The 72,089-nt window shown below is 38.0% G+C and overlaps 1 long non-coding RNA gene across 4 annotated transcripts; it reads left to right on the top strand.

Moving 5' to 3' along the window:
• The first annotated feature begins 14,583 nt into the window (after positions 1-14,583).
• Positions 14,584-52,219, top strand: LOC124551071. 4 transcript variants are annotated; one of them, XR_006967764.1, is made up of 7 exons: positions 14,584-14,996; positions 25,000-25,122; positions 25,196-25,450; positions 50,004-50,281; positions 51,207-51,402; positions 51,580-51,937; positions 52,083-52,219. It is a non-coding gene; the product is annotated as an uncharacterized LOC124551071 (long non-coding RNA). The 4 variants fall into 4 exon arrangements; XR_006967762.1 differs by having other exon boundaries at positions 24,944-25,122; XR_006967763.1 differs by lacking the exon at positions 25,196-25,450 and having other exon boundaries at positions 14,585-14,996; positions 24,944-25,122.
• The last annotated feature ends 19,870 nt before the right edge of the window (positions 52,220-72,089 follow it).

Below are 72,089 nucleotides of genomic sequence, written 5' to 3'. Positions count from 1 at the left end.
ATTGCAAACAGCATAGTGAACCCATTATTGCAGCCAAGATAGACGTGAAGCCCACACCTACCACAGCAGTACAAGTTTATATGCCAACTAGCTCTGCAGATAACGAAGAGATTGAAGAAATGTATGATGAGATAAAACAAATTATTCAGATAGTGAAGGGAGACGAAAATTTAATAGCCATGGGGGACTGGAATTCGATAGGAGGAAAAGGAAGAGAAGGAAAAGCAGTAGGTGAATGTGGAATGGGGGTAAGGAATGAAAGAGGCAGCTTGGTAGAATTATCACAGAGCATAACTTAATCATAGCAAACACTTAATTTCAGAATCATGAAAGAAGATTGTATACGTGGGAAAGACCTGGAGACACTGCAAGGTTTCAGACAGACTATATAATGATAAGACAGAGATTTAGGAACCAGGTTTTAAATTGTAAATTCCTAGGTGCAGGTATGGACTCTGACTACAATCTGTTGGCTATGAAATGTAGATTAAAACTGAAGAAACTGCAAAAAGGTAGGAATTTAAGAAAATGGGACTTGGATGAACTGAAAGAACCATAGATTGTAGAGTATTTCAGAGCCAGAATTAGGGAGCGATTGACGGGAACAAGGGAAAGAAATACAGTGGAAGAAGAAATGATAGCTTTGAGTAAGGAAATAGTGAAGGCAGCAGAGGATCAAGACGAGGCTATTGGAAATCCTTAGGTAATACAAGAGATACTGAATGTAACTGGTGAAAGGAGAAAATATAAAAATGGAGTAAATGAAACAGGCAAAAAGGAATACAAACTTCTCAATAATGAGATCGACAGGAAGTGCATAATGAATAAGTAGGGGTGGCTAGACGACAAATGTAAGAATGTAAAGGCATATACCACTTGGGGTAAGCTAGATACTGCCCACAGGAAAATTAAAGAGACCTTTGGAGAAAAGAGAACCACTTGTATGAATATCAAGAGCTCAGATGTAAACCCAGTTCTAAGCAAAGAAGGGAAAGCAGAAAGGTGGAAGAGTATATAGAGGGTTTATAGAAGGGCGATGTACTTGAGGGCAATATTATGGAAGTAGAAGAGGACGCAGGTAAAGATGAAATGGGAGATATGATACTTTGTGAAGAATTTGACAGAGAAATGAAAGACCTGAGTCGAAACAAGGTCCCGGGAGTAGACAACTTTCCATTAGAACTACTGATAGCCTTGGGAGAGCCAGCCCGACAAAGCTCTACCATTATGTGAGTAAAATGTATGAGACACGCGAAATACCCTGAGACATCAAGAAGAATATAATAATTTAAATCCCAAAGAAAGCAGGTGTTGTCAGGCGTGAAACTTACCGAATTATCAGTTTAATAAGTTACAGCTGCAAAATACTAACAAGAATTCTGTACAGAAGAATGGAAAACTGGTAGAAGCCTACCTTGAGGAAAATTGGTTCGGATTCTGTAGAAACGTACGACTTATCTTAGAAGAAAGATTAAGGAAAGGTAAACCTACGTTTCTAGCCGTTGTAGACTTAGAGACAGCTTTTGACAATGTTAAGTTTAATACTCTCTTTCAAGTTCTGAAGGTGGCAGGGGTCAAATACAAGGAGCGAAAGGCTATTTACAATTTGTACAGAAACGAGATGGCAGTTATAAGAGTCGAGGGGCATGAAAGGGACGTAGTGGTTGGGAAAGGAGTGAGACAGGGTTGTAGCCTATTTCTGACGTTATTCAGTCTGTATATTGAGGAAGCAGTAAAGGAAACAAAAGAAAAATTTGGCGTAGGAATTAAAATACATGCGGTTTGCTGATGACATCGTAATTCAGTCAGAGACAGCAAAGGACATGGAAGAGCAGTTGAACCGAATGGACAGCGTCTTGAAAGGCGGAGATAAGATGAAGATCAACAAAAGCAAAACAATAATAATGGGATGTAGTCTAATTAAACCAGGTGACACTGAGGGAATTAGGTTATGAAATGAGCCACTTGAAGTAATAAATGAGTTTTGCTATTTGTGGAGCAAAATAACTGATGGTCGAAGTTGAGAGGATATAAAATGTAGACTGGCAATGGCAAGAAAAACGTTTCTGAAGAAGATAAATTTGTTAACATCGAGTATAGATTCAAGTGTCAGGAAATCTTTCTTAAAAGTGTTTGTATGGAGAGTAACCATGTATGAGTTTGAAAGATGGACGATAAATAGTTTAGAGAAGAGGAGAACAGAAGCTTTCGAAATATGGTGCCACAGAAAATTGTTGAAGATTAGATGAGTAGATCGTGTAACTAATGAGGAGGTACTGAAAAGAATTGGGGAGAAGAGGAATTTGTCGCACAACTTGACCAGAAGAAGGGATCAGCTGGTAGGATATGTTCTGAGGCATCAAGCGGTCACCAATTTAGAATTGGAGGACAGCATAGAGGGTAAAAGTCGTAGAGGGAGACCAAGTGATGAATACACTAAACAGATTCAGAAGGATGTAGGGTGCAATAGTGCCTCAGAGATGAAGAAGGTTGAACAGGATAGAGCAGCATGGAGGGCTGCATCAAAACAGTCTCTGGACTGAATATCACAAGAACCACAACAACAACAAATGGAAATAGTTCTTTATTTTAACCTCGTGCAGTTTTGCGATGGCTTCAGATCAGTGAAGTTGCTAAATTTCAGGCAAAATCTTTTATTATCCATAACTCCGTAAGTAAACATTTGCAGACCTATATTTATCTGAACTTTTTCTTTACTTTTACGTGATAAATAACATATTAAAATATTTGCATATCTTCACGAATCACCATGTATATCCCTGTAAAAGACATGTCATGATGTATAGCGCTACAGTAGGGTGAAGTGAAGTAAAAGAAAAGTGGCTGTTAAAGAACTTGGAAGAGAGTATAGATTGGTCTGTATGGCTGTAACTGGTGGAATTAGCAGCACACACACTGCTGGGTTGGAGACCATACTGAACCTTCCGGTATTACATCTTTAACTTACGATGTAAACAGTGGCAGCATCACAAAAACTGTAAAACGTTCGGATACCCGGAACTGCACACTAATATACTAAATGCTTTAAGTACTGGGAATGATTGGAGAGGGTTTTAATTGCTTCCGTGTCAATGTACCTATACTGAATAAGAATAAGTTGGTTTGGTTTACCGATGGTTCGAAAACAGAGGAAGGTGTTGGGGCCCACGCTATACAGGATATAGCCTGAACCAGAGCGCAATCTCTTTAGGGATGCAGGCCACTGTATTCCAAGTGGAGACAGCTGTTATCACAGTTTGCGTGGAGGAGGATGTATGTAGTTGCTACGTGGATTCTGACAGCCAAGCAGATCTTATATTTCTATTAGTCACTATAACGAAATCATAGATCGTTGCAAAATGCCATAAAACCCTCAAGAGGGTATGGGAAAGCAGAGTAAACCTGCTGTTGTCCTCTGATCATTCAGGTATTAGCGGTAATATATGAGATAATAGGCTACCGAGAACAGGGGCAATGGCCCCATTTGTAGGACCAGAACCTGTCTCAAAGTTGGTGGTAAAACAGAGCTATCTAACTGATCGGAATGTAACCCATAGAACTTTGGACTAAGACCGGAAAACAGAAACATGGCAAGCTACTGATGAGTTCTGTAATTCTAGGTTGGAACAGGAGGAAGATTAAATACACAATAAGGTAATGACAGGTCACAGAAAACCAAGAAACATCTGTATATCATGGGCATAGAGAAAGAAGCCCCTAAGTCCCTGCTGTGTAGTATCATGGATAAAACAGCACTATGTTTAATCTTATAATGCGAAGCACTGGAGTCCAAGAGGTACAAAATATTTTGGTCACTGATTTCTGTATAAATTGTGGCTGATGGGTACCTAGAAAAGGGACTCCTGCTATTTTTCAGTTGTAGTTAGCTTTACTAGACTGACAGGGAGAGGTACCACATAGTACAGTTAGTATTGGTGTGGGAAACATGGGGCTAAGATTAAATCAAATCAGTACTGCTCTACTAGTGGAATACCATGGGGAAGCTAAGCAGCAGTTGAATGCGGAATTCAGTAACAATTAACTTCTAATTAGAGACTAAAATCAAAACTGTTATGTAGGATACACCATTATTTGATTAAAATGCTTGAATACTTTTGTATTTTCAATGGTTTGAATACAAAGGAGGTTGTTGGTGGAATCTGCTAGACCAGCTCTATTTTAGTTTGTGTAGATGCACCAAATCTTCAAGAAGTTAATAGTAATAATAATAGTAATGAATCGACATCTGACTTCCAAAATTGAAGAGCACAGTTCACCTTAGCACTCTACTTGCCCTGTGCATTATTTAAAAGCATGTGTTCATTGTCTGTGCTCTATACTTTACAGTGTTTCCAACCATTAATGTTTGTTTTTCAGTCATCTTTTGTGTGTGTGTGTGTGTGTGTGTGTGTGTGTGTGTGTGTGTGTGTGTGTATGGGTGTTGTGATATCTGTATACAATTTGATATTCATTTGTATGTTAAGTTTGTGCATGTCTTATTATGTGGGATGGGCAATGCAACGGGGGTATTTGTGTGGGTGGAATTGCTCTTTTGCATGTCAGTGGTGCGGAAGTGAAGCTACTAAGGTCTCTATTTATGTTCTATATCTCAGCTTCTTATTGGTTTAGTGGCCAATATGATGAATGAGTTGTTACTTATACTGCATTTGTCATTTATTACTTTCTTTCTCACTTCAAGGATTCTTCATATATCAAATCTGTCTTCGAATGTTAGGAGTTTTGAGCTGTAGTTTTTCATTCTTATAATTTTCATATCCTCTTCCAAGTGAGAGGGTTAATGCCCATCATTTATTAAGTGTTCAGCAAAGATATAATGAGGATTATTATACTTCAAACTTCTTACATGTTCTTGTATCCTATTTTGAAATTTAATTCTGTAGAGTTTTTCGCGATTCTATGATCCACATGACGAAATTTATTTACTATTACACCTAATGATGTTCACTTGTGTATTTTGCTTGCTCAGTTGAATTGTGTATGACTCTAATTTATTGGTTTTAGGGGATAGGAGCATACATGATTGATTCAGCTGGTATACTATGACCAACGAAAGTACATGGCGTTCTAAAAATTTCGCCACTCGTGTGTTGCATGTATGCAAACAATGGCAGTAGTTCCGACGACTGCAAGCACAGTATTCTCTGCTGCTTATGAAGTCATGACAACTGCTGCATGCTTTGGTGGCCGGTCGGCCTCTCACGGTATGGCCCATCTGCCATCCTACGGCGCTCCAAATATCCAGACGAATTCGATGAATACCATTCTGGAAATGAGTCGAGTTCAATTTATGCAGTCAAAGTCTAATGCACTTCATCACAAAGTAGACTCTGATTTAACGTCAGTACGTCTGGTCTGTAAGTTCCATCGATTTACAACCATCATCAGGTAAAATTCGATGGCGAATTGATATGCGCTAAAATTAATTTTAAAAAGTTGTTTATAGTTATGCACTAGAAGGCCAAAAAGAAGGGAACTTTGGATAGGCTGGACAGTGGATTGTATTGTAGAGCTGTTTCTAAACTCTGGAACTAATGGCAGCACTTAAAGATCTTTCCTTCGTGCGAGACCACAGTCATATAAAATTTTGTTAAGGAAATTACCGCCACTTGTCTTTTAATTGGTCATTTAATTCACACAATCACGATTTCGGTTTTGTACCCATTCTAAGTGCGTGTTGAACTTAAAATTAAAAAAGGGTAATTGTATATATCTTAGAATGGAGGGGATATAAGCGAGGGGTTATTACGTGTTGTCATCACTGAAAAAACATTTCTTATGTGACATGCCAATGTCAGTTGATCAACAGAAGTCATGAATGCAGGTCACAGGAATACATTAGCTGTTAAATACGCCACTACATATTTTAATGGTTTTTCTTTGTAAACAATGTCAGCCATATTATATATTTTCGATACATATTCGTATTCTGTAGTACAACAAGTAGTCTTAATGCTAGAAATATTTTTGTTCAACAGTGACACGTCACGGATAGGTCGGACATATTTTAACATGCAATTAATTTTTCAGTTAGGTAATAAATGCTTGTTTCTCTGCCCTGTACTGTGCTTGATTAATTTTCAGTTGAACATTCGCTTCAGAATGCCTGCAAAACTGAAATCATGATTGCGTAAATTAAATGAACAATTAACAGTCAAATGACGGAAATTTCTTAAAAAAGTTGTGGTAGCACTTGCTGTGCCACTGCAATATCAACTGTAGAGGAACGAGACCACTCACGTGCTTCTGAATTAGAAAAAAAAGTGCACTTCAGAGTGGCAACAAGTTATCTGTTCAAAATGAGTTTCATGATTGAACAATTACACTTTCAGAATTGTGTCTCCTTTGAAAGTAATTAATACTATCTTTATTGCATCTTTAAATGCAACTCATGTTATATTCTATACTGTAGGCTATGCCAATGTCGAACCTATGTAATAACAATGGGAATGTAAACAACCACAACAGTACATTTGGACTGTATCAGAAAACACAACTATATGTTGTTCTGCACATAACTGTATAAAACCTTAAATTTGTATGATTTTTTAATGGGCAAAATTGGAAAAGCAGGAATCAAATGGAACAAAAAATCATGAAAGAAGATGTTGAAAAAGTGAGACTTCTTGAAATTCCAGTCAAAGAAGTTAATGAGAAATATTCAGTCGAGGAAGTGTATGTTAGCTGCAAACAACGAGAACAAAAGAGAGTGGCTATGAAACCACTTTAATGAAATATCAAGTTTTCATGCATACATTAATGATGAAGAGGAAACAGTATTCTGTATTCATGCTAAAATTTAGAGAGTGTGCTTATGACTTCACATGTAGATGGGATTTTAAATGTAGCGTATATATATGCAGGGCAACTGAGAATAAAGCAGCGGTCCAGTAAGACAAAACTGAAAGCACATAGCGTTTTAGTATAATTTTATGAATTCATAAAGACTTTATTTCACATTACAGTTTTATGCTCAGTATAACTCTCTCAATATTTAGATGACCATAATACAAAGGGTGCGACAAATATAAAAAAATCAACAATATTGGTTCTCATAACATCGACTTTCATAATTCTGTTAAATAATATATCGTGCTATTGTTTGGCATGAAGGCTGTTTCAAATATCCTGCAGAAAATGTTACAATTTAGAAGAAGCTTACATATCCTCTGTGACTGTCATCAGTTATAACTAGATACTGAATTGAAATGCATTAAAAATAATCATTAAGTATGCATTTATGGACTAAAATGGCAAAAATATGTATTGAAACTCTAAAAATATTTTCTGTCATTTGCAAAATATGTACAAAAAGCACACCAATCAGAAATTTCAAACACACCGATAGAAAATAGAAAAGTTTTATAGGCTGAAAGACTGTTCTGACAATTTATAATATCAATGATAATCATTTCACCTTGCTAACAACGTTTTGCCATGTCAGCTACAATACTGTCGAAAACTATGCTGCATGCAATGAGGAGTGACAGTTGGCGTTGCTGGCTGTCTTGCTACAGATAGCCAGTTCTAATCCGATCGCTAACAAATGGTTATTATTTACTTTCTATCGCTTTGAGAACCTTCCATAACTGCTGTAAGGACCACATTTGGGAGTCGATGAAAGAGGTATGACTGACTCCAAAATGTGGTCTCTAGGGAGTTGTGGAAGATCACCATGATCTCGCTTCTCTAAAACTCCAGATAGTGAGAGACAAGATGCAGCAGTTTATGACAGCTGGAAATGTCGGACTATGTATGCAAGATATGGCTGCAACGAATGGCGATCTCATATGTCAGGGGGCAACAGAGGTTGTATAAATGTTCAACACCAATCTTCACCATCAGTTAATCGCGCCAGGAAGAATGGACCAAATCAATTCGAACTTCATCTATCTCAATACCAATCTCTAACATCAGTCAAATGCGAAAGAAAGAATGGACTTGACCAATTCAGACTTCATCAGTCTTCAATGCCAATTTCCAAGATCAATCAAACGTGTCACGGAGAATGGACTCGATCAACTTGGATGGACTTCAACATCAGTCGAATGTGCCAAGAAGAGTGGATTCCACCAGCATTGATGTATGCCACAGCTGTCGAACGACACCCAGCGCCATACAAATGCAGGTACATCTGACTCCTCTGTCAAGAATAAAGCCTCGCAGACGAACTGACGTATGGAGAACAGAGTACCACAGGGCAGCCTTTTGTCACTGTGTACCTCCAGAACACATTGTACATTACTGCAGAGAAATAATTCGAGTGTTCGATAGCTATTACACCACAAGACCTCAACCATCACAAGAAGTCCTAAGCATTCCAGTCAGCTGCTGACGATTATAGTCGACTTGTGGGGTGAAACCGTCTCCATACCCTGGAAGAGGTCAGTCCGCAACATGTTGTAGCTGCTCCCCGTCGCCACACAGGGGACCAAGCCACTCGCGTAGCTGACGAATCGATGGAGGTGAGACCATAACAAACGAAAGTGATCCGTGGACGACAGTTACCAAGATCTCAGGCAGTCTCATCGACATCTTTATCAACGATTACTGTGTTGGATCATTATTCAGTGACTTCTTTTTCCATAATCAGCTAAAGAATACTATGTCCCATAAAATGAGAACGATTGTGCTGTAAGTCGAGAATGAGAAATACTTCCAGTCTACAGAAACATGTTTTGCAAGAATAACTATCAATGAGAGAAACAGCCTTTCACATTTATCGCTTTAACAGAATGTAATCATAATGCTATGGCTGCATTGAACTCCTTGCAGACATCACAAGTAGTCAAAGACTGTGGAAGATCATACCTTCAAATTGGTAAAGGAATTCCAACAAGCACACAGGACAAATACTACACTAGGCAGTTGTTTGCTGTTGAAGTAGTCACAGCGCCATCATCAGTAAGATGGATTCCAGTCCTCAATCTAGATGCTAAATCTGCGAAGCTTTTGTCGATTGGATAAAGCTACTTGGGTTCACAAAACAGATTTACATTCCAGAGCAATCATAAGCATTGTAGGTGGTGAAGGAGAACCTTGGATCCCTAAATGTCACAGGCAGCCACAGCTCATCCCAAAAGGTATGTGTGTTAGAACAGGAAAACCAGTATAGAGAGGGTAGCATTGTGTCATAGAAGATTAATTCTGCTCTCTTACAGCTGCAGACAGCACAGTGGAGGTAGTTACTAACAAAGTGCCAATAAGATCTGTCCTGAATGAGGAATAGCCTCGGTGTGTGTCGGCCATTCTGCAACAATTTTTGGATGCTTTCAAATCTGAAATAGAGAAAAGAGAGGCCGAGCGGACTATGATAAAACAACGTATTAGAACCAGTGGGGATCATCCACCAATTATCTATTGTTCATATAGGTATCACCAACTGCATGACACATAATTTTAAGAAATTAGAGGAGATGCTGCAAGATGACATCACTGAACCTCCAGACAGCTCTGAGTCTGTCGCTGTGGCCCTTGTGAAGAAGAATAATGCACATAACGTTTATGCACGAGTTACTGATGACTGAACAAAATCATGGAAAAATATGCCTGCCTGCTACTGTGCATTGATGACGATGACACTCCAGACACAAAACATTTCTCGACTGTGGATGTGCAGACAGGCTATTGGAAAATCAGTGTTGATGCGAATAAACTACTCCAAAATGTGTGAGCAACATTTGCATCTTCCATAATCGTTGCAGTAATCATAGTGGAAATATTATCCAGTCACCTATATTTTCAAACTTAAGACCACTAGATTCTTGTTTATTGTGTTTACTGAAACACAAACAAAGTTGGAGTTTCCATCATGGACAATACGAGAACACTACATAGAACACATATAGAAGTTATATAATGAGCCACAGATGAAGGATGAGTAAATCTGAAAGACAACAAATGTATTGCAGGATGAACCATCAGGCACTAGGCTTGCTAATTCATACCACCAAGATAGCGAGATGGTTATAAGCAAAAGAATATCAAACAGAGTCAATCAAAGCCTCACTGATAATCACCTTGGATTTAGGAAGGATAGAGGAAGTAGTGAGACAGTAACTATTAGCTTAAGACTACTGTGTGATAAAGGCTTTCAGCAATGTAGACTGGTCTAAAATGATGCAAATTTTAATACGCATTAAATTTTAGATCACCGAGACTGGAAAATGATCCAGCAACTCTACAGGAATGCGACAGCAGTTGTCAAAATGAAACACAGTGATGCAAAACTCAACAAGAGTGAGTTAAGGTTTTCCACAGCGATGCAGCCTTCCCTTCATTCTTCAACACATTCGTTGAGGGTGGAATACACACACTTAAAGATACATATGTTAAATGGAGAAATAATAAAAATGGTTAGATTTCCAGGTAATGCAGCAGTGCTAGATAATTTGAAAATAGCCTACAAAAGTCCATAGAAGGCTAGAACAAGGTATTTTCAGAAACTTACAAAATAAAAGTGAATGAAAAATAACAGATATCCTTGTGTGTAGTAAGGTTCCAATATCAGTAAACGTACATCTGGATGGAGAAAATCTGATACAAGACGCCAGATTTATTTACACAGTATCAGAATAACAGAGTACTGTAGATAATGCCAGCAGATCTGAAACAAACAACATCCTCTGAACTGGAAAGGCTTGTGCAAGACAGTGAAAAATGGAGAACGAAAATTGATACCCCTCAACCTATGGACTGAGAAAAAAAGATGTGTTGGCTGAAGATCATGGATCCAGAAGGAAGGTAGATTTATGGAATGAGCATGCAAGTTGCAGCGTGGTTACAGCTCCCTGACGATAGAGAGCAGAGATGTGGCAAGATGCAGTCATTCACTCTGTAAATGGCGCAAGTCTTTCATTGGCAACAGCTGCCAAGTACATAGTGGAACTACAAAAGGAAGTATTAATGCTGATATACCCAAACACAAGAAGAACTCTAATTTTAAAAAAAATTAAAAAATCAGATGTAGTGAAACGCTCTTTAGGGTATGGAGCACTCCAAATAAAATTCTGTGTGATGTGCATTTTGGACAATACATTACAATGCAATGCAAGCTTGTATAGAGACATGACAGAAATTTGTAAACACCATAACAATTTTTCACAGGAAGGGAGACGGGTTGAATAAAATAAAAGATGGATGCTACACTATGACAAAGAGAGACATTGTAGCAATCACTTACTTTTAAACAAGAAAGTTGTCACTCATCAGAGGCATTCATCATGGCATCACTAATTGTGGTGCCCTCTACATAGTTTATAACACCCCTGTCAATTCGGGCCATTTTTAGTTTTATTTGCATTTGCTAGTGTTTATCCCTGAAGATGTGATGCACAGATTAGGAGGAAACATTAGTGAATGCTTTTATGGGGTTACCTTGACCACTCAGCTAGGACATTTGAAGACAAGTGTTGTGAACTGTTTAAAACCTATTGCAAACTCGCGTACATTGATTGTCATAGAGGTATTGCAAGCTGTGGTTAACATGTAAGTTAGCAAATGAATATCAATATCTAACATATAATCAATGCAATAAAATTAAATCATTTAATAATGATAATAAGCATATAATATGCTCCATTAGTGATTCCACCTGTGCGTTGTATATTTCGAATAAGGCACATCATCTGAAGAAGAACAACCACTATCTTTGAAAATAAAAATAAAAATTTGAAGAAATGTCTGAGAAAATAATAACAGACGTAGAGCATGCGTGTGTCAAATTACAAAAAAGAACTGTTGTGTGGCATTATTGAAAACAAGCGAAAAACTGAAACTCAGATTGTGTGCTATAGAAATATCCATAAACAAGTGCATTCAGCTTCCAGCTACGAAACATCTGGAAAGATGCTAAAATAGTATTGTCTTTCAAGAAGGATGACTGAGAAAATCTTGATAATTATTCCTCAGTAAGCCTTCTAACACACCAACTAACTTAGTAGCTCCATTCCTGACAACCAGTCGAACATGCAGGATTTCACAAAGGTTTCTCAACTGATGACCACATCCAGACCACCTAAAGTGTGCTTGAGAAACCATAAAATGCAACTACAGCTTACAGTTAATATTCATCCTCTGTCGTAAAACGTTTGATTCAGCAGAGGTGTGAGCAGCCATGAAAGTCTTTAGCGTTAGTGGTGTAAGTGAGAAGTGCTTATGGGGTCACGAATGACATTTACAAACTGACAACAGTGGTGGTCACGGTAAATGGAGATAGTATAATAGACAAGATACCAGGGGGCGAAGGAGTTTACCGTATATGTACAGTACCTCAAAAGCCTTTTATTATGGCCACAGAAGATGTCGTCAAAGACTTGGTCTAGGGTAGAATCATCTAAATTGATAGCAGTCACTGAATCATCTTCGATTTACAAATGTCATTGTCGTTGTAAACTGAAGACCTTATATAAACGACAGCCTTGACTAAAGAACTGAAAGCTGTACCTGCAACAGTTTGTTTTGAGCTGATTTTGGTAGAAGCAGCTGAGTATAGTTGACAATGAAGCTACTAAAGTCGTCTCCAAGTATATCAATCTTGGCCATTAAAATCAGCTGGAGAAAATAAACCAAATGGCGAAATTCAATGACCTGAACTGCATTCAGAAAGCTTCAGTGCATCCTCTATGGAAAGAGTGTTGTGATAATGTTCAAAACAAAAGTGTACAATATATGCATTCTATCAGTAACAACTTATAGTTAAGAAATATTCATTTTGACGGAGTCATCTGCTCACAGGTCGTAGATTACAGCGTGTACTAGCAACAATGGTGATGTTAGTGAAGGGCGTCAACAGCAGAAACAAGATCAACAACAAGTCATCGGGAGAGCAACACAGTTACAGACATCTAAGAGCGACGTACAAGACATAAATGGCAGTGGGTTTACGATACAGCTAAAAGTGGAAGAATTTGGAAGAATCCTTCATTTATCAATGGATGAATAACGTCTTAGGAAGAAAGAAAAGAAGAAAACTGAGAGTTTGACTGTCACTCAAAATTATATGGAGTCTTGACAAACTATTTTGCCTTGAATGATTCATTCTGTCACTTCACAAAATATCTATCTTCTTGTGCTGTCCTATACAGATTACACATACTTGCAAGAAGGAAGACAGTTGAGAAAACCATTTAGCTAAAAGCAACAAGTGAACCACAGTAGGACGTACTGCAATACATTGGTAACTGCAAACTAACATGAAAAACGTCCAAAGTATACTAGAGGATGCTTGAAGGAACTATGAGGTAATTAGGATGCCAAGTATCATATCGGTTTAGTAGTGAAAACGGTTGAGATAAACTACAGGGATGGCACTGACATGAGCTAGAGGGCAGTTCTGTTTGAAACATGTGAAATACAAACACTATTTTCCACTGCAGATGTCAACGTACCTTGCATTACTATACTATGATACACTCTGGAATATTAAGAACTTTCAAGGCATAGTTGTAGGTTGATAGATATTGAAGTAGCTACCACGAGCGACAGGACAGTAAATACGTAATTTCACCTCATGAATAATCTACCAGACATCAGTCAGTTCTATAAAAAAATGTATTCATATTAGAATAAATCCGAAAAATATAATATAGAAATAATATTTAGGAACAGGTATCAGATATATTCTGATGCTGTATTCACTTCCAGCCAGTGCAGTTAAAAAATGTTAGGTCACAGAGCGATACCTGTCTGTAAGCGTAACAGATTAGGAATTTTCAGAACAGGAATTTTTAATTATAAGGCATTATAGGGAAAGACATGTAAATGGATAATTTAGGTTTTGTCTTTGCCTAAAACGTTTTTATTTTTTCAGTTTTATTGTTTCTCCTTTCTGGTGCCCAATTCCTTTCTTACATTCTTTGATTTATTTTAACTGGCAATCGTACTACTTCTTTTGTCCATGTGCTTTATTTTGCTTTTAGTTTCCTCTTTCATTTATGTACATTACCTTTTGCTGTTGATGTGTTTTACTGAACCACCTACAATCACCTTTTATTTTTTCAAAGTATTCTTCAGCTCTTTCTGTCAATTAAATACTAATCAGTTTCTGTATGTGCCTGTAAAAAAAAAATTTCCAGATTTCATTCATAACTTTTTCCAGTACATTTGTATCATTGTGTATTATCTCTTATTTCATATACTGGTGCTATTGTTGTATTGTTTAGTATCATACCCAGCATCTTTCTTTCTTCTTCCATGATATTACTTTTTTATCACTTCTGAAAGTAGTGTCTCTGAATAATTACTTTCTTGTATTGTAGATTTTTTATGTCTGTAGAGAGTGTTGTTCTTGTAAGCATTTTTTCTAGATATAATCCTAAATCTCACCTTCGTAATTTTATTCTCACAACTTCCATTTCTCCTCTATTAGGATTGTCGACTTTTTACAATATCTATAATATGATTCTCATGTTTTCTTTAGTCATTTTAAGTGAGTCTCTTTATCATTAGTCACCACCAGTTTTTGTAATTATTATTATTACCGAGATGTAATTATTTTCCTCCCAATACATATGTTTGATATAAAAGACAATAAGTTACAGATAAAAATAAGATGTTATCTACTTTTGGAAAAGTTTGACTAAATGTTACTGTGTCCTGTTTGTATAGAGCCTTTCTATGTGTTTCACTGCAGTGTCTATAGCTTACAGCAGTCATAGAATGTATATACAGACATTTCTTAGCACAAATTAAGTTCAACATAAGTAACTAAAGAGAACTTCAATCTTTCTTGCGAGCACAACTTCATCACTTACATAAAACAGTTTGCATTGTAAACTAAGAAAATCGTATTACATCACCACTTGGATCTTGAGTCAACACCTATGTATTATTTAACTGTTCCATATGCCTCAATGTGTGAAACAACCAACTGGAGATCTCATCAACCATACACTGTGTGTCAAGAGTTGGCTGACTTTATAGTGTGACCCTGGAGTACTACCTCTTTCCTTCAGAGTACAGCTTTTTGGTGCAAATAGGTGAGTATCCCTTGTATAGGATGCATTCTAATACTACTGTAATATGGGAACTGTAGGTGTAGCTGAATACACATTATTGCCTTTGCTGTACCATTTATTTCAGTATAAAGAACAAACTCTATCAGCAATACTGTAATGTGTGAAAATCACAGTTTAAAGTCATTTTCTGTTGATGAATGGTATAAAATAGGGAGGCTGCCTCATAAAGAAGACTGAAAATAATTGATCAAGCAGCAAACAGAAATATTAACAAAGAAAGGGAGCTGCAAAGACGTAACAGCAGTTGGCAAAACTGGGCTATCATTAATGAATATTTGGCAGCTAATTGTAGGCTATACAATAGAAAGTGCTTCCAATGTCGCCATGTGCTAAGAGATTCTAGAGACTAGATTGTATTAAACTGCTGCTTAAGGAGCTTTAAATATGCGTCCTTTACTAAATTAGTTCCATATTACATCCCTGCAAAGTGTGACATGTAGAAACTTGAATTTTATGAAAAATTTTGGCTATTTTTGAGATACTGTAATTACAGTTTTCATCTCTTAATTTGTTTGTGCACATGTCATCCTGTGGCTCCTAGAGTTTGTCTTGTCTGAGATACCAAAGAATGGAATGGAGCATCTGAAATAATTCCCTTTCCACTCTGACAAGTATTTGTTACTTGCAAGTAATCAAGGAACTTTACAAGCAATCTGATGACTCCAGCGACATCTTGATTCTCTTCATGGTGCAAAAGTTGACAACCATTACATATATATATATATATATATATATATATATATATATATATATATATATATATATATATATATAGGTGCAATAAAAAAACTGGATTTTTAAAATATAATTATATTTATTCATTTTGCCACTAGGAGGAGTCCCAACTGGATATTATGCACTTACCCCAGCATTTAGTGGAATCCCCAAAACTCTTTGGGAGCTCTATCTTCAGGACAGCTTTTAGCTCTGTCATCATTACTTTCTAATCGCGTCTTGCTCGTAAAACGAAGGTTCTTTGAGATTTTTTCTTAGTTTGCGGGACACACAAAAGTCACATATGACCATGTCTGGGACGTCATTGTGATATTCCTTTCAGCCAAAAATTGACAAACTAGGAAAAAAGTGTGAACAGATTCATTATTGTGGTGAAAAAGCTACAAATTGTTTCACAATAAATGTAGACATTTCTTTAGGACCGCGTGACGCAATCGGCTTTGCACTTATAAGCAGTACTCCTTACTGAAAATTTGGCCCCTAAAATGGACAACACCATGAGCAAAACAGTGATATCATTCCACATTTGTCGAGCGCTTTTTCGGTTTTGGCAATTCAGGAGGCTTTCACTCAGACAACTGAAGCACAGTTCCGACGTAATACCCATTAACGCCATTCGTCACCTTTTATCACATGTGTCAGTAGATCTCCAATGTTCTAAACTTCAAATAAGAACACCTGAGGAAACTGCATTCGCTGCTGTCGGTGTTCGAAATTCAGCACTTTTGGAACAAATTTTCCTATCGAAGTTTTAGACCCAAAACACTCAAACATTTCATATCTCGAGCCAACTCATATTACAGTACATTACATTAATCGTATTCCATGGCTACCATGGAGCGTCGTCTCTAGAAGTCAATGATGTTAATGTCATTTAATGTAAACGCAGTACTGTAAAATGACTTTGGAATACTGTATTACAGTGGTAATTATGACTATAAACTGGCCGTAAAAGTTAAATTTAAGTGTTTCAGTGAAGATATCCTTTGATGGTGTAGGAGTTTCCTAACATAAAGCTCTTTAATACAGTCTTCAACTCCACTAAATTATCTACATGACATTCAGAATGCTTGAGTTGTTTGCTCAATGCATATGTATGATGTTCCTGACTCTGTATTAATGTTAACACCTTGAACTGATTCTAGAGATTGTTTTTAGTGCTAGTCTTGCCTTTTTAAGTATTTTTCCAGAAATGACAAATATTGGTAATGACAAAAGACGTTAACGAATATATCTATTGTGAGGTACTTGTCAAAACTCAGTTTTTCCTGAAGAAATCTTTTCAGTCTGTTGTAGGAAATAGTCAATAAATGCTGACTTCACCGGAAGGTAATTCCCTAACCTCTTAGTGAGAGGAAGTATGCAGAATAAACTATTTTCTTCATTTTTAATATCAGTGCAACAGTAATATTTGTACTGCAAACAAAGCTGAACCAAGGTCATTCATTAGGCACTGTATGATTTTACTCTTATGTGGAGCCACAGCCATATAAAACTTTTTGAAAGATGTAACCACCAATTCACTATACAACAGATTTTAATTCCACAGTCTAGATTATGTCTTTAGGCCTTAATCAAGTCTTACAAGCATCAAAAATCGTTAGACTTAAATGGAACACAAGTCACTGTCAAAATATGTATATTCGATAACATAAACTAATTTTGTCAAAAGTAAATGTGGGAACATGGTGTAAAAGGCTAATTTACTGACAATTACTGGCAAGCTGCTTAGACACACCGTGACGAAGTTGAAAACCTGTCAATTGGTCATCTGTTTTACTCCACAACCATATAAAGTGAAGCAGTCATGCTAACTGCCAGTAAATTAGCCTTTTACACAAATGTTATCGCATTTACTTTCGACGAAATTGGTTTATATAACCGAAGATACATATTTTGATAATTACTTGTGTTCTACTTAAATGATTTTATATACCTGTAACACTTCATAATGGTTGTAGGCAGAAATGTAAATTGTGGAATGAAACCTATTCTACAGTCAAATGATGGTTATATCCTTGGAAAAGACTAGGCATTTTGTTTCCCAATAAAGTTAGTGGTCCAGCTACAGGTCCAAAATCTTTACACCTTGTACTTGTATTTCGTTGATAAATCTACTTCATAGCATATATAAGCTTGTTGCTTATTTATAGCTCATATGTGAATCATGATATGCCAATGTCATCAATGATGATTTGTAGATCGTTCATAGCCGTTTATTTCATTCTTTCCACGATTTTATTGCCTTTGATATGCTGTGGCATCCAGGGCATATGTAGTAGGCAACGTCTTCGAGAATTTCTTCAAAACGCTTATGTCGCTTATAAACCATTGTCATACTCAAAGCAGGCTCTCCAAAACAATGTTCAATATTTCTAAGTCTTTGCTGCATTTTATTCCGTTCTTCTTAAAAAACTTCGAGTTTCTCTGATCTATTTTATATAAAATAAAAAACCGCCAATATTACCAAACCACACATATCATTTCTGACAGCTGACAGCAGACAAAGTATCTGATACCACTAACAATGAACAGACTTTCTGGACATGTTTACAAGCATAACAAAGAAAGAATACTCTGTAAGATAATCAGAAGAAACCACAGATTTCACACAGACAATTACAATGTCAGAAAGGAACTCAAATCACTGGACAGTAAAACTTTCACAAATATCATATGAGATGCACAATACGGCGTTACTGTAATAAAGAAGCACAGAAGTGCGAGCTGAAACAAATATTGAAGAAGTTTGTTAGATTTTTTCTTAGAAATTTCAAATGTTCAGGTTTGGCTGATATACTTGTATAGTGGTATCTCACTTTTTTCTTGTTTTGCAATGTGTATCACATATTCCCAAGACACTATAAAAATTATTTCACTCTGAGGACTTCAAGTACACAATAAGCGAAATTAGATAATAAATTTGTTTATAATCTCAGGAATAGTAATAGCCTTATAAATATCTTTTCTGATATGCGTTGTAATTTTTAAACATTTATAGTTTCTGGTTGTAATCACTAAAAAACTAAAGTGACACAAATACCATACAACTGCTGATGTATCTATAAATGAGTTTAACTGTGTTACCTTCTAATAAGTTTCTTCTCTGTTGGCTGTGAGCATCTGTACCATATTCTTTCAAAACACATGCAATTAGAGATTATATATACTATTTCACAATTCACCTCTGTCATTCATTACTATACAATTTGAAAATGAAATGTTTGGATGGAAACTGAGAAGTGTCTGAGAAGCTGAAAATTTGTATTGACCGATGAGACATGCTTGGAGTATGTGTCAGAGCACTGTTTGTGAAAGACAGAAATCCCAGTCCTTCAATTTTAAAGTGTCTTACACTATAAGCACAGTAAGTACATTGCACACAATAAATTTTTTTATCAATATGTTTGATTGTCCATTACATGTTAACACTTATTAAAGACGTGAAGTGCTGAGTGATCACTGAGGACAAACCATCTCTTAAGAATTTTACTATCATTTTCAGGGCAGTACACACAATAGAAATTTCATGCCTACAAAACATTTCATGTCTTTGCGGGATTCTGAACTTAGAGGCAATATTCTTTTAAGTTGGTCGATAAGTTCATAAACATTGAGTCATAGTGTGCACACTATGCACATACTATTGAATCTTCATAACTAAAGATTCTATAAAACCTAGGACAATATCATGGCTGAATTCAAAAGCAAGATTTCATCAACTGAAAATTTAAGCAATATTGAATATGTATAAACCTGAGCTATATCTTTGATATAATATTCAAATAGACTAACGAAGCATTTTGTTACTAATAAGAAATTTATTCTTTCATTTCCTGACTTTGTACCTTCCAGTAATAATGTATGAATATAGTCAGCTGATTGTTGTGGGTCCATGTGTATTCTCTAATTACATCATTTGGAAATGCAATGATGGCACAACAGTTACACTATTGATGCATAAAGACACATTTTAGAGATATGACGAATCTAAATACAAGCAAAACAACTCGCAATTGTATCTTACATCATAATTTGTACATAGTTTCATTTGAAGGCAGAAGTTCCTAATAACTTTCAAGTTTATTGTTCATCTTTGTCAATAGAGGAATTCTAAATGTGAGAGGTATTGAAAAAAGAAATTATATTTTATGCATTAACTGTTCTTACATATTCTATGGTCTATAATGATTCTTTGCTTATTAAAAGGATTTGTTTTGAAGGTATTTCTTCTTCATTTAGAGCAAGAGTATGTGAATGTCGGTAACCCCTTCTCAATGCCTAAATAAATTGCTTAGTTTACTAGGCAATGTTATAAAGTACTTAATTCCAGCATAAAACACCCTGATAAAGAACCTAGACATAACATACATTTATTGATGGGTTTTTATTAATCAGGTAAGTAAATATAAATACGTTGCTTTATCACTGTAGGAGAAGCAGTTCATTTAAAGCCAGCTAACCAAATAACCGTTCGAAATTTATTAATACTTAATTGGACAAGTAATAGCCTACGCAATTCAAAGCTAACTGCAGCTGAAATTAACCTTTCTAAACATAAGTTATTAGGTATTTGTTAAATCTTAGTATTCTATTAGAAGGAAAAGTTCAAATATAAATTAAATGCTGATTATATGATTTCAGATTCCACTATTGTTTGGTTTACAATGATTATGTAGAACTTGAAGTACTTTATCTTAAAAGATGGATTTTGTGAATCAAATACTTCATATAGATATAGATTATTTACTTATTGGGCCCTTTGACATTGTAATATGGTTAAGAAAGTTTCATTTAGTTTATACTTCAAAGTAGTATTTCTAAACATATAAATGTTAATTCCAGCAGGATATTAAGGGTTCATCTTTTAACTCTGTTGTGGTTTCAACTTACACCTCACAATCACTTTTTAGATTTTTGTGTTACTGTTATGGTAGTAGGTTACCTGTTGCCATAACACACGAAAATCTTAACTTCTCATTCCCAAAAATACTGTCTTACAATTTGAAGTTGTGTAGACAACACACTACTATATATTTTTAAATGTTTTACATGGTCATTACTAATTTAGGTCCTAACTATATAAAACATCTATAGAGTAATAAATTATGATTTCAATACAATTCCATTTTCGCAATGGGTACCAGTTTCAAAACTAATACTAGGATGCCAGAATTTTCACTACAGTTATCAGGTTACTAAAAAAAATCTAAATTTACCATTACAGTCATCTCAACAATGTTTCCTTATTGGAAGTAAGAACACAATTTTTTCACATTTTTGGATTTGCATCTCGTTATAAAATCTGCAGTTTTCTGAATAAAATGATATATATATCACTTATTAAATCACATGGGAAATACAAATTTTATGGTTTTAAATATAATATACATCGGTTGAAAATGTTAAAATTTTTATGTGCATTACTTCAAGATCTAAAAAAATCGATAATTTTTTATGGTGAAAGCTGTGGATTGCTGTGTTATAAATATTAAATCACGTATTTGTATTAGTAGTAGTGTGGAAAACAGTATTGTTTCATATCATAGCATAAACACAAATTGTATGTCGAAGTGCTAACTTTTTTCCGAGGAAAAGTGAGGAATAGATTGGCAAATCTCTCAAAAAATAAAGTATGATGCCAAAATGAAGTGTTTTTAAGAAATGTGAGTCTATGGTAATAGATTTTCGAGTAAAGGGGAAACACTGTGTTCAACAAGTGGCCTGTGAAGTTACAGACAATGAAATACAGGCAAACTCGTAACTATTTAGAGAAATACCCATTAGTGTTTTGAAGATTAAAATAAAATATTGTGATACACAGTTTTCTCAAAACGAAAATGATGTGAATCTTACATTAGGTTGTATCCTGATAGATTTACACATCTAACAAGGGTGTTAGGTGCCTGTGTGTGTTGTAAAATATGTGGAGAGCCAGTTAGTTTACATGAAGACAATGAGGTATCAAATGGACTAGCCAGGAAACTTATAGTTAATTGTGCCAGTTGTCTATATACTTATTCATTTTGGAATTCTGCTAAGTGTAGAGATAATTATTATGAAGTAAATGTTAGGTGATTTTATGGATTGACAGCTATTGGAAAAGGACACACTGCAGCAGAAACAATGTGTTCTGTGATGAATATGCCACTCCCACCTTGTAAAATCGACAAGTATGCAGGATTTCTAGGAGCTGCGGTGGAATCTGTTACATTTGAGCCAATGAAGGGTGCTGCAAACGAAACTGTTGAAATAAATGACGGTATGACTGGCATACGAGTAATTTTGATGGCACTTGGCGGAAGTGCGGCTACAGTTCTAAGAATTTAACCAAACATTGTTATAAATTTAAACCAGCGAATGAAGAAAGCCATATCTGTGACAGAAATTATGAAGGAACAAGTGGTGGTATGGGTGCCTCTGCAGCTATTGTAATTTTTAGTCATTCTGTGAACGAAAGGGGGAATGTGATACACTAAGTTCTTAGGTGATGGAGACACAAAAGCATATAACAGTGTAGTAGCTACTCAGCCTTATGGTGAGAAGATTGTCACAAAACTGGAAAGTGTTGGTCGTGTCCAGAAGAGGGTGGGCACCAGATCGAGGAACTTTAAACGAAGTTTCAGAGACAAGAAACTTTCTGATGGTAAAACCATAAGAGGCAGACTGGCAGACAAAATGATTGACGAACTACAGCAGTATTATGGGGTAGCCATTAGAAATAATACGGAGAATTTGTTGAAAATGAAGCAGGCAGTACGGCCTAACTTCTTAAACAGACTGTCAACTGATGAAAAACCAGTACACCACCTTTGCCCTCCTGGACCTGATTCATGGTGCAATTACCACAATACCCAGTATTCATCAGTTCATACAGCCATAAACATTCCATCCCAACAGCAGTGATGAATGTCATAAAACTTGTTTACACAGACCTGGAAAATCCTGAATTACTGAAGAAGTGTCTACATTGTCCGAATCAGAATCCCAATGAGTCGTTCAATAATCTTATATGGACTTGCTTACCAAAAAATTTTGTTGTTGGAATGAAGTCACTAAAGTGAGGGGTCAGTGATGCTGTTATTGCTTTTAATGATGGCAGCATTGGCAGTGTGAAAGTGCTACACAGCATATGGAAATTAATACTGGAGCAAACTGCATCAGAGAACTTGAACGGATGGACAAGGTTCGAATTGATAGAGTAGAGCATGCAGCACAGTTGGCCACTGAGTCCAGAAAGAAGCAAATAAGAAAAACCTTGGAAAAAGATCAAGTGGATAGTATATAATGTGATGCAGGGTGCTTCTGAGTGACTGTAAATAAAAAATTAAGTATATATTAAGTGAGTTACAGTCTTTTGAAACTTTAGAAGCCGTTCCTGAAAATTTTCATTTCCTATTGCATTTTTCCTTAAATCTCAGGAACCACTTTCAGTAGATTATTTAAATTTTCAGGGAGTATTGATGTACATATTCTGAGTCTGCTGAACTAAAAGGAGAACATAATATTATGTATAATTAAAATTATTTAGGATAACATACAAAAAAGTACAAAAGTTTTAACTGTGTAATTGAAAAATTGTATTCCCAAAAGCAGTGGCTGAACTGCAATTATTGTAGTTCAGTAGACTCAGAACATAAAGATTAATGTCCTGTAAAAGTTTTATGTAAATGGCTACAGTGGTTCCTGAAATGCAGAAATGCCAAGTCGCTAAATTTAACATTGTCAGGATAGGGCATTCCAACTCTCCTTAACATCAGTGTATCGAGTAACTCTTATGTACAGGTTTCTGATCTATGTTAGGCATATAATTATTTCCTATAAAACTACTACAGAAGTCTCAAATAGTCAATTATGAAACTTTTGAAAATATGCTTAGTATATGAATATTCCATTTAAGTCATATGTTCACACTGTATGTGAAAGAAGGTATTTCATCTTATAAATAAATAAATCTTCTTAAGTTATATTTCCATAAAGAGCCATCATTATTCCAAATATATTTTCTTAAAGTTTCTGTGCTCTATTCAATAACGAAAAGAGTTTCTTTCCTACATGTCCCACCAACAAGACTAACAACTATAACCATTGCAATCATATATGTTTTGTGTTTTTTGACTTTTTTCATTTCCCTCTGTTATAAAAACTAAATTCTATGTTTGTCCTTGATAGGAATCATTTTACCTCTTTTATTATTTTCACTAGCTTCTTGGCATTTTTGCCATGTCATGCAGCCTTAAACAGAGAGATGTCTTGAGAATATTTAGTCTCGTTGAAAGGCATAAACATCCCACAGATTGGTTAGAAATTGCGTCGAGCTGCTTGAAGTGGAAAAGAGAAAGTCCATTTAGTAGATGTTGAGGACAGATGTCCATACATGGTACTAAAATATTGAAAGTGCAAGTTAACTGAATACAATCTTTCTGTCAGAAGAACTGTGTAAGGTATTATAATTAATGGTTACAATACCATGAAGGAAACTTCACAATGTAATATGCCATCATGAGTTTAAAAATAAACTAGTGGAACAGAACAACTAGGGATGGAACTTAAATATGGCTTTCAGGACCTTTCTTATCTCACATCAGAAAACATACAGTAAAGATATATCTACTTTCACTTGATGATTAAGGATAACACATGACAGGTCATAAATCGTTTATATCATAATAACTATCTTATTTATATTATGTTAAATGCAATACTATCAAAATTTTAAATGAGAGAGAGTGTAAAGCCAACAACGAAAAAGAGGAAGGAAAAATTAAGTAACTTTATAATATCTCAGACCTGTGCCTGAAAAGGAGATGGTAAGTAGAAATTATACACTGCATTTAAATCCAGAAATCACAAAGTAGCTATGTAATTTTATAAAGAGCTTAAATTAGAGTCCATATTACTGAGGAACCACTTCAGTTGCCAGAACGATTTTATCAGTGAATCTTTATTGTTACTATATCATTTATTTATTGCATACATTCTACTTCACATTGGTTGGGCATACTGTGGCACTGTATTGACTTTGCCCACAGCAATTTAATATATTGTATAACGCCATTATGCTATGCATTGCATAACATCGAGTTTAATATTTAGTATCATATATTATATTGTTGAATGTACCTGATAGAACTATTTAAATGTGACATTGTTTTTACGACTATTTTGTCTAGAGTCTGCTACAGTTGTTGGTTAACCAGCAAATCTGACTGCCATATTAATGATGCAGGATGTGGAATTGGTATAGCCAATGGTTGTGTTTGCTTGAGGACCAGACTGTGGTAAACCCCACTTGAAGAAAACAAGGATTCATTTGGAAGAGAAGTACCACAACATGGCATTAATGACTTCTGTAAGTAAGCTCCACTGACTAAAAATCAGCTATCTCTTGTGTCTAAGTTTACAATGAATTGTCGATGTTGCAGATAACCTGCACATGGTGGTGAAGGAGGTAACGCTTTGTGAGTGATATAGAGCAAAAGACCAAAGGGGCAGAATGGCAAAGGAATGTATTGGTTTCCAAGCACACCAAAGGTGATCATGTGAAAAAGCGACAGACACTACAGATGTACCATCACATGCTGTGTTACACAGTTATCAGAAGATGCAGACGTTTTAATCTACTAGGAGCTCCTACTGAAAGTACAACTCAAAGACTTAAAGGGCCACAGGCAAAATGGGTGAGATATGTCTTGATATACAAAAAGTTTAGGACTCAGGAACACACCAGTAACTCCTAAAAACAAGAAAAAAGAAAAAGAGAAAAAGAAAGATATCCTCATTTGCAACTGAATCTCTGAATCTGAAATGTGATCCTCAAAACGCAACATGTTTCTCTCCCTGGAGAAACGTAGATCCCCGTAGTTATAGAGATTCTCCAGTGCAGTGTAGTACAGACATTATGGCCCATGCAATCTCTTGACCACTTAGCAAACTTCTTAGCGAACTCCTTTTACTGACACTGAGAGAAAGTGTCATCCAAAAAATTTAATATCCATTTGGATGTGTAAAAAATATCTCTGTGTTGTAAAGGGTAGCAACTAAACATTAATGTGGCTATTTGTTTCATTTCCCATTTCGTGATACATAAAAATATTTTGGTCATGGACTAGGACACTAGCATGTCACAAGTGGAGTCAATCAGGCCATACAGATATTTAGAAGCAACAATGCTTTAGATATGATGCATGACAATAATGCAATTGTAGATAAATGAAACGACATTTTTCGACTCATTGTATGCATATTGGAATCTGCAATCCGTCTGCATAAGTTTTGTTTAGATACTTGAGAACTCATAGTGGTATGCACCTCAAGAGTACAGAACCTATGACAGAACAAACTTACAGGGAATGTGAAGGACACAAGAAAAGCAACATAAAATATCTCTAGTGTGTTTACCTCAGTGCAGAATGTAGAAAAATATCGATAAACTTCAAGTGGCAACAAAAATGATACAAAAGCTCTCTATATAGAATATAATCTGTTCATCTTATACATTGCCTACACGAATAAGCTTATAGAATCCTGGAAGACAGAATTAGATAAGTAACTGTATGTTCAGACTTAAATTACAAATAATTCGTCCCACATTCCATTTATGACCGTATGTAACATATGAAGACATTGAGCATATGCCATGATTCACTAATGACAATCATTTTTGTACAACACTCAAACACCCTCCCCCTCCCCCCCCACCACCACCCAGTCTTATTTCGAAATGAAAATTCTGAAGAGAATTGTATGATGTGGCCAGTTTGTATCCTTATCACTGTCTTGACAAATCTGAAACTAACTCAGAGGAAGGGGAATTAACTTAGCTTCCTTTTTTTATTGGAGATCATCGAACTTTGTTACCATCACTCATTGTCCTAAGTTTTGGTTCGTATTTATTGTCCCTTCACACTATAAAAAAGGCTGATATTACTCGCATTATGTGCTGTATCTAATACTGAAACATTAGTAAACTGGTTCAACATACAATGCTAAAACTTAAATTTTTTCTGCCAACAAAGTGTGTCACCCAGACAACCAATCACTACCTTAGTTGTGGTCTATCCTGAAATGCCTATTTCACTTGCTGACAATTCTTATTGGCTAGCTGTCTACATTGTTAATCATAGCTGTGGTACAATAACTGTCGGTTTCATCAAATTTAGGTTCAATTTAGAATATCCTGTCTGTTACTTTTTTGGAGGAGATGAGTACAGAATCGCCACAGGTTAAATCAAAACTGACAATATGATATAATTGGCTATTACTAGCCACAGATTTGCCAGTTACAGAGAGTTCATGGATACCAATAGTGGTCCACATATGAATGTAAATGTAGTATCTTGTCAAATGAATTATGACTCTGTCAATACTTGAGTTATGTCTAGAGTAATGTTTACTGTATAAATTTTGCAAATCCTCCAAGAAGATAATGCTCAAGTTGTATTGCATGCTAGCAAAGACTTGGTACTTGCACATATAATTTAATTATATTCTGAAGATCTGCTCAAGGTAATGGTTTACATTGTTCCACAATGGATACTCGAAGCTCTTGTACAAACAGATGTTATTGTTTCCTTGTGATCTAAATGATGAATACAACACTTCCTGTGTAGTTACCAATTATGTCATTTCTAATATTCATTGGAGTTGGACATGGAATATCATGAGAATATTGACAGAAGAAAAGCCACTAAATTATGAGCTTGACCTCATTAAAGTGAATAGGAGGATAATTAAATGAAATTTATGTCAGTAGGACCTCTCAATAATTACTTTTCAAAAATGGTTTGGCAAATTTTGGCATATAGGGATGAGGAAAAGAAGTATAAGAAAGGAAAGATGGAGAGAAAATTTCTTTTACATACACAACTGTAATCATCAAAATCTTTAAAAGTGAAATTTAATGCAGAGTTTATAAAATTCTGAATAAAATACAAAACATTGCTTTGAGGTACCATACGTGCAACACATAATTCAAAATAAGATGAAAAATATTGGAACCTAGGATAAAGACAGAGTTAATTTTTGTAAAATTTTAGCTGAAAGTTACTGTATTCTCTGTTGGAAATTTTAGCAGTGCACATTATGGAAGAAATTTTACTTCTTAGTGTCTAACAATATGGAGAGTGTCTCATTGGCTATGCTAGCTGCTTTATACTCCATAACTGGTTAATACCGGTATGGATTGTGTTGAACTGTTCCTAAATAGAACAGTTATTGTTTGGGATAGCAATTAGTAGATTTAACACTGATGAGTCATTGATTCTTTGAGACTTTAACTTATCAGTAATCCTTTAAGCACAGTTCTTACATAGTATAAAATTTGTAATTTAAAATTTTAATATTGTACTTAAGTCATTAAATAACACTTCATAATAGTTATTGTTTGGTATTAACCTCTATCTTCGAACAGCAAACGATAACACATTAGTAGGTGATAAGAATTTTTGTGCTTGATTAGTTTGATGGGTGCTTATGCCTTTCGTTTGCCCAGTCATTTCACTTTCATATGCTGAACAGTGATGCAGTAGGATTAGCCACAGGTTGTTAAAAGAAAAAGTTTGCTATATCATGTAGTCACTGTATGGCTTCATTTCAATTAAAGAGCTAACAGTTCTGACAGTAACATCAAAACATTATGGCCATCTCATATTATTATGTGGCTCATATTGGAGTTGTTGTTCATAGTATATTTTGTCAAGCATGTCCCCATTGGGGACATAAATTATTTCATAGGGTCACCTGACCTTTTCCGGTGGTCCACGTTCAGAATCACAAAGAGAAAAGTGAGTAACAGTTGATTGTACAGAAATACTTACACCTACAATCTGACCAAAGTGTCACTAGTATACAGTTGCAATTGACTATTTTACAAAATTTCAGTTAGGAATATTGACTCTGAAGATGGTAAAAAAGCAATTGTTTAGAGGCATATTGCCTAAACTAAATTAAGGAGCTGCATATTAATGATACTGCTCAACAGAAATGTAAATGTAACAGCATAACACAAGTGTAAGATTTGTTGATCATAATTACTAGGTAGATATCTAGCAAGTAGAAGCTACTTGTTTCAGTACCTAGTTGTTCCTACACCAATCGCAGCATTAACATTCACTTACGTGATTTTACTATAGAGCCTTCAAATGTTTTATTATTTTGTAAAACAATAGTGGAACTTGATACTGTTTCAAAGAAACAAAAGTGTAAATGGCATGAAGAGCGACATACACTGAACAGACTGTGGTCTATCTGCTTGTGCTACTGTCTGTATAAGATCAAGAGTCCTTGTGGCTCATTGCTTAAAAGTGTATAAAGCATGTCTCGCTTGCAGTAGATGTTGTGGGGAAAGTATATTGACATTTTGCACAATTTGTCTTCAACCTACTAGGATCATTATTCTATGTTATTGTAATTTATCATATATGTGTTTACTTTTGTGATTTACCTTTTAATAAGTTGTGGTTAATCATTCCAACACACATTTTCGTTTTGTAACAGTTTATCAATATGTGTATGGGCTTATGCAGCTGCACCATGCTAAACAATAACCGATTTTGATTTAATGAAAAAGAAATCTTGGAAGTACGTAAGATTTTTAGGCTAGAGTCGTTTTAAAATATCAGAAGAGAATGAGTGATAATTTATTCAGTAGACATTTGTATGCGATATACATTCTTCCCTTACTCTCACCATTGAAGTGATTCCAGTTTAATTTTCTTTGTATATATTTGGCAGAAATTATTTTTGTTTTTTAGAACTAAAACATCATTATTATACTAAAAATTTAGTAACTACAAGGATATCTTACAGTCTTGTTGTAGTATGACTTCTATATACAATTTAAATAATTATTTTCTTTGTTGTGAAAGTTCACTGGGTTCTGTGTTTCAATTGACTAATGTGGACAATAAATGAGACCAAAAGGCTTCCCAGTAATCACTGTTTTTAAATACTTTTGTCCATTTAATATTGTAACGAATGCTTCTGTATGCTATACAAAATGTACAACTTTCACCATTCACCATTATTTGGAAAATTGTTTTGTTTTTAAACCATCATAATTGTTTTCAGGCATGCATTAGATTTAAAATTACCAGTCCAGAATTATTTTGACTGTATGTATCACAAAATCTTTCCACTCTGTGCGAAAAACTACACTACTGACCATTAAAATTGCTACACCAACAAGAAATGCAGATGATAAACGGGTAGCTCATTGGACAAATATATTATACTATAACTGACATGTGTTTACATTTTCACCCAATTTCAGTGCATAGATACTGAGAAATTAGTACCCAGAACAACAACCGTAATAACGGCCTTGATACACCTGGGCATTGAGTCAGACGTTGGATAGCCTGTACAGGTACAGCTGCCCATGCAGTTCAACACGATACCACAGTTCATCAAGAGTAGTGACTGGCGTATTGTGACCATCCATTTGCTCGGCCACCACTGACCAGACGTTTTCAGTTGGTGAGAGATCTAGAGAATGTGCTGGCCAGGGCAGCAGTCGAACATTTTCTGTATCCAGCAAGGCCCATACAGGATCTGCAACATGCGATCGTGCATTATACTACTCAAACGTAGGGTTTCGCAGGGATCGAACGAAGGGTGGAGCCACGGGTCGTAACACATCTGAAACGTAACGTCCACTGTTCAAAGTTCCGTCAATGCGAACAAGAGGTGACTGAGACGTGTAACCAATGTCACCCCATACCATTACGCCAGGTGATACGCCGGTATGGCGATGACGAATACACGCTTCCAATGTGTGTTCACCGTAATGTCGCCAAACACGCATGCGACCATCACGATGCTGTAAACAGAACCTGGATTCATCCGAAAAAATGACGTTTTGCCATTCGTGTACCCAGGTTCGTCGTTGAGTACACCATCGCAGGCGCTCCTGTCTCTGATGCAGCGTCAAGGGTAACCACAGCCGTGGTCTCCAAGCTGATAGTCCATGCTGCTGCAAACGTCGTCAAACTGTTGGTGCAAATGGTTGTTGTCTTGCAAACATCCCCATCAATTGACTCAGGGATCGAGACGTGGCTGCACGATCCGTTACAGCTATGTGGATAAGATGCCTGTCATCTCGACTGCTAGTGATATGAGGCTGTTGGGATCCAGCACGGCGTTCCGTGTTACCCTCCTGCACCCACCGATTCCATATTCTGCTAACAGTCAATGTATCTTGACCAACGAGATCAGCAATGTCGCGATACGATGAACCGCAATCGTGATAGGCTACAATCCGACCTTTATCAAAGTCGGAAATATGATGGTACGCACAGTGGACGTTACACGAGGCATCACAACAACGTTTCACCAGGCAACACTGGTCATCTGCTGTTTGTGTATGAGAAATCGGTTGGAAACGTTCCTCATGTCAGCACGTTGTAGGTGTCGCCACCAGCACCAACCTTGTGTGAATGCTCTGAAAAGCTAATCATTTGCATATGACCGCATCTTCTTTCTGTCGGTCAAATTTCACGACTGTAGCACGTCATCATTCGTGGTGTAGCAATTTTGATGGCCAGTATTGTAGGTCATACAGAATTCATAAAGTAGTGTAACATCTGCTGTCGTCATTTGGGAAGTGGCATGGAATGAGAGCCTTTAGTAGCCATGTTAGTTCTTTATGTGACAGAAGACGATAGCTTCTGATACATATCACATAGGTTACATCTCTTCCATTTGATCATTCATACTCTTTGTCATTATTTTTTCATTATTACCAGAGAACAAAATATAATGCCAGCAGTCAGAAGGAATCAATTCAGAATAGTAGGAAAGGAAATAATATTAAACTAAGGTCGGTGTCTCTCTGACTACATCTTAAAAACTACATTATTTCTTATTTTGACATCTTGAAATAGTTTAAAAGGATTTTGAAATTCTCTTAGTGATAAGTTCTTGGTTAAAAGAGGACCTTCCTAGATGATCACCATCATCCTCCATAGGAGTTTATTCTTGAATAAGATGGCGAATATCTTCAAAAGCTTGAGCTTAAACATAGGTACATCGACTTGAAAACTAAGAGGATTTTAGGATGATTGCCACCATAAAAAACAATGTCATTTTACAGGCAAATTTGCCATAACATATGAATGAAATATATTTTGCCACATTTTAAAAATGGCATTACATCAGTTTTCTTTATTTCATTCCTAAGGAAATGTTGCTGTGATATATGCAAATGTATTAATAAGTTAAAAATTATGCGAATATATATATAAAAGTTCTGAGATATTGGATACGAAAGTTTAATTTCCTTAGTATTGAAATGTTTTGGTGAACATTATGGACGATAGTTTAAGTAGTTTCCACAATAATAATTAATAATTTGTGTAAAGCTCTTCACCCTCATCTGTGACTGCGTTTTTTCTATATACAAATTTTGTACTAATAAGACCGGTTCCCTGTTATTCGTTTCTTTTTATGTCAATCAGATTTATTTAGGAGAACAGAAATTCTGTAAATTTCTGCATCTACAAGCTCCTTTATTCCAACTTCAAATATTTCTTTACTCATATAGGTTGGTACCTCTTCATTTAGTCCTGGAAATATTGACTTTACACACACACACACATATATATATATATATATATATATATATATATATATATATATATATATATATATATATATATATATTCTGGATTCTGAGTTCATTAATTCTGGGCGCTGGCATTTTATTCTCAGAATACCACGAATTTCTTACAGGGTTTTCCTATATATAATGGTGCTGCATTCTGGATTGACACCTTGCATGTATACATTATAGTTTTGGATCTGAGGATACAATGACTTAAGTGCTTCAACTTTATATCACAGTATTTCACAAAAAATAAAACTCTTTAGTTGAACATCTCCTCATATGGTCATTGATTTCAGATAACCTTAATTAACAAAAAATTCTCTTTCATTCCTGTCAAAAAAGTAATCATTTCTTTACTTTTCCAGCTCTATTGGTAAGTTTATGCCAACTACCGTTTTAAAAATGCTATTAAATGGTTCTCCATCCTTGTGAAATGAGTAAACAAAGTTGTGAAACTACACTGAAGTTCTTTATCTGCAAGACAGATTTCCACCAGGCTTCATATGTTACCATTAATGTTATGGTTTTTTACTGGTTACAAATGGTCTTGCCACACTTCTTAAATCTGTCAAGAATAACAGATAATACTATGAAATTCAGGAAAAGCTAATTAATCGAAGTAATTACACTTACTTTTAAATTTCTTTTTAGCTATAGAAATAATACGTCTATATGGTATGTGTATTATGAATTGTGTGATGACATTGAACATCTGAAATTTTTTGTATGGTGTTCAATTTACGATCCTTTACTGTAACTAAACTACATTTATTTGAAAATTGTTTTGTTCACTCATGCCTCACTGTGGTATCATATAAAGTGGTTCAAGCAGATGTGAGCACTATGGGACTTAACATTCAAGGTCATCAGTCCCCTAGAACTTAGAACTACTTAAACCTAACTATCCTAAGGACATCACATACATTCATGCCCATGGCAGGATTCGAACATGTGCCCGTAGCAGTCGCACTGTTCTGGATTGAAGCGCCTAGAACCACTCTGCCACAGCGGCTGGCTTATCATATAAAGCCCCAGAACAATTGTTTCAGTTTCATTCACAGCAAAACACAGCTGATCGCAATAAAATGAGGTGTTTTGAATATATATATATATGTATATATATATATATATATATATATATATATATATATATATATATATATATGACACGCCAGGTAAAATTTTAGACAAAATTGATGTTTGTGTCATGTTATTCATGGCCAATGAGCTTATATGACACATGTGAATGTATAAATCATGTGAATGTTCGCATTTAAATAGGTCCATTAATACCATTAATCTTGGTTCTATGCACAACAAATATCCTGAATATTAACGCAAAAAGCTCTGTGGTACATGGTGATGTATGGAATAAATTAATATAGATTGCAACAGTTAATTTCATTACCATTTTTGAGTTATCTGTCACTTTATTGGAGGATATTAAATGAATGAGAAGGGAAAATGAAATTCCTGGCAGAGTAGAATTGTGTGAAGGACCAAGACTCGAACTCAGGACCTTTGCCATTTGCGGGCAAGTGCTCTACAATCTGAGCTACCCAAGCACGACTCACACCCCATCCTCACAGCTCTACTTCTGCCAGTACCCCGTCTCCTACCTTCCAAACATCACAGAAGTCTCCTGCGAACCTTGCAGAACTAGCACTCCTCAAAGAAAAGAGTCTCGGTCCGGCACGCAGTTTTAATGCAATATGAGCATTAGGCACTGTATAAGTATCACACAGTGTACTGAACACATGAGTAAACACTCTTGCATCTAGTAGTCTGCAGTTAGGAAATCGTATTCCATATTCTCTACAAGCAGCAGCAGCGTTTTCATTACAAAACACATACATTTATACCATACTGGTATACTCAGTATATACAAATACATGAGGCTGGTTTGCTCACTACAGTACAGTAGACTTGGCCAGTAAATCAGAATGAGAACTTCAACGTCAACTGCAGCACAACTTCACAATATGGCCATACCAACCCAAAACAACCTGTGTACCAACACACAAAACGAAAATGCGTTGAACTCAGCTGTATTTTCGTACCCAATAAAATTTGGGCACATACTATAGGACACTTTTCATTGCAGTTACTCCATACATCCACCTCCTACAATATTTATCATTCCTCCTGAAACAGCCTGCATAAAAAATTAGCTATAGTTGTTTAAGTTATTGGATGTGTCTGTTCTTTATGCTCTGGAACTAATCAGCTTCCATTACTGTCAGTGGTGTCTTAAACTCATCCCACATAAGAATTTTGTGTTATTGAAATGTTTATTTTAGTCTGCTCATATTTATATCAAGAGTTTTATTCATGTAACCTTTATTTGTACAAGTGAACATAAATTTTAATTAGTGAAAATTCTGAAAGTCGCTTTATAGTCATTGGTTTTGTGTTGATTGAAAGCGATTTCTATTTGTTGTGTATGTCTCATTACCTCTGTCATACAATAACACAATATACTTCCTCAAGTGTTCCTTTGATATTATAATTTGATGATAAATATATTATATTTTGACATACACTGGTACTTTCACAAATAATTTGAAGCAGTTATCTAAATACTGCATTTAGAAGAAAGAAATCTAGTTCTACTACTGCAGTTATTGTCCCAGTATATCCTTAACACTTTTGCTTCCCGAATCTCACTTATTGTTTTGTTTCCAATTTCTGATATTCTTTTTAGTGTAATAAGCTCTGCTCCACTGCACCATGTCATTTTAGGAGAAGTGCAGCAGAGAAATGGCTAGTAGTTGTTACACAGCATTTGTTCAGTCTGTGCAGCACAAAGTGGCCTACTATCTTCATAACAGAAAAAGAACATTTCATTGTTTACGTAATTTACTGACATCCCTTATTATTACTTTAATATAAGTGTGCTTTGTATTTTGTTTTCCGGTATTTTAAAGACAATATTGAGGAAAAAGTGCTAAAATTGTCTATGTGTTTGCAATACAATTTGAAAATCCACCTCCCTACAAATAACTGCATTTTAATTATACTACATTCTGAGAGTTAACTCACTAACCATGCATTGTGGACCATGCCATACATTTAGGAAATTTGGCCACCAAGAGTGTTCATCCTACAGGGAACTTGAAGCACTTCACTTCTGCAACTTTTTCCCACAGATCTTCCTGTGCTTGTCTTTAAGTAACACATCTGTAAAACAGTCCTTAAGAAAACAAGTGGTATTCATAATACTATATGGCATTCCCTTTAAAAACAACTTCCAGTGGTTTCACTTTTCCTCTCTACATGATTCAAAAAAATGAACACAAGGCACCATCTAGAGAGATTGAATTCTTGCCACTGTTTATCCATTGTTTGCTTGTCTGCTCATTTGACAATAATTGCTGCTTTATTCCTTGTGAGGCTTTCTTGCATCACACCTTCCAGTCCATATAACACTAACTCCAATATATGTCACAGGAGGCAAACGACATGCCTCATATTAAAATACCCCTCCAAAGCTATAGAATCGTATTTTACCACGATTTTGTAATCTATAACATGGAACAACAGAAATATACCAAGTTCCGTGTTAAATACCAACTAGTGAATGTAAAAAGCAATTTCAAACATTTATCTCTTCAGGCACTCTCACAGTCAGTTGCTAAAGCGTTAATAAATTCAGATACACAGCGGAATAACAAACGTGGGAGAGGCAATAGAGGAAGACCAACAGTAATGGCCTAAGCAGAAAATTTCATATGGGAAATTTATATCTTCGAGATGAATTAACGTCACAAGTGGAGAAATTATGCGACAAGAAAATGACAGACATGTGAATTCAATCTTAAGTGAGATACATTCAGAATCATAATTGGAAAACAGTATGTGAAATACTTAGAGGAATATCATAAGGAATAAGATGTACTGAAATCGCATGAAAGAAAAAAAGGGAGTAAAGCAGCATACTGAAACGAATAGAGATGAGCAAAATAATTAAACATGTCATCCATATTGCATTTTGAAGAGATACTCTGAAAGTTTCTTTTTTTTTTTTACAAACATTTGATATGCGAACCATGGGTGACCTGGCAGAAGTCAATATGGTAATTGAATTCTTGCCATACCCATCCCAGCATGGCATCACTGACTGTGGCAACCGTTTCCTGTATTCTCTCCTGGAGCTCTGCTACATCATGTGGTAGAGGTGGTATATACACCAGATCTTTAATGTGTCCCTATGAAGAAAAGTCACAGATCTGGTGATTGGATTTCATGAAACAGCAGTCCCCTTCTGTAGCACACACCTGAACTCGCCATGTTTGGGACTAGCACTGACCATCACATGTTGCCAAACTATGCTGTGGTGGTATACATGAAAAAAAAAGCTTTCAGGGTTTCTCTTCAAAATTACATATATATGGTATCTGTACAATGTTTGGTTCTTGTGCAATAAATAATTGAGAGTGTTTCTGGACTTTATGTACACTCTGTATTCAGTTCTTTTCATTGCCAATCACTTCAATATGAAAATGCCCAAAAACAGCCCACAAAACTAATTCCTTAGATCAATAATAAGCAGTTTCTTCATAAATGTGTCAGTCCTTACACGCTGATAACTTTCTACAACTGATTGACAACAAATGAATGAACTTTGCAATAACAAGTACAGCAGGGGAGGTTTACAATAGAAAAGTCATGAGCTGCAGATTAAGACCAGAAGTAAAACTGAAACATTATTCTAAAACCAGGGAAAATTAGAAGAATCTGGAGAGACTGTTGTAACACTAATAGCCATGGTATGTGAACAAATAAAATGTACAATAAAAACGTGAAGAAGATGGTGTCATGCATATCAGTAATTACTCATGTCTTTAATAAATATCTATAACCTGAATCAATAATGTGGACAAGTTCAGTCTCAGTGAGGTATAATGATCATGTTATTACAATTATTACTTATCAGTTTGTCTCATGTTGTTGCATGTTCAGTAAGATGGCAGCAAGACCCATAGCTCCTTTTCAGATTCAATACCACAGAACTAAACTTATCATTAAAATTCAGTTTGGTCCAGACAAACTGACACACATACCAAAAAACTAAGAAAACTTACAGGATAATTTGTAGTGTCAAAGCTTTTATCCTTATTCATTGGTAGTAGTTTACTCATCATCTACAATTTTGCATTTATTTGTACACTGATCAACCAGAACGTTATTACCACCTACCTTATAGCTGGTAATCCTCCTTTGTCATAGATAACAGCGGTGGTGCATCTTGGCATGGAAGCAGTGAGGCCTTGAATGTCACTGAAAGAGAGTTCACCTGTACACACAAATACTTTGACTCCCCCTAAATTCTGAGCAGGGTCACGATGAAGTCTGATGCGGCGTTCAGTCATGTCTCAGATGTGTTTGATATGGTTCAAATGTAGCGAGAGACCAGCACATGATCTGGAACTCGCTGATGTGTTCCTCGAAACACTCCACCACACCCCTGGCCTTGGGACATGGTGCTTTATCTTATGAAAATTGCCACTGCTGTTGGGAAACATGATCGTCATGAAGGTCTGGAACCAGTGCATAATATTCCTTGACTGTCATAATGCTTTGCATGAATACCACTGGGTCACAGACGCCCATGTGAATGTTCCCCAAAGCATAATAGAACCACCGCCAGCTTGTATCCATCACACAGTACAGGTATCAAGGAGCTGTTCCCCTGCAGGACGACACATCCCCCCCCCCCAACCCCACCCCATAGCCGTGATATTGAAGGTATTGGAATTAATCAGAGCACGCAACGCTGTGTCACTGCACCAGCGTCCAGTACCGATGGTCAGATGCCTATTTCAGCTGCCGTTGCCGATGTCGTGACGTTAACATTGTCACATGCTTGGCTTGTCCGGTGCAGAAACCCATAATTATGAGTGTTCAGTGCACTGTGTGTTCCAATACAGTCTGATGTTTGTTCCGCCACAGTTGTATGCCTGTCCTGTTTTACGTGGCCATGCTATGACGTCAGACATGAGGGGTGACCGACCAACCTCACGATGTCTGGACATGGTTCGCCATGGTTTCACCACGTGTTCAAGAGACTCACTACAGTGCTCTTCGAATGCCTGAGAAGTCGCGCAGTTTCCAAAAAGCTCGTACTGAGCTTCCTGGCCATCAGACTCTGTTCTCGGTCAAACACAAATAACAGCACAGCTCTCCATTGTAAACATGGACAGCATGTTCACTGACACTTCATACACCACGTGGGCGTCTGATTAGCAGTCATTCCTCGCCTGGACGTGTTTATACCGACGGTAGGTAGGTGGTTACAATATTCGGGCTGATCTCTGCATATATGTGAAGGAAAGATGAATTATCTTCTGCCTCCAGAAATCTATATATTAGCAGAACTTTAAATGTCAAAATAGTAAAGAAATTGATATATTTCCTAATACGACAGTTATCTCTCTTTTAAAAGTAAATTACAATGGCACCTAATGATGAACTTACATACTTCTAACACAATTAATGTTTCGTACTCTGAAATTATAAAGTGTCTGAAGGTGTCATTGAAATGAAAAAAAAATTACAGTAATCTGTTATCACTTTCTCAATATGAACGCTATTATGTGAAAAATTATTTATAAAACATGAAGCTTCACAAATAAACTCTGGTCAACTTATAATTTTGCAATGTTAAACAAAAAGAATGGTCTTCACTAAATGCAGCAACTATCTAGGTAGAATGTAAAAATTACTTAATGAGGCTGTGTGAATATGAAAATATTTCACATGAAACAGAGAACAAGGTGATTCCTAACAAAGTGAGGTGCTATAAAGATAATCCATAGCAATAAGGAGGAATTTATCACTTAGTACCAAAATACGACATGATTATGTCACATTTAATGATTTAATGGACATAATCTTTCATCAACAGGCAGTCAGAGTAACCTTAAATTAGTCATTGTTTTCTGAGAGCTTAGATAAATTTGCAGCTGTTCAGATGCTGTTCTATTTTTTGTTGTTCTTCCTTTTTCCTCTTTTTTTATCTTACTTCTTCAACATTCTATAAATATTGACTGAATACATTTGCAATCACTTGCCTGTTAGTATGTCTTCACTTCTAATAAAATTTGTTCTTTTAATTTCCTTATGCCTATATCTTCATACACATGCCACATGATACCACATGGGGTATGGTGAAGTGTACTTTGGATCAACGTTAGCCATTCCCTATCACATTCCATTTGCACACAGACTGAGGGAAAAATAATTTGTGTCTCCAAATCTATTTCACCTTATTCTTATGATCCCGATGCAAGTATATGACAAAGCCAATGTGATTGTTGTACGGTCTATCTATAATGTAGGACACTGAAATTCAGTCAACAAGTTTTGTGATGAACACGTTACTATTTTCTCATTTTTTTCTGAATTCAGTTCATTCAACATCCCTGTTACACTCACGTGGGAGTTCTAGCAGCATGTTATTATCCCAGCAACACCTCTGTGAGTTTTTCCGTTTTGCACTGTCAGGCCTATTTGATATGAATCTCAAACACTTGAGCAGTATTAAGGAATACATAGCACCAGCAACTTACACACAGAGCCCCTAATAGATTCACTGCATTTTCCTAGAGCATTATCACAAATTCAACTTCTCTATTAAATTTCCCTCTTCCCCATTTAACTTGTTCGTTTTATATCACTCTCTAACCTTAACTATAGACACTTAAGCAATGTGAAAATCTCCAGAAACTTAGTAATAATCTTATGATTGATTAATACTGGGTTCCTTGTCTTGCTTGGAGTATTATGTTACAAATATCCAATATTAAAAATCAATTCAGTACACCAAAAAGTGATCATGTGTAGGATCTGAATTTACTTACAGTGATGGTAGACAGTAGCATCATCAGTCACCAATGTGATACTGCTACTAACTAACTGATGAAGCGTTCCCTTCTATCAAAAATGTACACAGACAGGTTGCTTAGCATATAGACTAAGTTAAAATGATTTTCTAGCACCCATATATGCCTTTACATAATAAATGTTAGGTGTCATATTAGTGGGCTATGCAGGGTGGAGAAATATTGTGTCACGAAATTTTAACCCTGAATAGCTCATGCCAGTGAAAATCAAAATTACTAATTGAAGCGCCCTCTAAACCCGCAGAGCAAAGCAGGTGATTAGGATTGTGGAAAGGGCCAAATAAGGTGTCAGTCAGGTTCACTCAAAATTGTAATTTATTGTAATTTGGTAGCACCTTTAAATCGAAACGTCAATTAGCCGAATCTTTAGAACTATAAGTTTCAAAAAGGCAATTATTTCACAGCTAAATGCCTCCAAACAAGAAATCTTAAGAGTCCACAAAATAAAAAGAATGCAATTAAAACAGCAAATAAAATAATTAAAATATATATGGTATCACAGAGAGGCTGGAAAACCTCAATAGAACAAACATTTGTAAGGTGCAATACAAGCAGCCGAGGGACACAGTTAAATCTTAAAATTTTAAACTATATTACCATAATCTTTTAAGGCAGAAGGCCACAATGTTTTTGCTTAAAGGGTAATTTCAAGGATAACGTCTTAAGTGGCTTAAGCCCCACAATTGATTTTCCAAAATTCAAAAACACATGAACTACAGTAAAAACAAGAATTTTTAAATCATCTGCTATGATAGATTGTAAACAGACAATTAAACACCAGTGAGAAGGACAATAAAGAAAACGGCACTCAGAAGCCTCCAGGGAGGTCGATCTGTCCTCGTTCACTTAGGTGAGTCAAGTGGTGAGTCCAGGTACACTTGATCCATCGGAATCCAACCAGGGAACAGTCACGGATCGGCTGACACAACCACTTGCCTGCTACCAATCAGTACATGAGAACTCAACAAAAGATACGAACGTGATTATCCACAATAAAATAAGTATTCGCTGTCAAAACTACACACCATGTTGGACAGCGACAACAGGTGAGGAAAGGATGCTGCCTGAAATTACGTTAGTAGCCAGGGCAGGTAACTGGAACACTAACAGCCACAACGCAGAAAATTCCTCTGGTACACTTAAATTTGATATACGGTAATACAGTCAACTTCACCCAAAAGGAACAATGCCTGAAATTATGTCAGTGGGCAGGGCAGGTAAGCAGAACACTAATGGCAACAAGGCAGAAAATTCCGCTGGTGCACTCGAATTGTAGTCAACCAATATAGTTAATTGCACCGCATGGGCGGTAATTTAAGCAAAATAGAAGCACTTGGTATTACTCACATGAAAACCTCCCCACCGCATGGGCGGTAATTTAAGCAAAATAGAAGCACTTGGTATTACTCACATGAAAACCTCCCCACAGCGAACCACCGAAACGAACCACACAACATGAATAGTCGTGTCTTGGGTACTTGAAACCACTACTGAACTTTGACGTCCTGGGTTGGTGAACCACGAAGTTCGTAGCTAATGGACAGCTCCACACACGCTCCGACACTGCGCAGGGACTTCCAGTGGATCCAGCCGACTGCAGCGCGGGGAGATAACTTACCTGGTCCGCCGCAACCGACCGACTCACCGCAGACACCCTAGCCGGAAACTATATGCACAAAACCAAAGATGTACACGGTGTAAATATCGATACACATCGCTGCTGCCCCACGTAGAATAAGAAGAACCATGACGTAACCACAGGAAGGGCGGGAAACCAAACATAGATAGACAGGGAAGTTCACGAAAACGCATAGTTGGGAGTGAGTACGGGTCAACCTCCCCTCCCCCCCTCCCTCATACTTAACCCACTAACTATTGCTGCGTAGCTCGACAACGCATAATTTTTAAACTACTGGAACTTCACACCACGCGCTCCGATAGGCCGCCTGATTGCATTTTGCTGGATGCTCTGGATAACGCCTAAGAGATGGCGATGTATCCAAGGCGGCCTGCACGCTCGGTGGCAGGGCGCCAGTTTTCCACTCTGGAGGCCTGGGGGCGTAACCTGCAGGGTCCTAGCACATCTATTGTAGTTTCATGATAAAATTTACTAGGAACAAACCCATCAACAGCTGTTAGTTCACGTATAGAAAGTATTTGCTAATTTGATTGGCCTTGAAAAGGGCCTCTTTTCTACCTAGGACATTGTTTACTTAAAGCAGGTGCTCGAACTGGTGACCCTCTGACGCGACACAAGCTTAGTAGCATGGAAAGTTGTTTTGCCGAACTCTCTCAAAGATTCCTGTCATTGCCCTGATGTGATTGGCGGTATGTTGAATGCGAGCCATGAATGCCTCTTCGTTTCTAGGCGTTTCCCGTCTGTGTGGGTGAACTAGAAAGAATTCCCACAGGAAAAAGTTTGGTGGCGTGAGGTCTGATGATCGCGGGGGCGATGTCCTACGAGCTCCTTTGCCAATTAACGAGCCGTCTAAGAGTTCATTTAAATATCTGCACACATCATGACAGTTTTGTGCAGGCGCCCCCTCACACTGCAACAACATGCATAGCTGTATGTCCAGGGGAACATCTTCCAGCAGGCCAGATAAAGTTTCTTGCAAAAATTGAAGGTAATTTACCCCAGTAAGTCGAGGAGGTAGAAGGACCGGTCAAATTAGATGGTCACCCACAGTGCCTGCCCAAATGTTGAGCCAAAATTGTTCCTGGTGCCCGCGGACGTAGGTGACGTGACGTGACTCCTTGCCCAGTAATGAACGTTTCCAGTGTTGTAAAGGCCATCCAGATGGAAGGTTCACTCGTTGGTACACAACACAATGGCGGGGAAGACGGGATCTCGTGCAACATGTCGCAGAAACTACCGGCAAAAACTTAGCCTGTGTTCATAGACCGCCAGAGGATTTAGGTCTTCGACAAGGCGGAAACTAAATGGATGCTGGCCGTCATCCCTCAAAACTTTCCTGACTAACCGATGAGTGACCCCCATGTCGTGTCCAACCACTCGAGTACTTGTCGCCGGTTCTTCTTCGAAGCGCTCGAGAACAGTCTCTTCAAATGCAACATCCTGTCGTGTTGGAGGTCTTCCAGCATTACCTTCATATCCCACTAACGAGCCTGTTTCGGCAAGTCGCCGGTGAATTGCTGTACACTTTTGCGGTCTTGCTGGGTACCGTTCCTCATACAATCGTCGAGCTTCATGCGCATTACCGTCGGCTAGTCCGCAAACAACAACCATATCTCCTTGTTCTTCAAACGAATACTATGCCGCTGTGCTTACTGTATGACTATCGCAGACGACGTGTGTGTGCTCCAAAGCGAAGCTTACGTGTGAAAGTCTCTGACGTGAGATGGAGACAAACAGCAAGACCTAATCCAACGTGTGCGTATGGTGTCTGTACGTGTGAGCCGACAACGATAGCGATGCCCGTCAACCAACAAACGGCAACAGGGCAGTCCCACAGGCAATCGTAGCGCGTGGCGCCAAGTTTCTATAGTTTAAAAATGGTGCCTTGTCGACCTACACAACATTAGTAATTTTGGTTCCTACTGGCGTCAGATATCCAGGGTTAAAATTTCGTGACACAATTTTTCTCCACCTTGTATAAACAGTGAATAGAGAGTATTGTACAGTACGTTTCTGATCTCAGACTCAAACGTAAATCAGGTATGCATATTCTTCATCGATGAAGCACCATCTAAAATGTGGATAAAGCTTTATAACCACACATAAATACAATGTGATTAAATACTCAAAATACCTATCTAATCGATTAAGTGATACATTTTCATTTGCAGATGAGACTTACAGTGATAAGAATGGTTTTGTAGAAACTTATGTTGTTTCAAAATTTCATTTCCCTTTTGCTGTAGTTATGTCGTGACAAAATTGAATGTACTACTAGATTACAGATTGCTCTGTCCTTTAGACAATTACATTTAAGTGTAAGCACATTGAGAGTTGTGTGTATTTAACGTTAAGTGCTTGAATCACATACTTGTATGTGTTGCTCATGCAAGAATTTCACCCATTGCTTTTTAATTACTTTTTTATGTACCTAATTTTTGAGTAATCTTCCTTGGTTTTCTAACGCTGTTTTGAAACAAATTATTCTTCAGCAGTTTATACATTTAGTTCTTTGAATGAAGTATGATGTATGTTACAGAATTATTTGTGCCTCCAAGATTTTTATACTATCTTGTCTAAGCAATATTTTCTTGTAAATTACTTGAATTCTTATGTGTTCTCTGCTCAGTCAAAAGTGCACTTGGCAGAAATTACTTTCTTATGTTTAACCTTAATAATACCTTACCTTGATGATAATACACATCTGATCATCCTGAAATTATATTTCCTATTATAAATTAAATACACATTGAACTTTTAACTATAGGAGGCTTGGGTGCATTTGTTTTCCTGTTGTAAATGGAATGAATTTGTGAGTAAAGTTTGGCAGTTGGTTAGCTGAGATTACTTGATGTAATTGTTTGGTCATTATTTACTTAGATTTTCTTTTTGTCCATCACTAGTAAAATGTTCATTAGGGATTACATCGCTGGGATAAAGGTCCATTTCTGTTCCTTACTGCTGTTTCTATCATTTGTTGGTAGTAGCTTATTGTGCAGTGGCTCACAATTTATAAGTGGTTATGTCATTTTGTCTTGTCTTGTTGCTTGTCTCCAAAGAATGTTATGTTGGATTAGGGTTACTGTATTTGCAGTACCACAAAATACCTCAGCTTTGGTTTTTATATTATTTTTTTTTGAACTTTTGTGGTACCTTATAAATATTGTTATAGCTTTATTCCTCTGTACTGTTTACTTAACGATTTAGAATCTTGTTCAACTATGTGATGTCAAGTGGTACTTATACTCCATAATTTCCATATAATGTAAAATTCATTTTGTGAAATAATAGTAATTGTGTACTGTACATAAAGTAACACAAATAGATACGATGTGTTAAATATTTTATGTGAGTGGGATACTTTACAAAATTCTTGTATGCTTCTGCTACATTTCCAACTATCTAGTATTCGCTAGATACCAATCAGGTATTCAAAGATCAATTTCTTATTTGTGTCAATAGAAAAGCTGTATTATTTCCAGTAGTATGTTCACAATCTGCTTTCATTAAAATGCATTCTCAGTACATTTTCTATATGTTTCATATATTTATTTCATTCCGGTTTGTACCTCTTTCTGCACAGCTGCTGTATATTTTATTGTGATAATCATTCCAAGTTGACTAAAATCTGAACCAATAAAGTGGCGGTTATACGTGTTATAATCCGTTGGTGTCTAGGAATATGACACAGGTTTCAGCTGTCTTGTTGTCAGTTCCAAATCCCATATCACCGTTACACTACTGAAGGATATATGAATTCTGAGAAAATGTAAGTGGTTTAAAAAATAATTTTTTATTCCAAGACTTGATGTATTACAAACTTTTTCACGACTAGAACAGTATCAGTAATTGAAACTTCCTGGCAGATTAAAACTGTGTGTCGGACCAAGACTCGAACTTGGAACCTTTGCCTTTTGAGTCTCAGTCCAGCACACGGTTTTAATCTGCCACGAAGTTACATATCAGTGCACACTCCAGTGCAGAGTGAAAATCTCATTGAGTACCAGTAATTCTATGACAAATTAGAGAGAGGCACCAGAAACATTTTAAAACACTGTGTTAAGAATATGAATGAAATATACTCATCATATGAGAAAGGTCTTGTGAATATTTATTTACTTACATCTCAAGTTTCGTAGGACCAAATTGAGGAGCCAAGCTCCAAGGTCATGGAACGTGTCAGTACATGAAATTAAAATATGAAAGTAATAATAGATAAAAATAAAATGCTCATTTACCCAAAAAAGTTAAGCCATAAGTTTAAGTAAATGTATTCACCAACACAACAAGAATCATCTTGATTTTTGTAGGAACTCCTCGACAGAATAGAAGGAGGGAACTCTTCAGTTTCGATTTGAAAGCTCGTGGATTACTGCTAAGATTTTTTAATTCTAGCGGTAGCTTATTGAAAATGGATGCAATAGTATACTGCACACCTTTCTGTACAAGAGTTATGGGAGCCTCATCCAAATGCAGGTTTCATTTCTGCCGAGTATTAAGTGAGTGAAGGCTGTTTATTATTGGGGATGAGCTAAAATTGTTAACAAGAAACGACAGTAAGTAATATATATATTGAGAGGCCAATGTCAAAATACCCAGACACTTGAACAGGGGTCGACAAGAGGTTCGTGAGCTTACGCCACATATTGCCTGAACTGCCCATTTCTGAGCCAAAAATATTCTTTTAGAAAGGGAAGAGTTACCCAAAAATATAATACCATATGACGTAATGGAGTGAAAAATAAGCCAAGTAGACTAATTTTCCTTTCGAATGATTACGCACTTCAGATACCATTCCAACAGTAAAAATGGCAGCATTAAGTCTTTGAACAAGATCCTGAATGAGGGCATTCCACGACACCTAAAAATTTTAACTGTTTAGTTTCGCTAATCATTTGCTCATTCTGTGAAATTAAAACGTCAGGTTTTGTTGAATCGTGTGTTAGAAACTGTAAAAACAGTGTCTTACTGTGATTTAGCGTTAGTTTATTTTCTATAAGCCATAAATTTAGGTCTTGAACTGCACTATTTGAAACCAGACCAGTGTTGCACACATCATCATTTACTACCAAGCTACATAAATATTTTATAGTTACCTGTAATACTAGATGGCATATCATTTATATAAATAATGAACAGGAGTGGCTCCAAAACTGATCCCTGGGGCAACCCCCACTTCACTGTCTCCACACAGACTCCAAATCACAGTCATTCTCAACAATGCGAATAATGACCTTTTGCTCTCTGTTGCTAATGTAAAAGGTGAATCAATTGTGAGCTGCTCCCTGTATTCTGTAATGGTCCAACTTCTGGAGCAATGTTTTGTGATCAACACAATCTAATGCCTGAGTTACATCAAGAAATATGCCTATCGTTCGTAACCTTTTGTTTAACCCATCCAGTACCTCACAGAGAAAAGAGAATATAGCATTTTCAGTTGTTTAACAACTTCTAAAGCCGATCTGTACATTTGATAGCAAATCGTATGAGATAAAGTGATGAATTATCCTTACATACACAGTCTTTTCAATAACTTTTCAAAAACCAATGGCTTAGAAATAAGTCTAAAATTGTCTACATTATCATTTTCTCCCTCTTTATAAAGCGACTTTGCTACTAAGTATTTTAATCGTTCAGGAAACTGACCATTCCTAAAAAAAATGGTTCAAATGCCTCTGAGCACTATGGGACTTAACATCTCTGGTGGTCAGTCCCCTAGAACTAGGAACTACTTAAACCTAACTAACCTAAGGACATCACACACATCCATGCCCGAGGCAGGATTCGAACCTGCTACCGTAGCGGTCGCGTGGTTCCAGACTGAAGCGCCTAGAACCGCTTGGCCACCAGTGGCCGGCGACCATTCCTAAAGGAAAGATTACAAATATGGCTAAATACAGGGCTAACATGTGCAGCACGGTACTTTAATATTCTGCTAGGCACTCCATCATATCCATGAGAGTTCTTACTCTTCTATCACTTAATTATTGACCTCTCACGATTTGATCATGTACCTCAGTCGTGGTCTTCCTCTTGGTCTTTTTCCCTCGACATATCCCTCTATGATTGTGTTCAGTAGTCCTTTATGTCTTAATAGATGGCCTGTAAATTGCACTCTTCTTTTAACAGTGAAACTCCAGAAGCTTCTCTTCTCACCTGCTCTTTCCAGAACCACTTCGTTTGTGACCTTGTCGATCCATTTTATTTTGAGCATGCGTCTATAGCACCACATTTCAAAAGAATTTAGCTTCTGCTGTTCCTCTGTCCCGAGAGTCCATGATTCACACCCATGGTGTGAAACATGTATCTTAGCAGAAAAAATTCAGATGCTCCACTTCATTTGCTTATGACAAATGCATAAACAACAGCACAAACAACAACAAAAAATTACCAATGGACTAGCATAATAATAACAGGCATATAAGTTAACAGATTGGCATATACATGTGGAGTATAGATAAAATCCATAAAAATTTAGCAGCGGTACCACCATTAGTTTACTGGAAATAGTAGTTGAACAAAGAAACTGCTACCAAGGCCACCAGCCGGCCGCTGTGGCCGAGTAGTTCTAGGCGCTTTAGTCTGGAACCGCGCACCGCTACAGTCGCAGGTTCGAATCCTGCCTTGTGCATGGATGTGTGTGATGTCCTTAGGTTAGTTAGGTTTAAGTAGTTCTAAGTCTAGGGGACTGATGACCTTGGATGTTAAGTCCCATAGTGCTCAGAGCCATTTGAACCATTTGAACCATTTTGAACCAAGGGCACCAATTCATGCGACTGGCTGCTTCATGCTAAGTTCTCAATGTAATTAAGAAAGATGAATAACTCCTGATCAAAAAGTGACGCCACTGGTGTGCAGAAACATTTTAAATGAAAATATCATAAGTATACATGATAACTCTGTTAAAAATTTTAGTCCAAAAGCGGATAAGACCATTCTCCAACAAGAAAAAGAAGCGACATAAGAAAATCTTCTACGTCACATTGATTGAAACTAAAAAGCTATGATTTCATATTCAGGTGAATCACAAGTAGTTGCACTGTAACAGTCATAGCTAGAGTTCGGATTTTGCATGTTTTGCATATCATTTTTTTACTGTACCTGGTGTTGTGTCTTTACAAATTATGATATTTTGGATGTACTAGGCTACTTTAAATTCAATTTTAAAATGCATATATTTACATATTTTGGCGTTTGAGCATATTATTATCATATTTAGAGGAAATGGCCTTAAAGATGCATATTTTTGACATTTAGAAATCATATTGAGATTCATTTATTCCCTGACAACCCAAGAACCTCCCAGAATTTTAGGCCAATAAATTTCCAAAATGAGATACTACAGGATGAGCCATCAGAATGAAAGCCTTTCAGGTAAACGTGGGTAGCTTATGGAAGGACATAGTGTTGTTTTTCCACTTACTTAGTTTCTCGAATAAGGATGCTAACGACTTTTGATGGTTCATTGTTGCAAGATGGATTGTCGGAGTAGAAACATGCTTCGGTATTTGTTGCCCACAGTTAATGTGTGATCAGGTCGCTGCAGTGTGCCAACATTGCCCTACTAGTTATTGTTGGCATTTCGGTATATGAAACATTCTTGCATGTGTTTCTGTGCTGTTCGCATCAACTCTTTGCTACCATCTTCAAATTTCTAATATGCCCAGACCAAAAAGCAATAATTTTGGGAAATGGATTGGAAGCGATTGTGCTTTCACAATGGACAGAAAAATAATATTGTGCCAACTATGTGAAAAAGAGGTGAGTTTAATTTTGTTTTTCTCTTTTTTGATGATTTTTCCAAGAACTTAAAACAATTATTAAGTACGTTTGTAAATTGACGTGCATGTTTCCTATGTGCAAATGGGAAGGAAAAAGAAGAAACCTTTAGGAATTACCTTTGGCGATCTTTGAAATTGAAAAAAGTGTTACATTTTGTGTGGGGATCGAAGTTCCAATTTTTATAAACTTATTTGTAGTCTTAATTAACTTTTTTGAGTGACCAAGTTGCGGGTACACACTGTTCTCTTACATTTTTGTACAATTGTACGTACTTATTGATATTCACTTCTCCAACGCTTTAGGTCCGGGTTGAGAAAAAATTTCAACTGCATCTGCATTAAAAGACATCTCAGCACCAGAACAATTTAACTAAGACATGGTTAAAAACTTCACAGCAACCACTGATCTCATCATTTCGAAGAATGTGGACGACAAAAATGAGTTCAGTGAAGATCCTTGCAAGGCTTTAATAAAAGTAAACATTCCCCCGAATAAGTTGGAGAATGAAGCATTAAAGACCTTCTTGAAAAAATACACAGGAAAACATATTCATCATGAGTCAACGCTATTGTATGAAAAGGTAAGGTTTTTCGGTAATTTTTATGAACGTAAGTATGTGAAAGTCAATGGATATAATTTGGTATATAGGGACAGACATCAGGATTTTCTTTCCCCTCCTCAGGGGACACTGGCTTAACGTAGTACTATCCGTGCGGGCGAGGAGTTTTGCGTCCTCTGGTTCTGGAGGACCAAAGGGGAGGAAACTGACAAAGTGTATCCCACAACGACCTGTCTCTTATCCTATCCTATCCTAAACCTTTCCATTTTCCTTGCCATTATCAACCCTTGCCAGGGATATGGCGAGGTCCTTGACGGCAGCTACGGCAGAGAAGAACATCTTTGGTATGGCTCAGCTGGCGGAGGAGGAACCACTGCCTTGTGGTGAAGAGGGATCTTCAAAGGCTGAGGGAGCAAACCCTGAAATAAAATCCTCAGATGCGTTAGGCTTAGCAGGCCACCAGATGAAAAAATGTTGTTATTGCTTTCAGTAAAAGAACGAGCTCTGGATTAAAAATACCTAAAAAAATTTGGTATATACATGGGCCAAAATAATAATCGTTAATTTAAAAAAACTCTAAAAATAAATTTAAATTATTTTTGAATGTTAATTTTTGTAAAATGAACATTGTTACTTGAAAGGAAAAAAAACTAAATTCAAAGTGAGTGAAGTTTTTCAAAAAAGGGAAAGACAATTGAGGAAAGGACTTGAGACGGAAACAGTCTGTCTCGAAAAGTTCACTCCAAAAAAGAAAGTAAATTTATTTTTAAATAATGTAGTTTTTTGTGCGGCTTGAACGGCTTTTATTTTGGTCAGTGTATATACATACGAAAACAGTCACAATATAGATAGGTGCTAAAACGCATATATTTTGTTTTCGTATGTATGTGTCCTACGCAGTGCCACTTGTTTATGTGTATGATTTAATTTAGATTCTCTATTACAGACATTGGAGAATGTTATGACAGAAATTGTCGATTCTCCAGTCTGGCTGTCCGTTGGCGAAACTGGTCGGTATATGGTGCACGTCATAGTTGGAAAACTCTCTGCTGACAAGGCTGGACGAGGACATATCATAGTGTAGAAAGAAGTGGAACGAACGACACACGCCACGATTGCACGCACAGTGCAGGAAGCAGTGTGTAAGTTTCGCTGATACTGAATAGTTAAAATAAATTATAGGTAATATAGGAATGAAGTTTTTCACATCAAATCTCGAGCCAATAATTAGTTTTTCACGTCATGTCGCGAGCCAATAATGAAATAATAACAAAATTGTAAAAGTGTGAAACTTGTAAAATCCTTTGATTTTCTTTCAGGCGTGCTATGGAGAAGTGAGGACCAGAAACGTGGGGAGAACAAGGTTTTGGCCATTGTGATGGATAGTGCCGGATATATGCTGAAGGCTGCAGAGTGCCTCCGGGTGTTTTACCCTATTTCACCTCACGTGTCTGGCTCATGGCATCCATCGAGTGGCAGAAAAGGTCAGAGCCGCATTGCCAGAGATTAACAGCGTTATATCTTCGGCAGAGAAGGTTTTCATAAAGGCACCGAGTGAGAGCTTTCAAGACTGCTCACCGTGACTGTCCTCTGCCACCTGAACCAGCCTTGACGGGGTGGGGAACGTGGATTTCAGCTGTAAATTATTATGCAGACAACCTCAGAAAAGTTGAAGAGGTATGGATGCTTATGTAGTTATGGATAAATTAAATAAGCAAAGAAAACGAACACAACATAGAATTCCAATATTAAGCTTATTTCTCTGTACAGCAGTTTTCAGCTTGAAACCGACATTGACTAGATTACTACTTTCTTGTTCTAGGTCCTAAAGGACTTTGAAGATAGCAAAAACAGCCATTACAAAATCTAAGGACGCCCTGAAGAGTTCTAGCGTGTTACACAGCCTATCTTTCATCCCAGCGCACTTTGGTGGCCTTCCAGACCTAACTGAGAAACGTGGAAGCTATGAAGGCAGTGGCTCTCGTCGAAGGACTCAGGACACAGAGCAAGAGTTGGCCAGGTCCGATCAGTGAGAGACTTAGAAGAAAATTAGATGCAGTTCTTTATAGAAATCCTGGTTGTCCTACGATTCGGAAGATCGCTCAGTTACTGGAAGGAAACAAACGCTCCGAGAATTTAGATGATTTTACATCGTCTGACGTCGCTGCTCTTAAATTCTTACGTGTAGTGTCATGTGATGTTGGACAATAATTTTCAAGACTGAAAATGTTATTATCTGACCACAGGAAAAATTTTCTTTTAGAGAATATGGAAAAAATGTTGGTAGTTCAGACAAACTCAAATTTTTGGAATTTACCAAACTTACCTATGTTATACTTCATTTTATTCATTGAATTATAGCGATTATTGAAAATATTTTATGGTTATTCATTAATTTTCCCAAGTAAGATGCATATTTTAACGAATTTATTTAAGAGACATGCATAATTAAAGAATTTTAGCTGCACATTTATAGGCATATACTGGCAGTAAGAGAACATTTTAACTGCATATGTACAGGAGTTTTGGCTCATATTTCGTGGGTTTTAAGTGCATATCGATCCGAACAGTATTCATAACATATTACGTTCCAGTGAGTTCACTACTGTACTTTGGCAGTGAAATAGGAAAGGAGGAAACGAAGCAAGCCTGTGGAATTAAGAATGCCGCCTCATTACCAGCTATATACCAGTACCTGATGATTACAGCTTGCTCTCAAGAAGTGTAACAGCACTCACTAGTAACCGACCAATAGCTAAACAGATGGAAAAACTTTTTCATTCATATTGCATTTAAACTTTCATAAATTACTGTGTGACAACAGTGGTCTATAATTTATGTTTGGGGAGCGTGGTTTATCAGTCAAGGGCAGACTTCAAATGGTGCATTAACCTCAATGGTAGGGATTGTGATCATTGCTGAAATAATCGGTTTGGGGCTACATCGGTTTTGTTTCCAATGTCAGTTGAACCTGAGTGTTAAAACAAGTCAAAATAACCGTTTCCTGAAATAACCGGTTTTCTGTTTCCCATTTCTGTTATTTCCTGTAATAAACGTAGATTTCGAACAATGATCGAAAAATTTTGACTCCCTGATTTTCGAGATACACAGAACCACAATATTAAATTAAATTATCAAATAAAAGAAAGCTTAGTTTGTTGTACAACACTTTTCTCTTAAAGTCAAAAATGGTGAAATGCTGCAAAAACTCACCAGTATTCTCCTGCTGATTCTAATTTTTTGAAACTCCGCTGAAAAATTGTTGTAATGGAGGATATTACCGCTATTTGAGCATTACGAGTAGTTAGTGCTAAAGGGTGAAAACTGAGGCTGGAGAACCCTGCTTTCAGTTTTAACTTGTCCATTTTCAAGGGGTACAAGCATATAAGGCCATTTTATGTAGACACAGCAACAGATCAGCTGCTTTACATTTTTATTGGAAACTATGAACGAGTTCAGAACGAAATTTTCCCTCTGCAGCGGAGTATGTACTGATACGAAACTTCATGACAGTTTAAAACTATATAATGGACCTAGACATGAACTCGGGAACTTCGCCTTTTGCAGAAATGTGCTCTACTGACTGAGCTACCCAAGAACCACTCACAACCCTTACTCATAGCTTTACTTCCGCCAGTACGTCGTCTCCTATCTTCCAGACTTCACAAGAGTACTCCTCAGAAACGTGCGGACTAGCACTCCTGGGAGAAACGATATTGTGGAGATGTGGCTTGGGCACATCCACGGTGATGTCTCCAGAATGAGATTTTCGTTCTGCAGTGGGACGAAAATATCATTTCTTCCAGGAGCTTTGCAGAAGAATTGCTATGAAGTTTGGAAGGTAGGAGACCAGTTACTGGTGGAAGTAATGCTATTAAGAGTTGTGCGTGAGTAGCTTAGTTCGTAGAACATTTGCCTACAAAAGGCACAGATTCCTAGTTCGAGACTTGGTCTGGCATACAGTTTTAATCTGCCACGAAGTTTTATGAATGAATTGTTAAGTTTGTTTTCCTTATAAGACTCTCGAGTCGAACAAATCTAGCGTTGTACTTCATTGGTACCACACTTCATAAACTACTTTCAGAATAGGGATGGTACCCCTCTGTAATAGAGCTAATGTTTGACAACAGCAAGAAACTAACGTATACACCAGTTAGAGCAAGTCTCACACACTGAATGTACATGCATACTATCCAGAAGGCCATGTCGTGTGCTGATACGTATATTATTGTCTCAGCAATGCTGTAGCAATTCTTATGCGACGTGTTTGCTACTTGTTTCTGTCAGTAATGTTATTAAAATAGCACTGATCACGTTTCCAATTTTTTATAATAACATAATATTTATAAACAATGGAAATTTTATGAATGAAAATACTAGTTTAAAAAAATGTTTATTTAAAAACCATAAATTTACTTCTGCTGCTGTGGCAAACTGTTTTTTTATCTGGTTATCATTGAAAAATTAAACACACATTTCATAACCAAGAGCATACAAATACTGAAAAATACCGGTTATTCAGAAGGGCGCTGAAAGGTACTGCCACTTCTGTAAAACTCTGAATCTAGCGGATGTGACATGAGTTCAGACCTTGGTGGGTCACAATGGACGCCACTATTGTTCTAACTGGTCAGTTTTTCCCATCGCTGTCGATGGGAACCTGAAAGCAGATACAGTTCACGTGAAGTATATTAACATTCAGTTCAGTGGCTCATGGGAGCAACTGTAAATGGGAAATGCCTGTACGGTAGCTCTCAACTGCAAAACTCCTGGGAGAAATGATATTTTCGTCCCACTGCAGAACGAAAATCTCATTCTGGAGACATCACCGTGGATGTGCCCAAGCCACACCTCCAAATATCGTTTCTCCCAGGAGTGCTAGTCCCGCACGTTTCTGAGGAGTAGTCTTGTGAAGTTTGGAAGGTAGGAGACGACGTACTGGCGGAAGTAAAGCTATGAGGACGGGTCGTGAGTGGTTCTTGGGTAGCTCAGTGAGTAGAGCACTTTTTTGCAAAAGGCCAAGTGTCAACTAAGTTTGCACGGACTCTGCTCTGGGCTGGGCCAGTGTCGGTGGGAGCTGCTGCTGCTGAGCAGTCACCTTGGGGTCTGTGTGGCTAGGCACGTGAGCCCCCAGTGGTGCTGACCGCTGGGCGCTGAAAGTTACTGCCACTTCTGTCAAACTCTGAGTCTAGCGGACAGGACATGAGCTCAGACCTTGGTGGGTCAGAACACAAGCCAACTATTGTTTGCATTTGCGCTCATACCGCGTAAATGGTAATTAGTATGACAAAGGACGATACGTGGATTAAAAGACGGGATCAATATGAGTCAGTCAATTTACGGATCTCATTTGGACTGCATGTATTCAAAAAATACAGCGTCGACTTTTTTTATATACCTTTTATTCAGTAGATGATTTGTGATTTGTGTAATGTACCTAGTACAATAGAACAGTGAGTGCTTAGACTGAAGGTCTCAGTGAGTTCCATCGATTGGTGTGTTCACATAATTTATATTTTAATTGAATTAAGCAGTAGAACACACTTTAATTGAAAGAGTTCTGTAAAAATTACCACGATACATTTAAACATACAGGAAGTCGGTGTATGTTGGCAGAGATCATATTACACGTTTTACAATTGTTAGGTCTTAAAATTTGTATTTGCTATTGTATGTTTCTTTTGATTGTTGTTAATTTAGTATAGTTTCGCCTAAGTTCTTTGAACAGGTAATAATACATAAATTCTGGTTATTACAACATGAAGTACGGTGAAAATCATGTAAGGACATGTTGCCATATTAACGATTGTGATAATAATTAATTGCACAATGAGCAAGGACAGTTTTGAGCACTAGTAAATGAACTATGCAGCTCCCTAAGGTTAATCTCTAGGTAAACTACAATTTAATACAATATATCAGATCATACTAAAATTTCAGCATGCAGCCAATGACGAAGGCAAATCAGTGATTCCCGTTTGCATTAAAAGTAGACTGTTGAAAATGCGAACACATTAGGTGACACAGACAAGGGAATTTCTTGGAGAGGGTGAACCGAGACTATGTAAGGGCGACGGCGATCTTTCTTTGACCTCTGCTCTTGCGTGTTAATTAAAAGAGGCCTTAAAAACCCAACTGATAAAAGAGTACCTAAATATCGAAAACACGTGGCGCATTCGGTCCCGGGAGAGAAAAACCCCTCCATGAACTTTCAAGTACTCTCTCGTGATCAAGAAACAAATGACTGAATATTAATTGTTTTGTACAACTCCAGAGATAATGGTAGGGAGAGGTGGGTTACAGAGCAGTGCACCAAATGTTGCCGTAGGGAAGCTGGACAGGAGCAGGAGTGATTAGTGGACAACTTAACACGACAAGCAGAAGATTTAGTGAATGACTGAAAACTCAATACAAGTAAGCAACAAGATGTAGATTCTACTCATACAATAGTAGTAGCTGTCCTAAGCACCAACGAAGGTGCTGCAGTCTAGTGGCTCCAAGCACAAGGAGACTGAGCAGCTGCCGCCTGCCCTTCTATATTCTGGCAACAGAGGGCGCTCGTAGTGCAGAGCCACAGGAGGCGTGGCTCAGCAGCAGTGCATCACTGGGTCCGCCACGCCGCCCACGACCACTATCAGCGTCAGACGGAAACTTGCCGTTGTGTTACCGACCTTGATGCACTGTGAGATGGTATCGATATGAGATACCACGTTAATTAACAGTGTAGTTACTGATTACGTGATGGAGGAAACAGAGTCGACCAAGATGCCCCCACCACAACCAGCTAAATGTGGAATCTACGAGGGTCAGTCAAAAAGTAATGTCTGCTATTTTTTTTTCTACGTTTAATTGTCAGGAAATTTAAATGCAATTACATAGGTTGAAAACCGCAACATTGAGGATCATTTTGTCATTTTTCAATGTAATCTCCGCCCATCTCTACAGTTTTGGTCCATCTTTGAACAAGGGCATGTATCCCAGCACGGTAAAAATCACAGCTCTGCTTCCTAAGCCATTGACGCACGGATGTTTTGACGGCCTCCTCATCTTCAAAATGAATCCCACGATGAGCTTCTTTTAGTGGCCCGAACAGATGGAAGTCTGATGGTGCCAGGTCAGGGCTGTATGGGGGATGAGGCAAAACTTCCCATCCAATTTTGACAATCTCGTCAGAGGTGTGACGACTGGTGTGTGGTCTTGCATTGTCATGCAAAAGAAGAACATCTGCCATTGATTTTGTTGGGCGAACTCGCTGAAGACGTGCTTTAAGTTTGTTGAGGGTTGTGACGTATTGAACAGAATTTATTGTGCATCCCTGCTCCAAAAAATCAACCAGAATCACACCCTCTGTATCCCAGAAAACTGTTGCCATAACTTTCCCTGCCGATCGCACAGTTTTGAATTTTTTCTTCCTCGGCGAGCTTGTGTGACGCCACTCCATTGACTGCCTCTTTGATTCGGGTTCAAAAAAATGCACCCATGTTTCGTCCCCGGTCACAATTTTTTTCAGAAACTCATCTCCCTCCAAACGGAAGCGCTGCAAGTGTTGGGAGGCTATTGTTTTCCTTGCCTCTTTATTCTGATCGGTTAACATTCTTGGAACCCACCGTGCACAAACTTTTGAGTACCCCAATTGTTTAATAATCGTGATCACACTGCCTTTACTAAGAGAAATAATGCGACACACTTCATCTGCAGTCACCCGACCGTCACCACGAATGATGTCATCAACTTGCTGAATGTTGTGTGGAGTCACTGCACTCACCGGCCTGCCGCTCCGCTTTTCGTCAGTCAACGGTGTTTGCCCTTCAGCTTCCTTACAACGACGAACCCATCGTCTAACAGTGCTGACATCCACTGTCACAACACCATACACCTTCTTCAGTCTTTCATGAATGTGTATGGGCGTTTCACCTTCTGCATTCAAGAATTCAATCACACAACGCTGTCTCAAACGAACATCGATGTCGGCCATCTTACAAACTTCTGCTGTGCTGCCACCTGTTGACACAGAAAGTTACTACTGCAGTGGATTGCAGAAGAAGGTTTGAGGAATGGCGCCAAATTCAAATTTTTCACTTAACTTAATTTCTTTAAGTAGAAAAAAAATGGGAGGCATTACTTTTTGACCGACCCTCGTATTTTACATTCCATCACATGACAGCAAGCTGCAGATTCCATACCAAAGTGCCCTCATTGTGGAAGGGGTAGTGATCACATGTGACATCAAGAACCTGGAGAAATGGGTGAACTGGGGAGGCGCCCAGTTTGCCCTATCATACAGGTTCCTCAGGAGACCTAAGGAGGTGACAAGCGAGAAAGTTCACATTCCCATAAAATCAATGAACGAACCTGCACACTCCCACTGGCAGAAAGAATCCAGCAAGACTTTGTACTGAAAATTGACTTCCTCCAAGTCGTCACAGCCGCTTCAATCAGTCTGTTCCAGCACAGAAAAGAAGAAGTTATCAGGACACTCATCTCTTCCAGCGAGTCCTCCAAAAATGTGTGAAGCCTTCACAAACATCATCAAGGAAAACGGTGCACTGAACCATGTCCCTCCATACTTCATTCAAATGACACCATTGACAGAGTATGACATGGTGGCTGACTTCAAGGAAAGTTCAGGAAACTATTTTAAAGTGCTTTCCTCATTACTATAAAAATGTATCATTATTTGAATTCTTTTGGATCAAATATGCATTTCTGAAATTTCTGACATTTTCTGAAGAAACAGTCAGGATTTGAAGTGGAATGTGTCCAGTTGCAGTTCACCTCCTTCTTCTCATTGATGTCAATGATTTCAATATTTGTGATGACTTGATAATAAGCTTACTTGAAATTAAGTTTCTCAGGCTTGTTCTAGATGCGTTTAACACTTTCTTACACGTTATTCACCAATTAAGTTCCTTTCAGTTAAAAGTTCTTCAGCTAACATCAATTTCTGAACTGCTTCCTTGTTTGAAACTAAGAAAACTGTGATTAAGTCCACTAACTAGCCTGTGAAAACTACTTTGCAGTACATGCCAGTGTTTAGAGTATCCTACGTAGAATATAAGAGCTACTCCACTGTTTTATTGTAAGGGTAGCTAAATAGCTGAAAATCTCCAGCTACATCAGTGCTTTTCTGGAACTCAATATCCAGCTTAACTCCTCTTATACTTTCCATACAGTGGTATCACATGCCTACTGTGCTACAGTACAGTGCTAGGAACTAGTCTGGTATTGCTCTTCGAATGTAGATACAGCCACTGTATTGATACCTTACATTCAAAAGTACTGCTAACTCATATTGTCTTCTGTAAAGTGCTTAAAACTATAAATTTATCAAAATTTTTATTTAGCATCACTGAGTGGCAAATATCAGTGTGATGTTATAACACAGAGTACAAGTTAAATGGTTTCCTGCAGTTCATGAATATCAAACTAATTTACTATACAATTTTTAGCTGATTCAACTGTGGGCTCTTGGCGAAAAATTGTATATTGTATTAACTAAGCAAAACGCATTTTAGCCTTGTTTCACAAACTATATATTAGTTGTCTACTAGAAAATGTGCTTGTAACTCAAAATGTAGGTCATACACACGAATAATGAAGTCTGCAAAACAAGACTAAACAGAGTGTTTCACTTAATTAATACAATTATTGCGTGATATTTAAAGTTACTGGCCACAAGTATATTTTTATACTAAATATACAGGGTAGTTCACAATTATTATTCCACACTTACAGTAACTTTAGACTGGAGTAAGTAATAAAGTAGCACATGTGTCGAAAAACAATTTGTTTCCAAACTATGAAGAAAATAAAGTTGTCTCACGTATTAGCTCTGACAATAATCTACTCTCAATGAATTAAGCCTGCAGCAAATATGTGATTTGGTGATATGATTAATTTTTGTTCAAATGATTGTGCTCAGGTTGTATAATGGCAACACAATTGACCAGAATGTTTTAACCCAAAAAATGTAAGCAAAAATGCGAGTTTTTACAGGATGGTAATGTTAAATGCATTCACTGCTCCACTTAATCCACAGTTCTTTTCTGTAAGACTAAGTCCTCACCTTACAGGAAAACTATATACAAGCTACAATTGCTTCTACAGGAACGAGAAATATTTCAGTAGTACAATAATCACATTGACCACTGTGTATATGTAGTCACAGTGATGCATCTCCTTCATGGGGTGACAAGTTTCACATTATAATTATTTTCATATATTTGAAACAGTTAAAATAATATTGTATGAGAAATGTTACTTAAAGTAAAACTAATTACCAATTGTCAGTATTAAATACTTTTTATCACTATAAAGTAATCTGTTATAATATGATTGTATTTAAGCATAAATAGACATATCATCCATTCATTATTTACTATTTGTCACTGATATAAAAGTGGATGGGTGGTAAAGGGGATACTGAAGGAATGGGCGGAAGAAATGCAATGAGGTGGTGGTGCAAACACCACAGAAGGAGGTACTACAGAGTTGTGTAATATGTGATTTCCTATTACATATTTTCTATGCTTGCTGGGAAATGAGCATGTGAAAAGTAACTGACAATGCGAATATGTTAAGATGCCTACTCCTACCACAGACTCAGTTTTCACAGTAACTGAGGGTACACAAGAAATGAGACTCATAGCTTCATAGATGACAGTAAATGCTTGCACAGAAGCTAACATTTCTTGGGGTTTATTTTTGAATAATTTTTCGCAACCCTTATCTAGTCACATGATGTTATAAAAATATTAATTTGCATGGGTAATACACCGATAATTTGAAGATGATTGAAAAACCTCTTTTCTGGTGTGTAGACCTTGTTTTAAAATGTCTCCTACCATAAAAGAGCAGTTGCTTTGAATCTTCTTTCCTATAAATTGAATGTTTTTATACTCTAATTTCAACCTAGAATGACTTCCATATGATTATTACTAGCATTTACAGTTATTTTGTTTCCATTATCAGATCACATTATTAAGCCACTACTGCACTCCTAACTCATTATGAAATGATTATGTCATTTTAAAGGTAACATAGGGCAGTATGGCCCTATTACTTTCCTGTTTCTCTTTAGGCAACAGTCTATCAGTATGAAATAGAACTAATGACTGAATAACTTGTTAGTAATAAGTTTCAGTAGGTTTCTGAACATCTGCTCTTAAAATAATTTTACATTATGATGCTAATCTTAGCAAATGGTTTAAATATTTTGCTTGCAGCACATATTAAAAAGTGCCAAATAGATATTATTAGAATTTAAAACTACTGAATGAGATCAGTCATCGATCCCAAATGCAGTTGATCTAATTCATAATCCATTTAGCTACAACTAATGTCACCTACTTGTTCTTAACATTCTGAACATTATACATTGTCTAGACAAAATTCAGTGGAGCTTTATCACATCATCCAGTTAAACTTCAAACTGAAGACAAATATTTAAATACCAAGAAAAACAAATTTCTTGTTAAGAATGATTGGTTAAATTTTAAATTTTAAACTGAATGCAGAGTAGCTTTCAATCGATAATGAATGGGAAAATTGCAGCACAATTAAAATTTCTAATCTTATATCAACTTTCAAAGAGCAGTACAAGCAGTCAGGTTTGAACAGAACAGATAGTAACTTTAAATATCCCGAATTAAACAATAAATGCCAAAACACATTAATGAAGCATTAATTTTTTTTTGAAGTCAGGTACTAAAGCTCTAGACTGAGTCCAGAGCTGAGGAACATAAACAAAATTGGCTCTGGCATCACAATCCGAGACATCCAAATTAGCTGCTTCTAAAACACATGAAGTACAAATTTTAAGACAAAGAGCAGATATATACAATCATATTGCAGTGATAAGCAGACCTAATGACGCACAGGCTAAGCCAAGCAATTTACTTTTCTCTCGACAGTTTAAAACGAAAAGCCTGTATGTATCCTAAACACAATATTCACACTTTGATCAACACTCCCACTTTTGAGCAAGAGTTCCTCAACCACAGGAGAATCCAAAACGTACGAGGGTATTTCGGAAAGTAAAGATACACCGTACGCCAGAGGAACAGAAGCGTTTTGGCGAGCAAGTTGGAAACACTGGTGTTAACCTTGAACCGTTAGCTTTCTCCTCTCGGTAGTTCGGCAGTTGAACGTTGCTTCTGGTTGCAGTAGGTCGTGCTTAAAATGGCTGCGCCGATTCAGAATCCCGCCAAATGCGAAGTGCGCTCCGTTATACGTTTTCTTCATGCGAAAGGTCAGCGACCAGCGGATGTTCACAAAGAAATTATGAATCGACAAAATGTAACGAAATGGTGTCGTCATTTCTCTGAAGGTAGGACCGTTGTTCATGACGAACAAAGAACAGTTCGGCAATCTGTGATCTCTGATACCCTTCTTCGGAGAATGGAGGAAGCAATTCGTGCGAATAGACGTCTCACATTGAAAGAACTGCGTCAGATCATACCGGCCGTGTCAATGACAACTCTTTATGACGTTTGTCAAGTTAGGGTACATTTTCATCTACATGATTACTCTGCAATTCACATTTAAGTGCTTGGCAGAGGGTTCATCGAACCTCAATCATACTATCTCTCTACAATTCCACTTCCGAACAGCGCGTGGGAAAAACGAACACCTAAACCTTTCTGTTCGAGCTCTGATTTCTCTTTTTTTATGATCATTCCTACCTATGTAGGCTGGGATCAACAAAATATTTTCGCATTCGGAAGAGAAAGTTGGTGACTGAAATTTCGTAAATAGATCTCGCCGCGACGGAAAACGTCTTTGCTTTAATGACTTCCATCCCAACTCGCGTATCATATCTGGCACACTCTCTCCCCTATTACGTGATAATACAAAACGAGATGCCCTTTTTTGCACCGTTTCGATGTCCTCCATCAATCCCACCTGGTAAAGATCCTACACCGCGCAGCAATATTCTAACAGAGGACGAACGAGTGTAGTGTAAGCTGTCTCTTTAGTGGACTCGTTGGATCTTCTAAGTGTCCTGCCAATGAAACGCAACCTTTGGCTCTCCTTCCCAACAATATTATTATCTATGTAGTCTTTCCAACTGAAGTTGTTCGTAATTTTAACACCCAGGTACGTAGTTGAATTGACAGCCTTGAGAATTGTACTATTTATCGAGTAATCGAATTCCAACGGATTTCTTTTGGATCTCATATGGATCACTTCACACTTTTCGTTATTTAGCGTCAACTGCCACCTGCCACACCATACAGCAATCTTTCCTAAATCGCTTTGCAACTGATACTGGTCTTCGGATGACCTTACTAGACGGTAAATTACAGCATCATCCGCGAACAACCTAACAGAACTGCTCAGATTGTCACCCAGGTCATTTATATAGATCAGGAACAGCAGAGGTCCTAGGACGCTTCCGGGGGAACACCTGATATCACTTCAATTTTATTCGATGATTTGCCGTCTATTACTACGAACTGCGACCTTCCTGACAGGAAATTGTGTGCACGCTGGGTCCCAAAATTGTTAACGGAAGAAAACAAAAAGAAAAAGATGGGCTTTGCACTCGACGTCCTCACACGCTATGCTGAAGCAGGTGATGAGTTCCTTGATCACATTGTGACACGTGACGAGACGTGGGTTTATGACCATGCACCTGAATCCAAGCAACAATCAATGCAATGGCGCCATTCGAATTCACCAAAAGCCAAGAAATGCAAAATATCGATTTCAGGGCAGAAAATCATGGCTTCTGTTTTTTGGGACAGGCGAGGCATTCTTCTGTTGGAATTTATGCCTCCTGGAACGAAAATTAATGCTGCTGCATATTGCCAGACTTTGAAACGTCTTCAAAGGGCAATTCAAAACAAACGTAGTGGAATGTTGACAAGTGGAGTCCACTTGCTTCATGAGAACGCTCGGCCTCACACAGCGCTCGTAACCAAAACACTACACAAACAATTCAAATGGGACGTACTGGACCATCCGCCATAGAGGCTCTACAGTCTGGAACCGCGCGACCGCTAGTCGCAGGTTCGAATCCTGCCTCGGGCATGGATGTGTGTGATGTCCTTAGGTTAGTTATATTTAAGTAGTTCTACGTTCTAGGGGACGACCTCAGCAGTTAAGACTCATAGTGCTCAGAGCCATTTTTGAACTATCCGCCATACAGCCCGGACCTTGCACCCACTGACTTCCATGTCTTCCGTTACCTGAAGTCACATCTTGGTGGAAAATCATTCCACGACGATGAAGAGATCAAAGATGAAGTTGAAATGTGGTTCCGACAACAAGTGGCAACCTTCTATGACTGTGGGGATTGTGCACCGACTCAACATATGTTTGGATAATGGGGGTGATGATGTCAAAAAATAACAAATAATCCAGATGTAACTGACGTTTTCTAAATAAATGTTCTATTTAAGAACTGCGAGCCATTGTATCTTTACTTTTCGGAATGCCCTCGTACAATAGGAATTGCAGTTATTGGCCCATGGCCAACAAACGATTCTCATGTACTACGAAGGAAACAAAAAATTATTTAGCAATCAGCGCATGAGCTCTAAGAAGGAAACAGTTAAATTTCAGTGCTGGGTGCTAAGACATTCAGGAATAAATATCAAATATGTAACGCAACAAAACGTCAACACACACATATGTCAGGTGGAAAACAGTAAATGAATAACCAATAAATGCAGTAAGAGGATTTTCCCCACAGAAGACTGAGTGTAGCCAAACTCCAGTTGGAGTAATAAGGGCTTTTATGGTCAGAAAAGGTCACTTCCCATACACTGCACACAAACAGGTTCGCACTTAGAAACAGTGGCGGATATGCACGCGGAGGACTGTGTGACATGATAAATGAAATGAAATGTCGTGTGGCTAGGGCCTCCCGTCGGGTAGACTGTTCGCCGGGTGCAGGTCTTTTGATTTGACGCCACTTCGGCGACCTGCGCGTCGATGGGGATGAAATGATGAAGATTAGGACAACACAACACCCAGTCCCTGAGTGGAGAAAATCTCCGACCCAGCCGGGAATCGAACCCGGGACCTTAGGACTGACATTCCGTCACGCTGACCACTCAGCTACCGGGGCCGGACTGTGACATGATAACCATACTAGAAACTACCTCACGTGGGAACTGAAGTCCAGCGTAACGTAGCAGAAGCTGCCCACCTGATCTTCTGGGAAGGCTACTTTCGGCTGCAAGTTGTTGGCGGCGATCGTCCCTGGAGCTGGAGGGCAACAGCAGAGTGCGCCCCTCGGCGCCCTGTATAGGGAAAGTACGGCCAGCTTCCCAGTGGCCGCCATTTCGGGTAGACTGCGCCGCTAGTGATACATTGACTTCTGCAGCACATTTAGCCGTGCATGTTAAAGAAGTGCACTTAACCGTCTAACGCACTGCTAAAACTGATCAGTGGCTTCAAACGGAACATGTCGGATAATTAGCAACAAAAAATCTTAACAAATTTAAACTCCGAAAAGCATTTGTTCTGGCGATCATGAAACACAGTTTTCTCCCTGCCATCCATTAGTAATAGCTAAAGTAGATTTCCAGGAAGGGAAGAAAAGCTAGGGATTTTGCTGGGGCGTTCTGTCCTTTATTCACTTCCCAGTTCCTGATTTTAGGTGTATCTGAACACTGACCTTAAATGTGCAAGCTCTTAAGCAAACTATCTGCATCCGACACTCTATGGGCCTGTGTATACGGATTTTAAGTACACTCATTGTTTGGAACAGGTCATGGCAATATGGAGAGCGGAAGTACAAGTTAATGGGCTTACGATAAACAGAATGTTCCAGAAAGCCTTCACTCTTCCATACAACCAAAGCATCCAGGAATGTTAGACAACCATCTTTCTCTAATTCCATAGCAAATCGAATGTTCTCACGAATGAGGTTAAGATGACATAAAAACTCCTTTAATTTCCCTTCTCCGTCGGGTCGCACTATGGAAGTATCATCCACGCACATCCAAAACAGCCGGCCGGGGTGGCCGAGCGGTTCTAGGCGCTACAGTCTGGAACCACGTGACCGCTACGGTCGCAGGTTCGAATCCTGCCTCGGGCGTGGATAGTGTGATGTCCTTAGGTTGGTTAGGTTTAAGTAGTTCTAAGTTCTAGGGGACTGATGACCTCAGAAGTTAAGTCCCATAGTGCTCAGAGCCATCTGAACCATTTGAAGTTCCAAAACACAGATGGTTTAAGATCCGTTGATTGAAGTACTCTTTCCTCAAAATCGTTCATAAAAATGTTAGCCATTGGGGGAGCCAAGGGGCTTCCCAAGGAAACGCCGTCTGATCAAAATATTATTGGTTAGACATCAAATAGGTTCAGGAAAGAGAGTGCCAGAACAAAGGGGAAATATCGTGGTGTGAAGTTTTCGACGACCGGCTGCAATCCTGACATCTCTTTGAACATTCTATACAATGTTTCAGTGCTTTCTGGCATCATTTCATAAAAACCTGCTATATGAAGACTAAAAATGAGCCGTTTCCTGGGAGAGAACGATCAGGGAAGCTTTTTACATTAGTTTGAAGTAACTATCAAGATATAAATACAAAGCGTGTTTTAATGTGAGAACAAAAAACATTTCGAATTTTTGTGTGAAAACTTTCATAGTACAATTTTGCAATTCGGTGAGATGGAAGAAGTTTTACATTTGTCACTAAATGAGGGAAAACTGTTAGAGTATGCTGCATATGGAACTAAACTCATATTCGATATTGCAGTGCCTCTGTTGTTCTGATTACGATGCAAAGCCCTTTGGATACGCATGCTCGCAATATGCGGGAAATCAGTGTCTCGGTCCGGCACAAATTTTCATGGTCGTTATTCCACTCTATAATAGTCCTTATTATCAATTGCGAATTCATTTGATGTGTAAACCAACTCTTTCTTGAAATGGATTCAAATTCTGTAGCAACTAGAAGCTGTTATTTCCCACTGACCAAAATGTTTCATAATTTCATAATAAAGATTTGACTCAAGCAAACCAAAGTAGTCACTTCATGACTTACGCTAATACACACATGACGAACAAAACTGTCTAATAGAAAACTTAAGAAATAGCTCACAGGATGCATGCGTCTTTTTGGGTGCCATAAGTGATTCAGGATTGTGAGATATTTGATGAGAAATGGATAAGCGCAACAAGAAAATACAATTTCTTGTACTTCGTGTATGTCAATAGATAAACGGACCAAAACAAGACAAAAATGTCTACGAATCATGTGCTCTAAAACGCTCACGTTACGAGCTATGAAGACTTGCTCATTTTCGGTAATGTGAAACACGATTCTTCTACTGCAAGCTTTTGCTTTTGCAAACTCCTTACACAACGCGGTAAACAAGTAAAAGTACATTATTCTGTTACTGTGAAACAGCGATAAATGGAATCTGCTTGCTGTTACATACCACATCACACACGCTCTGACAACTCCAGGTTGCTCACGGATGCGCTGGCGCGTGTTGTTGGCCCTTCTATTGTCTTTGTACATCGTTAACGGGACTTGCATACACTAAACGCTGAAAGTGCACCACAATCAAAAATTTAAAGGATTAGGATCACAGGAACATACTGGAACTCCCCGACCAATCCGTTCTCCTTTAAATGTCTGTGTAAGGTGTTCTAGGGCACTATGGGAGAAAATGGTCTGGTGTTCCATCATTCATGTACGAGATGTCCGGCGATTGTTGGCCGTGTACCTCTTGTACCAGGACAGTGAAGTTGTTTGATAAGAACTGACGGTACCGCGCACCAGTCAGCTTCTCTGTCAATACACACATCAAAAAAGTTCTGCATCACCCCTGAAGACAGACGTTGACTGTGGATATTGTATCACAGAGACGGTCCCTTTGACTGTTCAGAGATGTCACTAAACCCGCCCAAAGATGTAAACAACCACACATGAGCAGCGCCTATTACACGGAGGGGGTCCGACAGGTTTCCACTTCCAGTCATTCCCCCGAGAAGGAGGTACACGGCTCTTGTTGTCTGTAGTTCAACCATCCCTAGATGGTCAATACTGCGGTTTGACAGCGTCCGCATTGTGCCAGAAAGGACTCTCAGCAAGGGAAGTGTCCCAGCGTCTCGGAGTGAACCGAAGTGATGTTCTTCGAACATGGACGAGATACAGAGAGACAGGAAGTGTCGATGACATGCCTCGTTCCGGCCGCCCAAGTGCTACTACTGCAGAGGCTGACCGCTACCTACGGATTATGGCTAGGAGGAACCCTGACAGGAACGTCACTATGTTGACTAATGCTTTTCGTGCAGCCACAGGAAGTCATGTTACGACTAAAACTGTGCACAATAGGCTGCATGATGCGCAACTTCACTCCCGACGTCCATGGCGAGGTCCATCTTTGCAACCACGACACCATGCACCGCGGTACGATGGGCCGAACAACATGCCGAATGGACCGCTCAGGATTGGCGTCACTTTCTCTTCAACGATGGGTGTCGCATATGCCTTCAACCAGACAGTCGTCGGAGCCGTGTTTGGAGGCAACCCGGTTAGGCTGAACGCCTTAGACACACTGTCCAGCAGGTGCAGCAAGGTGGAGGTTCCCTACTGTTTTAGGGTGGCATTATGTGGGGCCGACGTACGCCTCTGGTGGTCATGGAAGGCACCGTAACAGCTGTACGATACGTGAATTCCATGCTCTGACCGATAGTGCAACCATATCGGCAGCATATTGGCGAGGCATTCGTCTTCATGGACGACAACTGATGCCCCCATCGTGCACATCTTGTGAATAACGTCCTTCGGGATAACGACATCGCACGACTAGAGTGGCCAGCACGTTCTCCACATATGAACGGTATCGAACATGCCTTGGATAGACTGGAAAGGGCTATTTGTGGACGAAGTGACCCACCAACGAGTCTGAGGGATCTACGCCGAATCGCCGTTGAGGAGTGGGACAATCTGGACCAACAGTTCCTTGATGAACTTGTGGATAGTATGGCACGACAAATACAGGCATGCATCGTTGCAAGAGGACGTGATACTGGGTGTTAGAGATACCGGTGAGTACAGCAGTCTGGACCACCTCCTCTGAAGGTCTCGCTGTATGGTGGTACAACTTGCAATGTGTTGTTTTCATGAACAATAAAAAGGGCGGAAATGATATTTATGTTGACCTCTATTCCAGTCTTCAGTACAGATTCCGGAACTCTCGGAACCGAGGCGATGAAATACTTTTTTTTATGTGTGTATATACGGTCCTGTTCGTCTAGGGCAAAAAATTCATGGCAATACATTACCTAATTGATAATCGGCATTGATGGGTTGCTTTCTCAACTGCATATGGATTTACATCAGCCCACACATCATGGTTATGAAATTTGACAATCCCCTCTCGCATGAAACGAGCTTCGCCGGTGAACAGTATCTTTGTTGTAAAAAGTGGATCTACGCCAAGCCTTTGCAACAGTCAGTGTCGGGATTGCATTTGGGCAGCCTGATCTTGTGGTTGAAGGGCTAGGATATATGTAGCGTTGATGAAGGATAATCCAGGCTAGAGGATGACGAACCACAATTGCTGCAGTTCTATGCAGACTAGTCCCAGGACATTCTTTTCCTCATTGCTATACTCGTTCCTCGAATGTAGCGAGTTGTGGAATGACCGGGTGCTATTAGAGCTACAGAGCCAGAGTCTGCGTGTTCTGGACACTTTTCAGCGTACAGGATATGACGTCCACGTTTGCTTCCAATTTCCAGACCGTAAAAGAAGATCATGAATGCCATTTCCCGTTTGTAATAATACGGAAATGTGAAGATTAAAATTTAAAAGAAATTCACAAACTTATGAAAACGCAAAGTGGTAGCATTACAAGTACTCTGAGATGAGAGCAGTCAAGGGGTACCTCCTAATATCGTGCCGGACATTCTTTCGTCCGGCGTAGTGCAGCAGCTGGACGTGACATGGACTCTACAAGTTGTTGTGAGTCTCCTGCAGAAATATTGAGCTGTGCTGTCCATATAGTCGCCCGTAATTTCGATAGTGTTGCCAGCGTAGGATGTTTTGCACGAACTTACTTCTCTATTATGTCCCATAAATGTTTGATAGGATTCATGTCGGTCGAACTGGGTGGCCAAAATGTCCGTTGGAATTGTCCAGAATGTTTTAGAGAACAATCGCAATCAACTGGGGCCAGTGACATAGCGCATTACATCATAAAAATTTCGTCGTTGTTTGGGAACATGGAGCCCATGAGTAGTTGCAAAGTGTCTCCAGGTAGCTGAAGATAACCATTTTCAATCAATGTTCGGTTCAGTTGGACCAAAGGACCCAGTCGATTCCTTGTAAACATAGCCCACACCATTATGGAGCCACCACTAGCTTGCACAGTGCCATTTTGAAAACTAGAGTCCACGGCTTCGTGGGGTTTGCACCACACTCGAACCCTACCATCAGTTCTTACCAACTCACATGGCCAGGGCACAGTTTTCCAGTCGTGTAGGTCACGAGTAATTGAATGTCGCTGCAGGTGATGTCGTGCTGTTAGTAAAGGTACTCACGTCAGTCGTCTGCTGCCATAGCCCACAACGCCAATTTCACCGAACGGATACGCTCGTCGTACGTCCCGCATTGTTTTCTGCGTTTATTTCACGCAATGTTGCTTGTCTGTTAGCATTGCCAACTCTACGCCGCCCTCGTTCGTGCTTTGCAACTTCATTGTCGGTGATAAGAAGTAATGCATGAAATTTGGTATTCTTGGCACAATTTTGACACTGTTGATCTCTGAAAATTGATTACCCCAGCGATTTCCAAAACGGAATGTTCGATGCGTCTGTCTCCGACTACCATTCCCGGTTCAAAGTCAGTTAATTCCCGCCGTGCGGCAAAACACACGTCGGAAATCATTTCGCATAAGTCACCTGAGCAAAAATGAGAGCTCCGCCTATGTACCACCCTTTTATACCCTGTGTACGCGATACTACTGCCCTCAGTATACGTGCTTAACGTTATCTCATGACTTTCGTCACCTTAGTGTAATGTATACGCTGCACTCACCGAGAACTGTGAATACGGTTTACAGTAAGAACGCAAAGAGATGTTTACTGCATCCTATACCGGTGTACTATAACAATGGAATGTGTCCTCATTTGTTTACTGGATTCTGTAGTTGGTTTGTAATAGCAAAGAACTACAGTAGAATAGATGTGTTTCATGGTAGCGAAGATGAACAGGCGCTCATAGTTCTTAAGGTTTACCCTTGAGCTCTTGTTTACTGGAAATTTTTGTCTTCCTTTGATTCATACCACCAGCTTTTAATACCCTATATATCTTTACGAATAAACTGGTTGACCAAGAAGCGCCTATTGAAGGATCTGAAACAATATCCGAAGAAAACCAACTGGTCACAAAATTGTAGAAAAACCATATAAGTAGCAGCCAGATACGGAACTGTTTGAATAAACTGAAAGAATTTGAAATATCTTTACTTAAAAAGAAAGACCGGTTTCTCGAGGAGCCTATCTGGAAATCAGAGAAAACATAAAAGAGAATCCTCAAACATATCAGAAGCAGAGACATGTAAAGTATCTGACTTCAACGCAGGAATGTGATCACAACAGATTAAGTTCAAGAAACCTCATCAACCAAATCAAATTGTCCTATGAGCTAATGGGCAGGAAAACTGTTAGGGACATATTGCCGCAGGAAAGGCAAGGAACTTCCCTCAGATCAAGACAAACACTGGGATGAAGGAAAAATAATAGAAATTATTTACAATGAATTCTATAACTGGCGAATGTAAGGAAAGGCTATTAGAGGAGATGGAGTTCTATAAAAAATAGTAAGACAAAAGAGAAAACAAATAACAATTGCCATAACA

This window comes from Schistocerca americana, chromosome 9 (assembly GCF_021461395.2).
Source record: "Schistocerca americana isolate TAMUIC-IGC-003095 chromosome 9, iqSchAmer2.1, whole genome shotgun sequence".
In the NCBI taxonomy this organism is placed as follows: Eukaryota; Metazoa; Arthropoda; class Insecta; order Orthoptera; family Acrididae; genus Schistocerca; species Schistocerca americana.
Note: the sequence above shows the minus strand (reverse complement) of the source record. Positions and strands in the feature narration are given on the sequence as shown.